The sequence below is a fragment of the Hemicordylus capensis genome, chromosome 10 (genome assembly GCF_027244095.1).
Source record: "Hemicordylus capensis ecotype Gifberg chromosome 10, rHemCap1.1.pri, whole genome shotgun sequence".
Lineage (NCBI taxonomy): Eukaryota > Metazoa > Chordata > Lepidosauria > Squamata > Cordylidae > Hemicordylus > Hemicordylus capensis.
The window spans coordinates 21,905,592-21,977,680 of NC_069666.1; the positions used below are offsets into that span (position 1 = coordinate 21,905,592).

A 72,089-nucleotide genomic window follows, 5' to 3' on the forward strand; every position below is an offset into this window, starting at 1 on the left:
CTCACGGAGGGATGGCCAGCCCAAGATGAAGCTGCTCAAGCCTCGTGGGACAAGAAAAACCAACACGCGTATGGCCTTTTAATTTTGAGTATAAGCGATGATTTATTGATCTATGTGCGGGATACTGATTTAGCCTCAGAAGCGTGGGATAGACTGAAAAAGCAATGTGGCCAAGTCTCTGCAAACGCAGCTCTTCTCCTGTATAAAAGGCTATGTGAAATTAAACTGCAGGAAGGGGGAGACTTTGAAGCCCACATAGCAAATATCTTAGAAATTAACAGGCTTTTGAAGAGTAACCAATGTGAATTGAATGAAATTATTCTAATTGGGGCAATCCTACAATCCCTGCCTAAAAGTTTTGAACCCCTAATTGTCGCTCTTGTACTGTCTCACTGTGAACTGAAGGTTGATTCTGTTGTGTCCAGTCTGAGAAATTTTAATATAAAGTTGCAGCAGGAGAAATTTGAAAGCAATGACACTCTGGCACATTTCAGCAGGCAAAGTAATTCCAGCATTAGGAAGCAAAGTAGCCTCAGTGACTCATCAGCATATAATTCAAATAGCGGGAAACTCAGAGGGCACAGACCTGGTCACCATGGTAATGAAGTAAACACAGGGATGAGTCATGGCGACAAACAAAGAGGGGAGGAGGAGAAGCACGGACAAGGTGGCTTATCTGAAAGGGAGAGAAATGCCAAAAGCTACATTACCTTAAAAGAGCAAACAAAGGGTCACACTTTCATCCTGGACTCAGGTGCATCCCAGAAGATAATCTGTGATTGCAATCTATTTACTGAACTCGATAAAAGCCACAGATCTGTTGTGATCTTAGCAGATTCAAGCAAGCTAAGCGTGGCTGGCAAGCGGACAGCAAAGATACTTTGTGCCTCCGCTCCTGAAGCTTATGAAATTAAGATAAATGATGCACTTTTCATGCCAGAGATGCAAGTCAACTTGATTTCAATTGGGCATGGACTCAAGAAGCAATTTTTGAAAATGAAGCATGCTACATCTCTAAAGGTGATGAGTTAATCATGACTGCCCACATGCAGGATGATGGACTTTTTGAAGTAGACTGTGCTACTGCACAAGCAAACGTGGCAAGTAGTTGCCAACACAAAAATTGTGATTTCTCATGGCACAGAAAATTGGGCCACTGAAGCCTAAACTTTGAAACTGACTCCCAAATGAGGGAACTAACCGAGAAATCAGTGCCAGATTCAGAAGGGGCTGGACAACCAGAACCCAAACTGAGGCACTCACAGAGGCATAACAAAGGGGTTTCACCTAACAGACTCTCACTCATGGCTAAAGGAAGAGAGATGCAAGAATCCACTACATGGCAAGATATAGAAAGGTTGCCAGCTGATGAAGCTGAGAAGTGGAGAAGAGCAGCAATGGAAGAAATTGATTCCTTGCACAAAAATGAGACTTGGAGACTTGGAGACTTGTGGAACTACCCGCTGGAAGAAAGACTGTGGGATGCAAATGGGTCTTCAAAGTCAAGCAGGATGCAGAAGGGGATGTACAGCGCTACAAAGCCAGACTAGTAGCCAAAGGATACTCCCAAATCTATGGTCAGGACTATGATGAGACTTTTGCACCAGTCATGAAACACACATCAATTAGAACATTGCTCAGCGTGGCAGCAGCCAAAGGGATGCAAGTTGAACACTTGGATATAAAGACTGCCTTCCTACATGGGGAAATCGAGGAAGACATCTACATGCAACAACCACCAGGCTTTGAGGAACCTGGAAAGAAAGGGCTAGTGTGCAAACTGCAAAAGAGCATCTATGGCTTAAAGCAGGCAGCCAGAGCATGGAATGAGAAACTGAATCAATTACTACTTAAGGAGGGGTTCACACAAGGTAAAGGTGACCCCTGCCTATATTCTAGACTCAGAGACAATAGGTGGACTTACATTCTGACTTATGTTGATGATTTGATTCTTGCACACGAGGAAAGGCAAGACAGTCATGAAATTGTTCAACATCTGAACAAGGAAATAGAGGTGAAGGAACTCGGAAGCATCTCATATTACCTTGGCATCCAAATAGAAAGAGAAGGGTATGGAACGTTCCTTCTCAACAAAAAAACAGAAGATAAAAGATCTTCTAGAATGCCTGGGACTGACTGATGCCAATGAAGTCAGCACGCCAATGGATGCTGATTTCTGGAAGCAAGATGAGGACAGCCAGCCTCTACCAGCCAACAATCAATACAGAAAGGCAATTGGAAATCTTTTGTACATAGCCACAGTGACAAGGCCAGACATTGCCTCAGCAGTAGGAATCCTGAGCAGAAAAGTGAGTGTGGCAACGAACAAGGACTGGATAGCGTTCAAAAGACTGGGAAGGTACCTGAAAGGCACTGCACATTATGTATTGGAGATTCCAGCAAACAGCAATCCCAAACTCGTGGGATATGTGGATGCAGACTGGGGCGAGGACAGAACAGACCGCAAGTCCACAAGTGGACACCTGTTCCTGTATGGAGGTGGAGCCATAACTTGGTTGATGTCCTACACAGATTCTGTCCCCAGCTTTGGAAGAAAATAGAAGGACAAACCCTCCTCCTCCTCCAGATATTTATATACCGCTCTTCAACCAAAGTCCACAAAGCAGTTTATACAGAAAAATAAATAATACATAAATAAAACGGCTCCCTGTCCCCAACGGGCTCACAATCTAAAAAGAAATCTAAGATAGAAACCAGCAGCAGCCACTGGAGGGATGCTGTGCTGGGGTTGGATAGGGCCAGTTGCTCTCCCCCTGCTAAATATAAAAGAATTTATATTCTCCAGCCCAGCTAGGGCTAGACAGACGAACAAGCTCCTGGTCTCTGACCTTGGTTTATTATAAAATAAAAATAAAAATAAAAATAAAAATAAAAATAAAAATAAAAATAAAATAAAATAAAATAAAATAAAATAAAATAAAATAAAATAAAATAAAATAAAATAAATATAATATAATATAATATAATATAATATAATATAATATAATATAATATAATATAATATAATATAATGCAAGGTCAGAAACCAGGAGCTTGCTCATCTGTCTAGCCCTAACTGGGCTGGAGAATATAAATTCTCTATTCTATTCTATTCTATTCTATTCTATTCTATTCTATTCTATTCTATTCTATTCTATTCTATTCTATCACATCACATCACATCACATCACATCACATCACATCACATCACATCACAGTATGTCTAGCTGGGCTGGGCACAGAGCATCTGTGCACCTCTAGTTCTCCCCCGCCACCACCATTTCCTCTCCCCTGCCCACCGCCCATCGCCATTTTCTTTGCCTGCCCGCTGCTGATGTTTCCTCCCCACCACCTGCCCGCCCGCCACCGCTGTCGTTTTCTCCGCTCACCTGCCCTCCTGCCAGCCAGCTGGCAACCGCCACCATTTTCTCCAAACCCGCAAGCCATTGCTTTCCTTTCCCCCTGCCGGCAGCTTGCTTGTGAACTCTCATGAGGGCTGCCTTGCATGGGATTAGCAATGGGTACGCCTAAGAGAAATTTCTATATACAGTGGTCCCTCGACTTACGAAGTTAATCCGTTCCGAATGCACATTCGTAGGTTGAAAAGTTCGTAAGTCGAAAAGCGGTTTCCCATAGAAACGGATTAATTCGTTCTGGAGCCTAGGAAAAAGACCCAGACACCCAGTTTTATGTGCAAAACTCTTTATCAAGTGCACTTTAAAGGCATGCAAAATGCAAACTCCGCAAACTCTGCAAACTCCTGCGGAGCATTGCTCGCCATGGGGCAACGACCACATTATCAAAATTCGTAAGTCGAGGAAACCGCATCTAAAATTCGTAAGTCGAGGAAACCGCATCTAAAACCGCCAACGGTTTTCCGTTCGGATGTCGAAAAATTCGTAAGTGTGCGGCCACTTTTTCCTTTCGTAAGTCGAAAAATTCGGATGTCGAGTAGTTCGTAAGTCGAGGGACCACTCTCTATATATATACTGTATAGAGAGAGAGAGAGAGAGGGAGAGATATGATATAGATATAGATATAGATATAGATATAGATATAGATATAGATATAGATAGCCCCAAACTCATGTCTCTGGGTGGTTTGCAGTAAAACAAACACAGATTAAAACAAAATAAGAATAAGATGAATATTTATACGACAAATATTCATACCAATTTAATGTTCTTTGACATTTTGTATTTTACATACATCTTTCCCCATTTCCCACCCTCCCTTTTCCCCCACCCACCCAGCCCTGCCCAACCCAAACCCCAAGCCCAGCCTTCCCTCCCCTAGTCAGCCTTTGCACGCTGTGCTGGCTGGATGTTTCCAAAGTGGTTTTCATAGATAATCAATCAATCAATCAATCAACCAAATGACTCCCTGTCCCCAAAGGGCTCACCATCTAAAAAAGAAACAGAAGACAGACACCAGCAACAGCCACTGGAGGGATGCTGTGCTGGGGGTGGATAGGGCCAGGTGCTCTCCCCCGGCTCAATATAAGAGAATCACCACTTTTAAAAGTTGCCTCTTTGCTCTGTTAGCAGGGGTGGGGTAACATTCGGATAATCCAAATTATAAAAACAATGACAGATTCTATCAGTCTAATGAAAAGCCCGGATGAACTAATGCGTCGATCACATGTTCAAATAGCAGGAGTGAGTCCAGCTCCCAAACAAAGGTAAGAGGCTTTTCCTGGCCAAACAGTAATGGAGAGAACAACCCTCTCATGTTTCTCTTTAGACTGTGAACCCCTTTTGGGGATGGGGAACCATCGTTTTTATTTTGTCTGCATAAACTACTTGGAGAACTTCTGTTGAAAAGCAGCATACAAATCTTCATTGCAGTGGTAGTCTGATCAAAAAGAATGGCTCCTGTGTTGCACCTGGAGATGGGGAGGAACAAGGGCTGTGCCCTTGAAGAGAGCCTGTAAACTAGCTGCACTGAAGGCTTAGTGTGCAGCCCAGCACTAGGGGTGCACAAAACCGCCTGGCCCAGTTCGGTTTGAGTTCAAACTGGACCTGAACTGGATTGGGCCAGTTTGGGCCATCAAACTCCCCCTGTTTGGTTCAGTTTGCTGGGAGGGGTTAGGAACATAGGAAACTGCCATATACTGAGTCAGACCTTTGGTCCATCTCACTCAGTATTGTCTTCACAGACTGGCAGCGGCTTCTCCAAGGCTGCAGGCAGGAATCTCTCTCAGCCCTGTCTTGGAGATGCTGCCAGGGAGGGAACTTGGAACCTTCTGCTCTTCCCAGAGTGGCTCAATCCCCTGAGGGGAATATCTTGCAGTGCTCACACATCAAGTCTCCCATTCAGATGCAACCAGGGCAGACCCTGCTTAGCTATGGGGACAAGTCATGCTTGCTACCACAAGACCAGCTCTCCTCTTTAGCAAGCTCCCCCCCTTTTTTTAACTTACCCTGAACCACGTCTGGACTGGTTCAAGCATCAAACTGGGCCAAACTGGTTCGAGGGATATACTTCTAAAGGGTAAAGAATCCCCTTTACAAGTACAGGGGGTGGGGGACTCTTTCAGGGGTAATGGGCGGCTGGGTGGGGGCAGGAGTAAGTAAGTGTAATGATCTGCCTTGGTTGGCTGCCCAGCAGCTGCGAAAACCACTCTTTTCGAAGGGGAAGGGAGAGCCGGCAGACAGGAACAGAGATGGAGAGTCATCACAAATGTTGCCAAAAGTCAACATCGGGAATTCCACAGGATCAGGGGTGAACACAAATCATGGTCTGTCACAACAAACAGGGCCAGAGTTCCAGGTCAAGGTTGCTCATGGCAAGGGCTGGTCACCACAGACGTTATTTCCAGCACAGACCCAGCTTTCAGGCTGCTCGAAATAGGCAGTGTGCTGAGAGCTTCACCCTTCATTGCAGCTGGGTCTTGTCAGGGAGATGCAGCCGGCTCAGAGCTGGAACACCTGTTCCTTCTGGCCAGCCTCTCTGACCTACGGCGTCCCTCCCTCTGAGCCTGTACTCTGGCCAAATGTTGCTGTCAAGGATCTGGGGCAGGCACCTTGACTTCAGTGGCCTCAGAAGCTTCATCAGGAGGAGGGAGGGAAGGAGGCAGAGGGGCCTGCAAGCCTGTCAGCTCTGGCTCTGCTGAGTCGACCAGAGTTCCAGCCTGCTCCCCCTGCTCTGGGTCTTCATCTGAGGAATCCTCCTCCACTGCCCCCATGGGAGTCATCACAGTAAGCTGCTTACCTGCCCAGTGAGGGAGCAGCTGCTGGTGCCAGCACTCACCGCTGAGAGGGCGCGCGGTGGCAAATGGCAGAGCCAGCAGCTGCACTGCCCTGTAAGCAGCTCACTTACTCACTTGCCACCCTTGCCCAGCCCCTTTATTGTGCCAAACCGATTCGCCTCAACCAGGCCCGGTTGGTCGATCACTGTCGATCATGGACCAAACTCCGCTGGTTCGATCCGTGATCGAATCGACAAACCGGCACCAATTCGAGGCAAACCAGTTCGGCATGGACTGTTTGTGCACGCTCCTACAGGGAACTAGCTTATTGTTGTTGTTCTTTGTAAATCACTGTGAGGACTTTTAGTTGAAAAGTGATATAGAAATATTCATAAATATGCTTCATCTCCCTCCCTCCCTCCCTCCCTCCCTCCCATATGTTTGTGGTGCGCACACACACACACACAAGTATGAATCCTTTGCGGTTAAATTGTGATACATACCATAGTAAACAGCTTTGAAGTCAGCTCTTTAAAAAAGTTTTGACTTAGGGCCATGGGAGATGAGTTGGCAGCAGATTGGTGTGTTTAATCCTGGATGTGTCGCCACCATGGAAAGTAACACCACATTAAGTTGCTGCCCATACTACAAAACCTGCTCAATAAAAAGAATGTGGCAAGCTCACAGGAAATATGCAGGTGTAACAGGTGTGGGGGTGGGAGGGAAAGGAGGAAGAAAACCATCTCTGTCCCTGTGCTTTTTCCTGGATCTAGTTTGCATTGTTTTCCTCCTTTTCAGCTAGATCTCAAGATGTTTGGCTACAATCCAGAGAAAGTTTATTCCACTTAATTGATATAATTTGTATTTTATTGTGTTCTCTCTGGATTGCTTAACTGTAGGCATTTAACTTGAGAAAGCACCTTCTGGCTTGTTTCTCATGCTCAATAGCACTTAGCAATAGCACTTACATTTATATACCGCTCTATAGCTGGAAGCTCTCTAAGCGGTTTACAATGATTTAGCATATTGCCCCCCAACATTCTGGGTACTCATTTTATCAACCTCGGAAGGATGGAAGGCTGAGTCAACCTTGAGCCCCTTGGTCAGGATCGATCTTGCAACCTTCTGGTTACAGGGCGGCAGTTTTACCACTGCGCCACCAGGGGCTCATATAGGTAGTTTGTTTTGTGCTAATGAATTTAAAAATGTTTTGTCACTTGATTTGGGGAAAAAAATCATTTGTGGAGAGTTAATGTTGACCTCTCCACCTTGGTTGTAAGTCTGATTTGTCAATAGAGGAGGAATCTAGCTATCAATAAGTCATGAAGATTATATGGAACCTCCATGTTCAGAGGCAGTATAGAATGCCAGTTGCTGGGGAGCTACAGCTGGAGAAGGTCTCATGCTCTTCCGGTAGGCTTCCTGGAGGCATCAGGTTGGCCATTGTGGCAAGCAGAATGCTGATCTAGCCAGACATTTGGATTGGTCCAGGAGGGCTCTTTTTCTTCACTCCCCCCAATTTGAATTGATGCTGCAATAAAAGCTTGCTTCCTCAATCTTTCTTATATTACCTATAGTGCCCACTAGATGGCACTGTGCCATACCTGTACTTATGAAAAACAAAGCATAGCATCATACTTCATCTGATCATTGGTTAGTTTAGCCCAGTATCCTGTCTCTGATAGTACCTGTCAGTGTACATGGAGGAGAGGCAGTATGCCTCTGAAGAACAGATCCTGGGGGCACAGAGTATATGAAAGGGCTCCTGTCCTTAACTCTTGCTCATGTACTTCCTGGGGACATCTAGCTTGTTGCTGCTGGAAACAGAATGCTGGCTTAGACAGATCTTTGATCTGTTACATAAGAGTAACATAGGAAGCTGCCTTCTACTGAGTCAGACCATTGGTCTATCTAACTCAGTATTGTCTTCACAGACTGGCAGCAGCTTCTCCAATGCTTCAGGCAGGAGTCTCTCTCAGCCCGATCTTGGAGAAGCCTGGGAGGGAACTTGGAACCTTCTGCCTTCCCAGAGTGGCTCCATCCCCTGAGGGGAATATCTTACAGTGCTCACACTTCTAGTCTCCTATTCAGATGCAACCAGGGTGGACCCTGCTTAGCTAAGGGGATAAGCCATGCTTGCTACTACAAGATCAGGCAAGAGAGGGTGAGTTCATTTTGCAGAAGTTCATGGTGGTGGTGGTAGTAAAAAAGGTGGTAGGAAAAAAGAAAGATTCAGATCTGACCACTTGTAAAGGCATAGAGATGTGTACAAAACAATTTTTCTTATTCATTTTGAATTTTAATCATATTCAAATCTGGTCCAAAAATTTGATTTGAATTCTATTCAAATTCGAATCGATTCGACCCTGTTTTAAATGGTGCCTAATGGCTCTTGAATTGAATTCGAATCAAATTTCAAAAATTTGATTCAAATTCAAATCAAATTGCCCTTTTAAGGAGTGATTCAATTTGAATTTGAATCACTTGAACCACCCAGATTCAGGTTGAATTGACTCAAATGAATCAATTAGGAATGATTTGCACATCCCTATAAAGAGAGTATCTACTCCCCTTCTCTCTAGATGCAGCCTTGCTTCCTTTCCCAATCTGTTTGATTCTTGGAAGGGAATTATAATGATCAGAAGACTTATAAATCTTGGGCAGTGCTCCCTGAAACAGGGCTCCCCAGATGAGTTGACAAGAATGCCCAAATCCCTAGCCAAAGTCCATTGCAGCTAGGGACTTCGTAGTCAACAATATCTGGGAATCTCTGTTACAGGGAACACTGTTAAAGGCCATTGAGTGGTCTTTTCTGTGCTTTGCGAGTTCTCTCTTGGAGTGTATGTTTGCAGGAACTTTTGGTGTGTTCTGGAAATCAATGCATTCCTGTCTATTTCTCCCAATTTATTGTTCTGATTTGTCCCACACTTTAAAACCCACGAGGTCCAATAAGGGAGCAGGGCTTCAGGACCCAGAGAGCTCCCTGTGAGCTGGTTGCTCTGAGAAACATCAGAGGGGGAATGAGACCTTAAATGCTCCCAGGCCCAGATTGTAGCACAGCAAGGTAAAGCAGCTTCAGGACCCTGGAGAGCTCCCTGTGAGCTGTTTGCTCCAAGAAACATCAGAGGTGGAATGAGACCTTAAAAGCTCCTAGGCTCAAACTACCGTTCTCAGGCTCCATTACCCTTCCTGGATCACAGAGAGATATAAAGGGACAGCCCTCCAGCCTGGAGTCTAGCACTCACCCTCCACTACAACATTTCTCTCTTCACCCTTTGCTGGTGCTGGTGCAGAAGAGGGCAACCAAGATGATCAGGGGCCTAGAGCACCTTTCTTATGAGGCAAGGCTACAACATCTGGGGCTTTTTAGTTTAGAAAAAAGATGACTGCAGGAAGACATGATAGAGATAGATAAAATCATGCATGGTGTGGGGAAAGTGGGTAGAGAGCAATTCTTCTCCCTCCCACATCACACTAGAACCAGGGGTGATCCCATGAAATTGATTGCCGGGAAATCTAGGACCAACAAACGGAAGTACTTTTTCACACAACGCATAATCCACTTGTGGAATTCTCTGCTACAAGATGTGGTGACAGTCAACAACCTGGATGGCTTTAAGAGGGATTTGGATAACTTCATGGAGGAGAGGTTTATCAACAGCTACTAGTTGGAGCGCTACAGGCCACCTCCAGCCTTAAAGGCAGGATGCCTCTGAGTACCAGTTGCAGGGGAGTAACAGCAGGAGGGAGGGCATGCCCTCAACTCCTGCCTGTAGACTTCCAGCAGCATCTGGTGCACCACCATGTGAACCAGGATGCTGGACTAGATGGGCCTTGGGCCTGATCCAGCAGGGCTGTTCTTATGTACAGTCTTGGGGGAGTGTGAAGTACTTGCTGTGGAACTGGCTAGTGTATCTTGGGTTTGGGCTCAGTTTTTCTGTTGTCTAACCACCGCCACCACCTTGTCTGAGCTTGTGCTTCCAGGCTGATGCATCACCTATGCTTAAGGTCACAAGAACAGCCTTGCTGGATCAGGCCTACCCTTTTTCATGAGATTTCCACAGATGCCCCAGGAAGTCATACAACCAGAAGATGAAGGCATGCCCCCTGTCCCACCACTGTTCCTCTCCAACTGGTATTTGGAAGCATCCTGCCTCTGAACATGGAAATAACCTATAACCATCGGAATAGTAGATAAGGGCCAGGTTCACAAAATTATTTGAATCCAGGTTTACTGTGTTACTGACATTAGCATGATTGTATGAACCCATTCCAACGTGAGAACTCCAGATTCATCTTGGGCCATGGCATAAACAACCTTGGTGTGGGTTGGGTTCACACAACCACACTAATGTTGGTAACCCACGTTAAAGCTAGATTCAAATGATTGTGTGAATTAGACCCAGGTTTGTTGCTGACACCAGAGCAAAGTAATGAGTTTCATTGTTTGGGAACCAGAAGCTCTCAGTCCTGCACAGTGATGGATCAGAGTGCTGGAAATGGGGTGCAATTTGTAATATCTATTTATGTATGTTTCTTTGTGTGTGCTTTTAAAAACTAATTAAACTCAGTCTCAGCTGAATTAACATTTAGAAGTTTCCAGCAATCAGTAATTTGCCCATGTACCATGTTCCTTCCACAGCTGCAATTTGGGGTGGCAAATATTCAGAAACAGAGATGCTGTCTTTTTTGTTATGTTTTCAGGATTGTGATTGAGAACAATTGGCATCTAATCATCCTTAATGTATCTCAGACAGCAGATTTGGAAACCTGGATATGATTTTGTCTCTTAACAGCCCCCTCCTCCCTGCTTTTGTGCTATTTCCAGATTAGGTTTCTTCGTACAAAATTCTACATTAGGAAGGAAAGAAAAGAAGTTACTAGCAGGGGAACAAAGGAGACAGGAGACCTCAAAGAACAATACACGAATGCTCACTGAGCTTCAAAACTGCATAAAGAGAACCCCGCCAGATCAGACCAAAGGCATATCTAACCTAGTACCCTGCTTCCCACAGTTATGCCTTTCTTTTAGGGATGTGTGAACCAGTTTGAGGTTGAGCTGGTTTGCCGTTGAACTGGTCCAGCTTGAGGGCTTGATTTTGAGCTGGACCAGGCCTGGTTTGGTTCCTGCCCTTTCTCCGGTGGCGCTGGCCATTTTTTAGACTGCCACACATGCACCATGTCCATTTGCATGGCCTGGGTAATGACCGGCTGAGTGATTCTAAAATAAATTAATAAAATAAATGTTAGAACCTTGAACTGGCTCGAATTCAAGCCAAGCCGGGGTGTTTGTTTGGTGGCACAAAACCCAACATGCCCAGTTCTGTTCGAGTTCAGTTCGAACCGAGCAAACCAAACCGAGCAAACCAGTTTTGTGCACACCCCTATTTCAGTTCTCTCCTTTCCTTTCCCTATAGCCCTCCTTTCCTGTTTTCCCCAGCAACTGGTACCCAGAGGCAGACTGCACTTGAGCATGGAGGTTCCATTATTAGCTACCAAAGTGAAGAGCTGTGCTTGACTTTGGTTCTTGATATCATGGGCATATCTAACCATACATCATGGATGTATCTAATTAGGAACATAGGTCCATGAACAGAGACCATGGGCATACTGTATCCTTTTGTAAGGTGGACTAAAAAGAGCTCTGCTGGACTGGATCCAAGACAAATTTAGTCCAGAGCCATGCTTCCCACAGCTGTGCCTCACCCACTGCTGTCTGACAGACTCAGCAATTGTATTCACTGGTAGACTGCTTCTAAATATGGAGGATCCATTGGCCCATCATATCTAAAAAACATTGAAAGGCCAGTTTGTCTAATAGCCTTTTAATGTGAGATTGTGCCTGTGGCAGATGATGTTACACTGCCTGCACACGGCACAGTATATCAATATAAGCATGCCACTCTTCTCCTCCCCAGCAATGTTTAGATGTCCTTCTGACCCCAGTGGCCCCCATGCCCGATGCCCCCGCCATTCTCCTGCCAAGCTGCAGCCTTCCTGTGCTGCTGAAGCCCCAGCCACAATCAATTCCATGCTTTCAAATATTTATGAAACATTGATGCATTTTTTCTAAGTTTCAAGTTGTAGCATTCATGGAATTCAGTTTTATTAGCTGGAAAGTCAATATTTTTGCTTCACCATCTTCGGTCTACATTCATTCCAAACAAGGCATCAGTAGCAGAAGCAGCGGCTGATGGCTCTTTGACCAGTTCCTGTTTCAGCTGCTTTGGGGAGTTGGCTGCAGAGGAGTGGGAGCAACAGAGGAAAAGATCGGGGGGAGGAAGGAAGAGAGGGAGGGAGAAACAGAGGAAGGGAGGGAAAGAGGGAGGGAGGGAAGGAATGGAAGGAAGGAAGGGGGAATAAAAGAGAGAAAGATCAGAGGGAGGAAGGAAGAGAGGGAGGGAGAAAGAGAGAAAGGGAGGGAGGGGAATAATAGAGCAAAAGATCAGGGGGAGGAAGAGAGGGAGGGAGAAACAGAGGAAGGAAGGGGAGGGGAGGGAAGGGAAGGGGAGGGAGGGAGGGAAGGAATGGAGGGAAGGAAGGGGGGATAAAAGAGAGAAAGATCAGGGGGAGGAAGGAAGAGAGGGAGAGGGAGGGAGAAAGAGAGAAAGGGAGGGAGGGGGAATAATAGAGCAAAAGATCAGGGGGGAGGAAGAGAGGGAGGGAGAAACAGAGGAAGGAAGGGAAGGGGAGGGAAGGGGAGGGAGGGGAATGATAGAGTGAAAGATCAGGGTTGAGGAAGGAAGAGAGGGAGGGAGAAACAGAGGAAGGAAGGGTAGGGAAGGAAAAGGGAGGGAGGGAGAGAGAGAGGGAGGGAGGGAGAGAGAAAGAGAGGAGGGAAGGAATGGAAGGAAGGGGGAATAAAAGAGAGAAAGATTGGGGGAGGAAGGAAGAGAGGGAGAAGGAGAGAGGGAGGGAGAAACAGAAGAAGGAAGAGAAGGGAGGAAGGAAGCAAGGGAGGGAGGGAGAGAGAAAGGAAGGAAGGAAGGAAGGAAGGAAGGAAGGAAGGAAGGAAGGAAGGAAGGAAGGAATAATAGAGTGAAAGATCAGGGTTGAGGAAGGAAGAGAGAGGGAGGGAGAAAGAAAGAGGGAGGGAGGGAGGGAGGGAGGGAGAAAGAGGAAGGAAGGAAGGGAGAACAATAGAGTGAAAGATCAGGGGGAAGAAGGGAGAAGGAGAGAGGGAGGGAGAAAGAGAGGAGGGGAGGGCGGGAGATAGGGAGTGAGTGAGTGGGAATAATAGAGCAAAAGATCAGGGTTGAGGAAGGCAGGGAGAGGGAGGGAGAGAGAAAGAAAGAGAGGAAGGAAGGAGGAAAGAAGGGAGTGGGAACAATAGAGTGAAAGATCGGGGGAGGGAAGGAGGAAGAGAGAAAGAGGAAGTAAGTAAGTGGGAATAATAGAGCAAAAGATCAGGGGAGGAAGGAAGAGAGGGAGAGGGAGACAGAAAGAGGGAGGAAAGGAAGGAAAGTGGAGGGGAGGGGAAGAGAAGGGGAGGGGAGAGGAGTTACGCAGGCTGTCAGGAAGGGAGTGGAATAATAGAGTGAAAGTTCAGGGTTGAGGAAGGAAGAGAGGGGGAGGGAGGGAGGGAGGAAGAGAGGAAAGAAGGAAGGAGTGAATGGGAATAACAGATTGAAAAATAAGGGGGAAGAGAGGAAGAGAAAGAGAAAGGGAGGGAATTAGAGAAAAAGAGAGAGAGGGAGGGAGGGAGGGAAAAAGAAAGAGAAAGGACAGAGGGAAAAGAAAGAAGGAAAGGAAGGAAGAAAGGAAGGGGGGAGGGATGGAGGCAGGAGGGAGAGAGAAAGAAAGAGAGAAAGTATCAGAAGAAACAGAGGAGGAGCTAGTCTGGCAGACAGCCAGAAACCATATGGCAAAGGTGGGCCTTGTTTGCCTTTGAAACCATCTGGACTGGGGTTGTGAAAATATGGGCATTGCTGCTTGATGGGAGACATGAGAAGAGAGCAAAAAAAAATAATGAATGGCTCTGTTCATGTTTCTCATGAACAATGCTGGGAACCTAGGAAGCTGCCTTCTAACAAGTCAGACCCTTGGTCTAGCTAGCTCGGTATTGTCTACGCTGACTGGCAGCAGCTCTCCGAGGTTGCAGGCTGGAGTCTCTCTCATTACCTGGAGATGCTGCCCGGAACTTCTGCATACAAGGAGATGCTCTACCACTGAGCTATGGTCCCACATAGCAACACCAGCTGAATTAATAACCTAAGCATAGAAGAGAAGGAAGACAGAACAGAGGTTTTCTGACTGTGAACAGACAATTTTTTATCTGGAGCAAGGGCAAAAAAACTCCTTCAAACTGGTGTTAGCCCTTATCTAGCCACTTGGTAAGTGTTGAAACCCAACAGAAGATGGAGGGTTCCAGCCATGGATTCAGTCCCATGGGGGTGTGTGAAAACTGCATCACGTTTGTGCTACTGGGTGCAGAAATTAGCTTCCTGAGAAGCTCAGGTACCTTTTTTTTAAAAAAAAGAGGAAGTTGCTAGTCCTTATGGTTCTGATGATATACTTGAGAGTGTGTGGGTGGGTGATATCTGGAGAAATCTCAGCAACAGTGGAGCTGCCGGAGAAGATTTGCAGGGGTGAAGGGGTTTGGCTATCTCTTTCCCTTCTTGTGGCTTCAAGAGGAACAAAGCATAACCATGCACACACATTTGCGCAATATTGTTCTTCTTTTCACTCATCCACCTGCAGCTGCAACACACCTGGCTCGGGCTGGAAATATCTGGCCTCTTAATGGAAGGGAAGCATCAGCTTTGGTAGAACTTGAGGTGGTCTCAGAGCTTCTCAGTCTGTTGATTAGTCTATTGCTTCAGGGGTTCCCAGTCATGACTAACTAGCCTGAATCTTGCCCACTGAATCTGACCATTAGTTCATCTAGCCTGCTATTGTTTCCTCTGACTGGCAGAAGCTCTTGGGCAAAGAAGGAGAAGGAGGAGGAGGAGGAGGAGGAGAAGGAGCAGAAGGAGAAGGAGGAGGAGGAGGAGAAAGAGGAGGAGGAGAAGGAGGAGGCAGCAGCTCTGGACACCTGGCTGCTCCCTCTAAAATCCTTTTAGCTGAAAAGGATGGAAGTTGAACCGGAAGCTTCTGTGTGCAAAACAGGTGTTTTCTGGCACAGAAGTGGCCGAGAGCCATTTGGTTGGGGCATTATATTAATGTAACAAACAAACCAACCCAATATGGGAGTCGTAGCCAATCTTGGCTTCCTGGAGTATTACTGAAAACAGACATTTGCCATGTGCCTGTTTCCAGGTGTCCAGGTGCAACTGAGGTGCACTTCTTCAAAATGCAATCCGCAAAGCAGCTCTGAACTCCCTTCTTTTGTGCCTAGAAATGTCACTGGCTTTTGCCGGAGGCACAATTGGAGGCAAATGTGGAGGTTCTCAAGCAAAACATCCGAGGCTTATTTTAAGGAAAGCGAGGAGAGTTTTGAGAAGGCTAGTGAAATCCTGCCATAATAAGGAAGTCAGAATGGGGATTTCCAGAGGATTCAGGCCAATTTTGAGCCTCGCTGCGGAAACCGCTTTGTGAATATGGATCTCCACTGTGCTTCTGTGAGGTCATTCATATGACTGGCCGGGCAGTGTGGGGCGGCAGGCAGGCGGGGACACCTGTTAGGCTCACCTTCCCCCCACCAGATGACCAGGTTCTTCTGTGCCCGAAACGTTGAGCTCTGGAGGCTGGGACAATAAATCCCAGCCTCCTGAGTTCCCACAACACATGGTGTGACATACTCAATGCATTGGGGGCATGCTAGGTCGGCACCCATTTCTGTGTCCACTGGGGCTAAACACAGCCCCAGTGAACACATAAGCCGTTAGTTCAGATTGAAGGAGTACTCACTGCTTTAACTTCGGCTGACAGCAGGGTCTGAAAGTGGGGCTAGGCCCCCGGGATCGAGCCTAACCCACAGGCTTTTAACATGCAGCCTAACCCTGGCTGGGTATCCCTAACCAAGGTTAGGCTGCACGTGAGAACAGCCTCTGAGACTATTCACACAATCGGGGAACCACCGGGCTTGGGTGCGAGCCCAGTGGTTCTTCAGCGGGTAATCCGCTAAACCTGCCCAAAAAACTACTCCACAAACCCAGTTTTTTGAAGCATGTGTTGCCACTGTGTGGCTCTGCGGTGTGGCAACTCATGAGTAGACCCCTGACTGGGGGGCTTAAAAGCTCAGGGGTCTCTCCAGCATGCCCTGAGCACTCACGCAGGGCATGCTGGAGTTTCCAGGGGCCGCATGGCCCCCAATCATCCCAGTCCCTGCTGGCTCTGTAACAGAGCCGGCAGTTGTGTGAGCAGCCACTTCGGCCACCTGGAGCAGACTGCCTGCTCGTATGCGGGGGGAGCAGGCTAAGCCCGCTCTCCCTGCTAACCCTCCCCAGGTGGCTCCCACTGATTGTGGGAACCGCCTCTGTGTGTCAAACCGGGAAAATACCTGAAGGACTTCCAATTCCCATGGAGGCAAAGACTGATTATATTGACTCCGTTTCCTCCTCAACACCAATGCTTATGATCACGCACACAAAAATTAAGGGGTCTCCAGCGGCTCTGCTTTTACTAGCAAAATATAAACAAAAATTAGAAAAAGGGGAAAGGAATCCCAGTTCTAAAGTGGGTGATGACAGAAAGGGGTGATATCTACCTGTCTTGCATCTTTGCCTTGAGTTGGAACCAAGAGCTTGGAGATCAGCAGTTGAGGAAGACTCCAAGCCCCGAGATTTGTGGCTTGCAAGGAACTGAGGGTCCCCAAATGAGAACTACAACAAATATTTATATACCACTTTTCAACAAAAGTTTCCAAAGTGGTATACGGGGGGGGGGGAGAGAGAGAGAGAGAGAGAGAGAGGAATAAACAAACAAGCCTCCCTGTCCCCAAAGGTCTCACAATCTAAAAAGAAACATAAGATAGACATAAGATAGACACCAGCAACAGCCACTGGAGGGATGCTGTGCTAGGGATGGATAGGGCCACCTGCTCTCCCTCTGAGAAATAGAGAACCACCACTTTAAAAAGGTGCCTCTTTGCCCAGTTAGCAGGGGCAGTGATTTCAGCTCAGAGATTCTCAGGCTTGGGAATCTCTAGGACTCATCCACACAATGAGGTCATTCACACAATCAAAAACCTACCCCAGTTTTCCTCCTTTATTGATTCCACACAATCACTTCTATCCAGGTTTTCTTCTTACCTTGCTTCCACACAACTGAAAATTGGGAGCACACACAGCTCCCAAACCTGGGTAGAACACAGTTTTTGATTGTGTGAATGACCTCTATGATTCATCCATGCTATCTGCTGGTCAAGGTGACAAGAAGGGAGTCGAGGTGATAAGAATTGAGGCAGTCTCAATCTCTGGGAACAGGGGTTTGGAGGTCAATCTATAGGGATGTTAGCCAAATTGGCAAGGCTAACCAAGAACATGAACGTTGAATGACTAGTAGTAAACAAAAGTACTAGTTTCAGGAGAGGTTTTGTACCTGAAAGACTGAGCATTGTTGACAGAAGGGTTGAGCACCTTCTACCTCCTGATCTGGGTATCTATGAAGTCCTGCAACGAAGCTTGCTGTATACAGATAGCTTAGCTCACCTAAAATTAAAGATGACGATGGGCACAAGGGTGTTACCCACTAAGGATAATTTTGTGAGCCCAACCCATTCAAGTGTTTCACCCTGTTGAAGGACCTGGCTGCACAACCTCCCTCCAGCTGTTGTTGTATTACAACTCCCATCATCCCTGACTATTGACCACCATGGATGGGGATGATGGATGTTGTAGTCCCACAAGAGCTGAAGGGCTGAGGTTGTGCAGCCCTGGTCTGTGGGAATGCTATCTTCATTTGCTCTGCTATGGCCTGCTCCTACACTGATTTGAAATCTGAGGGGATGCTCTTTCTTTCGGTTGAAGATATACTGTCTTTGCTGGAGAAACTACTGCCTGGTGAAAACTACTCTTTTTCTGGGGATGATGGGAGTTGTAGTTCAACAGCAGCTGGAGGGCAAACTTTGCCCACCCCTGGTCTGCATTCACTGGAAGCAGTTCTCAAAGGTTACAGGTAGGAGTCTCTCTCAGCCCTACCTGGAGATGTTGCCAAGGACTGAATCTGGGACCTTCTGCATGCAAGCATGCAGATGTTCTATTGATTTATGGCCCCATCCCCTAAGGGGAATATGTTACAATGTTCACATGTAGTCACCCATCCAAATGCAAACCAAAGTGCAAAGCTTAGCAAAGGGGGAAATTCATGCTCACTAACCCAAGACCAGAGGTTGTTTTCACAGCCACAGATTCCTGGGTAGATGGAAGTTAAGCAGGAATCTGTGGTCATCTGGGACACCAGGAGTCTTCCCTACTCAGCAGCTCAAATCCTGGGTAGCCCAGTTCTGCTACCCATGTCAAAAGTGAGGTAGGACAAAAAGAGAGCTGTCCTACCTTTTCCTTTTGGTCCTCTGTGCTGCTGGCATGGCTTTTACGGTTTCCAGGGAGCTGTCAGGCAGGTGGAGCATAGAGTCCTCTGGCTTGCAGGGCCAGGCAGAGCGGAGCTTCTGCAGTCCTGAGGGCTGCTTCTCTGCTGCCCCCACAATGCATTGTGGGATATATTGAGGCCCCAGCTCCCAATCTCAGCAATGGAGAATGCCGGTGTGACATTCATGTGAGTGCATAAGCTGCAAAGCCCAAAGTAGGAGCAGGCCATCTGGGAGGCACATGTTAGGAGTGTGCTTCCCCTCCAAGCCGCCCCCCTATGGTTGTGAGAATGACCCCAGCTCTCCTCCCCTGGGAACAGGTGGTCTGAAAGCAGGCTGCTGAATGAGCAGACCTTTAAGGCAGAGATCCATTCATGTCCAGCAGGGCTGTCTTGGGATGCTGCAAAAGGAGAAAGCTCTTGCGAAACTGGAAGGGGAGGAGGGAGAGGGAAACTCTTAGATGGCTCCAGCTTCAAAGGGCTGGTTGTTCAGATCCGCTTCTCTGTACTCAAGGGCTTCAATGACTCACCTGAACGGTGCTCTTTTCGCACCCTACAGAGCAGAAACAAGCTCTCCTTTTGGAAGAAAGGTGGCAAAGGGAAGCGTTTGAGCAGAAAGAACAGGGAGACTTCTGTTGTCACATTGAGGCAGGTGTCCGGGTTACAGCAGGACATGATGGTCGGACAGCAAGGGAGTCACTAACTCCTAAGGGAAAGGTCACGGAGGCACTTGGAGCAGAAGATGTAAGTGTCTAATCAACACCCAAACAGACAAGGACCACATTCTTGCTTCCAGTTGTTATTTTTCTTGAGGGATGTTTCTGAAATTTAATGCTCCTCAACGGAATGATCTCTGGGTTTGAAACTTGGCTATAAGTTAACCAAGTGGCTATCTTGGTTAAGCCGAAACCTTGGTTCACTTTCATGAAGGCTGTGCCAAATATTCATGTGTGAATCTGAACCATTCACCTTTGTTCATCTTGTTTGTATTCTGTTCACAGCTGTCTGTTCCTCCAACCTGCTGCTTGGGGTACATATTCCTTCTTTCTTTCTAATTATGTGACACCAGCTTACCAGAATGATACAGTCAGCATAGTAACACTGTGATGCCACCCAGCCAGATTTGGCTAAAGAATGACACAATGAGGCAGTTCTCACGATTAGTGGAAAGTGGGCTAAGGGAGCTTAGCCCACTTTCCATGGACCATGGGAACCACTGCTGGCAGGAGAGCCTGGTTTCCCCAAAGTGAGTAACCTGGTTAAATACCCCTCCCCTTAGCCCAGGTTAGCGAAGCGAGTGCTCCGCTAACCCAGGTTTTCCAATTGTGTATTGCCATGGTGTGGTTCTGCTCCGTGGCAACACACAAGGAGACCCCCATCGGGAGGCTGCAAGCAGCTTCCCAGGCTTGGGGGTCTCTCCAGCATGTCCCCCGTGCCTGCTTGGGGCATCCTGGAACTTCCTGGGGCCGCACGGCCCCGATCCTTGCAGTCCCCAACGGCTCCGTGATGGAGCTGGCAGTAGTGTGGGTGGCCGATCCAGCCACCCAGGGCTGCAGCCTTGATTGTCTGTGGGGTCTCCCCACAAACCCTCTTACGGTGGGTCTCACCGATTGTGAGACTCGCCTCTATGAATTCAATTCAGAGAGAGGGCAGAAAGCACTGGGCTTCAGGGAAGGAAAAACATGGACGCCATGCTGTGAGCATGTCACCAAAAGGTGTGCTTTTTACATGGCATGATAATGCCATAAGCCAGGGGTCCCCAACTTGTGATTCTCTAGACATTGCTGAACTACAAATCCCATCATTCCCAGCTACATTTTATTGTATACAATTCCACTGTGTGAAACAGGATGCTAGACCTGATAGGCCTTGGGCCTGATCCAGCAGGGCTGTTCTTACGTACACAGATTCCGAACCCCTGCCATAAGCAATGCCACCTTTCCAGCTTGGCCTTAGTGATGGTCAACATTCCTTTCAGAGAGCCAGCGTGGCATAGTGGTTAGCCTAACCTGCCTCACAGGGTTGTTGTAAGGATAAACATAACCATGTACACTGCTCTGGGCTCTTTAGAGGAACAGCAGGATATAAGTGTAACTATATAACCAAATAAATTTGTGGGAGGAATACATTCAGGAAGTGCTGTGCAGATAAAGTTCATAATCCTGAGTCCTGCCCTGGATCTTTGAATCAGTAGTACATCTGTTCCAGCTCCTATGTATGTATATTGGTAGGTAAGTATGTAAAATATTTATATCCCACCCCTTTAGGGCAATGATGATCAGGGTGGCTCTTAACACCCTCCTCCTAGCCATTTCTTTCCTTGGGAAGATAATTGGGACTCCCTTCTCCCATCCCTCTTCATGCCAGGCAAAGGGGAAAGACAGAAAACCCTATTTTGTCTCCTATCTCCTCCAGGCTGGGGGTTTAGCAGCTGCAAAGTGCAATGTTCAATTATCCCAGATCTTAGTATGTGTAACAGCCCTTATCATTGATCTCAGAAACGTCTATCCTCTCTTAAATCCTGCCAATATTTTCTATGTGTTTCTCTCTCTCATGGCATTGAATTTCATCGCCTGATCCTAGGCTGCATACCAATATAGCTCCCCCACCCCCTGCAAACCGCCGCCCCCTCTGAATGTGCTGGTCATTAATTTCATGGCTAGTTTATTTATAGAGCACAATGTTGCTTTTCTGTCTTTCTGTAGATAAGCATGTAGCAGAAATTCCGCGGAGGAAGAGGGAGAGACCTGAATGCAAAACAATAGAATGGCAAGAGAAGGTGGGCAAAGGACTGTGGGAGGTCATCCACACAATCAAACACTGAGGCTCTTCTCACGATTAGTCCCTGCACACGAGGAGCAGTCTGCTCTGGGCGGCCGCAGTGGCCACCCACATGCGCTAGCACACAGGGCGTGCTGGAGAGACCCCCGAGCCGGGAGGCTGCTTTTCAGCCTCCCGGCCAGGGGTCTACTCATGTGGCATGGAGCTGTGGCATGGAGCCATGCCTTGGCAACTCATGATCGGGAAGCCCAGGTTAGCGGAGCATTCACTCTGCTTACCCGGTCTTAGGGGAGGGCTACTTAAGCCGGTCACCTGCTTAAGAACCACCGGGCTCACAGCCTGGCCCGGTGGTTCTCACGATGGGATGAAATCGGGCTAGCAGAGGCTAGTCTGATTTCGTCCCATCGTGTGAATAGCCTCACTGTATTCTACCTGGGTTTGGGAGTTTTGTGTGCTCCCAATTTTTGGTTGTGTGGAAACAAGGTAGGAGGAAAAACTGGGTAGCTTTTCCTTCTTCCAAAAACAGAATCAAGGGTGTTCTGCTGAGAGTCCGGCTTGCTCCCAGATGAGGCGCCCCAGCCTCTGGATATCCCACAATGCACCATGCTCTGAGTGCCGTACATTGAGGGATACCCCCATGAATCAGGCGCTCTAGGGGCCCAATTCTGTGCATGCTCAGGCTGTAAGCAGCCCGAACACACAGAGGACCCCGGTGTTGGGTTAAGGGTGCACCTGTGTCCTTAACTCCTGCTAAAAGCCAGGGTAAAAAGTAGGGTTAGGCAGGTGGGCAGTGCCAGGCACTGCACATGAGTAGCCTAACTCAGGCTGGGCTGCCCTAGCCTGGATTAGGCTGCTTGTAAGAACAGCCTTACATAGGAACATAGGAAGCTGCCATATACCAATGGAATCAGACCATTGGTCTATCTAGCTCAGCATTGTCTACACAAACTGGCAGTGGCTTCTCCAAGGGTGCAGACAAGAATCTCCCTCATCCCTATCTTGGAGATGCCAGGGAAGGAATTGGAATCTAGATGCTCTTCCCAGGGCGGCTCCATCCCCTGAGGGGAATCTCTTCCAGTGCTCACACACCAAGTCTCCCATTCATATGCAACCAGGGCAGACCCTACTTAGCTAAAGGGACAAGTCATGCTTCCTTCCACAAGACCAGCTCTCCTCTCCTAGCCTTAGTAGGTGTAGAATAAAACTTTAAAATCCTTATGAATAAAATACTTACATATGCTGTAACCTTACAAGTGATGTCTGTTGGTCATGTACTGCCTTTTGCCTTCACTCCATTAGACCAGTCTTTACCCAGAAGAGTGAAGATATAAGCCTCTGTCAGAAAACACATCTGTAACCATTAACCGGGGCAAATGCCTAACTAAGGGCTCAGGGGTAAAAACACTGAGTCCCCAGCCAGAACCAATTGGGGTAATGTTAGCCCCTGGGAATTGTAGTCCTCCTATGCCAGGGATGTCTAATACAGGGATTCTCAACGTTGGGTCCCCAGATGTTATTGGACCCATAATCCCTAGCCCCAGTGACCTTTATTGGGGATTATGGGAGCCGAAGTCCAATAACTTCTGGGGACCCAACATTGAGAATCCCTGTGCTAGAGATCCCTGGCATAGATGATTCTCAGCCCCTCACCAAACTACAGTTCCCATGGTTCTTTGGAGAAAGTCAGGACAATTTAGACTGCGATGTAGAAATGCACTAGGTACCTCTATTTGGGTCTGCAGCAAAGGTGGATGGAAATATTTTATTAAAGGCTCTCTCTCTCTCTCATTTGAAATTTAATAAGATCACAGAAGATCACCCGCTATACATCCCCCAGGCTCAATGGATGGTTATATCAGAGCAATCTAATTGGTACAATATGCCACTTTACGCAAACTAGATTATGAAAATTAGCTATGCTAATTCAACCTGGTTATGCTCAGACTTCAAGTCTGCTTCTCATACAAGGCAACAAGCAAAAGGGAAATGGACACTCTTATTTCATTCTCTCCTCCAATTTTTATTCTTTAAAAAAATAAGTTAGAAGGATATGGAGGGAACAATTAAAGACTCACACCCAATATTAGTTAAGAGCAGAAGACAATAATGTACCGTGCCAATGCACCCACCCCCTGCTTTCTTAAAGCTTTATTGGAAAGGGTAAACCCATTCATGCATTGATTCTTGAACTTAGATGACCATTAGTAAGTAAATGTTAATCAGAGAAAGCCAAGTGATGTTATTCTTCTGTGATATCCCTGATTAGGGCTCTGAAATCCTGGCAGTCTGCACTCCTGATGGGGTGTATCATAAAGAGTCCAGGTGCGGCTCGTGAACGCACCTCCGGGGGGTGGGGGGGCTTCTTTAACTGTAAACGGAGCCGGTGCTCCATGCCGCCCAGCAGCCCCCATGGCGGGGAATCGCCTCCACCACTGACCTGGCTTCCACGGAGGTGAGCCCCCGCCAGCAGCCAGGTGAGTGGAGGAGGTGATTCCCTGCCATGAGGGCTGCTGGGAGGCATGGAACACCGGCTCCGTTTACAGTCAAAGAAGCCGCCTGCTGCCCCCCCCGGAGGTGAGTTCACGAGCCGCCCCTGTAAGAGTCTGTAGCAGAGTGACAAGTTAGTTAGCTTGATGAGGCAGTCAGCAGCACCAGGTGGGACCCTATTGGTCGCTTGTAGGGGTGTGCAATTCGGATTTTCGGGTGATTCGGCTCGGACCCTCAGAAGTTTTTTCTGAGGTGTGAATTCTCATTCTATCATAGCAAATGAGATTTTTTTCAATTAAACAACTCTCATGACCCCACTTTCACTTTTTCACACTTTCCTTTACTATGAATAATATGAGGAAGTAATCAATTTAGCACACTTCACCTTATGAAGACAAACCTCATACAAATAAATTCACCATAATTCCCACCTCTGCCCAATCACTCTTAAATTGGGAATGGGTGGTAGCCTCCAGCCATCAGGCACTATCTACCAGCCCACCCCACTCCTTTGGGGCAGATCCACTTTCTGCCCCCAATCTGCCCCAAAGACACCCAAACTTCAAAAATTCTCAAAAAATCAGCCCTCTGCCCAATCCCCCTGAAATTGGTGTGGTAGCCTCCACCCATTAGGCACTACCACTCCACCCCACTATTTTGGGGCAGATCCACTTTCTGCCCCCAAACTGCCCCAAAGTCACCAAAACTTCAAAAATTCTCAAAAAATCAGCCCTTTGTCCAAACCCCCTGAAATTGGGGTGGTAGCCTGCACCCATTAGGCACTACCACCCCACCCCACTATTCTGCCCCAGATCCCACTTTCTGCCCCAATATGCCCCAATCTGCCCCAAAGACATGAAATTTTCAGAAATTTACCAAAAATCAGCCCTTTGCCCAATCCCCCTGAAATTGGGGTGGTAGCCTGCACCCATTAGGCACTACCACCCCACCCCACTCCTTTTGCCCAAATCCCATGCTATGCCCCCAAACTGCCCCAAAGTCACTAAAACTTTAAAAAATCGCCAAAAATCAACCATGAACCGAATCACCCGAATTTTTTGTGCCTGAAATTTGGGTGATTCGGCTCGTGCCCGAAAAAATTCGGGGGACATCGGGGGTGATTCGGTTCAGCCCCGAATCACCCGAAATTGTTCATTTTGGGCACAGATCGTTCTGTGCCCGAAATTTTTTGCACATCCCTAGTCGCTTGTGCCACCTGACTCCAATAAGCAAGTAGCTGCAATCCTACCTAGTTGCCCTCTGCGATGGTGGTGCTGTGGTGCAGGAATGAGCAGAACAATAGCACTTTTCTCCAGCTAACCGCTACAGTAATGTAGATCGTAAGGCACATGGATTCCAGACAGTCTCCATTTCTGGGTTTTAGACCAGGAACATTAGCATTTCATCAACGCTGATGGACTTACAGTCACATACTCAGATTGTATGTGCACTGAACATAATATAACCCACCCATTTGGGCATGGGATGGAGGGTTGGAAAACTCCTACCTCAGTAGCAGCACATGACCAGAACCTCTGATTGGGTCAGCCAACCTAGGAAAAAAGCAATTAAGTGTCTTAATGAGTGCTAGGAAACAAATAAGTAAATAACAGCATCTGTTCTTGAAATCGGGAACTGCAAGCATGGAAAGTCTTCCAAAGGCTTAGCAGGCTTTCCTAGCATGGTTTGCGCTGCCAGCAGACTGCAAAGCTTCATGACGTCAGCAGGTGCCCTCTGGTTGTCCACAAAGGAGCCGCAGGCAGACCCACCCCTGCTGAAAATGCTGCCGTTTCAAGACCATAGAGTGTGCTTTGCAGAGTGGCATGTCCATGGACAGCAGCCCCTGTAGCCAGAGCTCTCTATCATTTCTGTTGGAGGTAGGGCCTGCTGGGTCTGGTGGCTGTATAGAAGAGATGAGTGAGTTCACATGCCTAGAGAATCAAGATAGGAGATATCTCCTCTCCTACCTTGGTTAAAAGCAGAGTAGGAAAGCTAGGTTATCCTGCTTTGAGCAACTTGAGCTGGAGGGATTTTTGTGAGTTCATATGATCATGAAAACAAGGGTGGCCTCCCTCCTACCCTGATTCTGATGATTGTGTGAACCAGGCCAATATGTGAACAGGGCTAATGTCTGATCAAAGAACCAACAAGGTGCTAACCACAATTAAATGAAACAAGGGGGCTATTCCCACGATTGGGGAAAATCGGGCTAGGAAAGCCTAGCCCAATTTTCCCTGATTGTGGGAACCAACAGGCTCAGCTGCAAGCCCGGTGGTTCCTAGGCAGGTAGCCCGCCTAAGTGCCCCTGCCCTTAGCTCAGGTTTGCAGAGCGAGCGCTCCACAAACCTGGGCTCCCTGATCATGAGTAGCCGCGGCACAGCAACTCATGAGTAGACCCCCGACCGGGAGGGGAAAAGCCACCTCCTGGCTCCAGGGGTCTCCCCAGTATGCCCTGCACGCTCACACAGGGCATACTGGGGCTTGCGGGGGCCACGCGGCCCCCGAGCTCCCCAGCCCCCGCCTTGGAGCCGGCAATTGTGCGGGCGGCCGATCAGGCTGCCCAGGGCTCCCTTCCCGCTCACTGCAACAAACCAGGTCTCACGGATCATGAGACCCGGTCCAAGGTATAATTAGGAGGAGACATTCTGAATGTCAAATACACATAACACAGATGATTCATTAGCTTCATTCTTGTGCAAAGGATATAAGGAACCACCAGACAGTGCTCTTGTTACAATCACCCCTTTTCCAAGTCACTGAGATGTTATTAAGGACAAACTACATGTTACACTGGAGATCCATGACTGGGCCGTCCAACGTGTTGCTTTAATGTTAACCATGCAGGCCAGGGAGCTCAAGTTGGATCAGAGCAGCAGCACTGAACAGGTATTAAACTCTTCTCCTGATCTAAATAACCCCCTCCATAAGAGGGATCTGCCTCAGTGGGGAACAACATCAACTACAATAACAACACACACACACACAGTCCCACCCCCAGTGGACAAATAGCAATTTCAAGGGACATCTGAGCCAAAAAAATCATACAGGATGGAAGGATCAAACACTGAGGCTCTACACACGAGAGAGCCTCATGGGGTTGTGTGTGGGGAGTGGGCTTAGCCCGCTCTCCCCACGCACAAGCAGTCGCTCATTGCTGGGTGGCCGGATGAGCGGCTGCTTTGGTCGGGTGCTCCTGTGCCCGGCCACGGCTCCCTCAGGAGCTCTGGGGAGCGGGGCAAGGGGAGCACCACCATTCATCCTGGGTATGATGAATCCACCATCCACCCCTGGAGGCCCAGGACGGCTCGACACGAGTGTGCGGTGCCTTCCTGGGGTCCCGCCTCCCCTCTTCCCCCCACCCCAAGTGTGTCAGCCACGGCTGACATACAATCAAGCAAACAAGGTTAACAAAGCACTCGCTCCATAACCTTGTTTAAAGGAAGGGGTTTTTAGGTGGACTAGCCACCGTGGAACCACTGGGCTTGCCTGCTAGCCTGGTGGTCCTCACGATGGGGAAAAAGTCGGCTGGGCTCCCTTAGCTTGGTTTCCACTCCCATCGTGAGAATAGCCCCATCATCTTCCTTTCATCCAGTCTCTCCCCTGCATTGAATATAATAATCCACCCATTTGGGTGTGGGATGGAGGGTTGGAAAGCTCCAACCTCAGCAGCAGCAGCAGCACATGACCAGTGACATGATTCTGTGACTCTTTTTTCCAAAAGTGAAAATAAACCGATCAGAAAATCCTTGCAGGGATCTCCCCCATAAGGTCCCAAGATGAATCTTAGCCGGAATGAGGGGCAACCATGACAAGAACACCCTCTAGTGGCACCCTATATCCTACACAAAGGGAAGCAGGTAAATTCAAAGTGATGTTGGGTGTGCAGTCCTGAGAAATCTCTTTCCTTTGCTGAGGGCAAACAGGGAGGCTGTAATTAGAAACCCAGAGGGGAGGGAGGCGTAAACTCCTTAGCAATTAAAAAGCAATTAATGTTTTGCACGGCTAACTTTGCAGGGCTGTTTTCTGTTGCTGGTCACATCCGTGGCCCCTCGGCACCTACCGCAGGCACTCTGTTCCTTTTCTTTATCTCCGGCTTCTCGCTTTTACAGAAGCTGTCTGCAAAAGTTACAGTCGGAGCTTGAGATTAGGTTGCAGCCAAGATAGGCTTTACTGGGGGAGATTAGTCCATATGCTATGATGCCTTCACCTTTGAGAAGGCGGGGGGGGGGGGAATCACCCAGTTGCAGCTGAAAGGAAGCCCTTGATTTCCTGTGGCAGTTGCGTAGGAAGAAGGAAAACTTCTCCCCTCTCTTGGGGATGCCCTGGTACAGCCATGACTTCTTATGAAATACTATAGATTCAGGGGTGACTCTAAACCTCTGTGCACTGAGGCAGGATACCAGCTACTAGGATGCCAGCTGGTCTTGTGGTAGCAAACATGAATTGCTCCCTTTGCTAAGCAGGGTCCACCCTGGTTTGCATTTGGAGACGATGAGCCGGGTCTCACGATCAGTGAGACCCGGTTTGGGGCGGTGAGCAGGGAGGGAGCCCTGGGCAGCCAGATTGGACGCCCACACGATTGCCGGCTCCGAGAAGGAGCTGGCGGGGGCTGGGGGGATCAGGGGCCGATTGTCCCCCGCAAGCTGCAGCATGCCCTGCACGAGTGCACAGGGCATGCTGGCAAGACCCCCAGAGCCGGGAGGCAGCTTTTCGCCCCCCCCGGGAGCCTCCTCCTGAGTAGCTGTGGCGTGGAGCAGTGCCGCAGCTGCTCACAATCTGATAGCCTGGGTTTGCTGAGTCCTAGCTCCGCAAACCCGGGGCTAAGGGGCGGGCTACTTGAGCAGGTTAGCCGCTCAAGAACCACTGGGCTCGCAGCTGAGCCTGGTGGTTCTCACGATTGAAGAAAATCGGGCTAGCAGAGGCTAGCCCGATTTTCTTCAATCGTGTGAATAGTCTCGATATGTGTCAGTGCTGTAAGATATTCCCCTTAGGGGATGGGGGCATAGCTCAGTGGAAGGGCATGCTTGCAGGCAGAAGGTTCCCTCCCTGGCAGCATCTCCAGATAGGGCTGAGAGAGACTCCTGCCATCAACCTTGGAGAAGCCGCTGCCAGTCTGGGTAGTCAATACTGAACTAGATGGACCAATGGTCTGACCCGGTATAAGGTAGCTTCCTTTGTTCTGGTGTTCCACCCTCCTGCTCCCATTTCCTGATTTTAAACAAGGGCAGGAGGGCGTCATGCTGTCTCACTGCCACCGCAATAATCTGCCACCTGAGCTGACCATCTCACCTCACCTCATGGAAGGTCCACAGGTTAGACCAAGCTCTGGGTCAAGATCCAGAGTGCATTTTGGTGCATTTGGTCAAACTTGGGCTCAAGGAAACAAACTCAAATTACACTTCATGTTGAATCAGAAAGAAAGGTGACAGCAAGACCCCTCCATCACATCAGTTGGGACCAATGGCCATTTGACTTCTCTCCTCCCTGATCTGCTGCCCTCAGTGACCATTCCACTGGCCATTATGCCAAAGGCCATTACATCAGGATTGGCACCTGCATCTTATCATTTCCCTCTTCCCGCCCTCCACTCTTTCCCTTTTCTGTCATTTCTATAAGGTTGTAAACCATGATTTTAAATTGTAAGCTGCCTTGTGGATAGGGCAGAAGGAAGTATACAGGTTTTGAAAATAAAATAAAATAAAATGCAACACAACAAAGGCTAGTTCACAAGTGCATTTTAATCACTTGGTGCTTGTAACATCAGCTGATGACCTGCATGTGTGAATCCCATTCCCCCCTCTTTCCTTGTCCGGGGAGTAGATGGCTGTCATGCAGAAGAAGAAACAGATATGTTTTGGGTTGCTCCTGAGGGCAGGAATAAAACCAATGCCAAGGAAGCAAAGTCAGGGTAGACATTAGGAATCATTTCCTAATGGTAAGGGCTGTTGGACAGTGGAACAGTTTGCCCCATGAAATGGTGGGCTCTCCTTCTTTAGGGTTTCTCAACCAGAGGCTAGATGTCTATTTGTCTGTGATGCTGTAGCAGATTCTTGCACTGAGCAAGGGTTGTACTAGAAGACCTCTAAGGTCCCTTCCAACTTTAAAATTATATAATTCTAGGAATAGCTGGTATCCCACAAAGTCACAATCTGGTGACTTACAATCTGGATGGGCTCTTCTTTTCATAGGCAAATCTTGGCTCAGCTCCCTTTTATCTCATAACTGAGCTAGGCAGCCTCTGGGTTGCTTCAGATCAAGTTCTTAAACATTGCTGAGAAAGCCTTCTTCTCTTTGAGCTGGGTGATCCATGAGATCCCAATCCATGAGACCCAGTTTAGTTAGCTGAGCGGGGAGAGCGGGCTAAGCCCACTCTCCCCACTCATGATTGTGATGGAGCCCTGGGTGGCCGGATCAGCCACCCACATGATTGCTGGCTCCATGACACAGCCGGCAGGGGCTGGGGAGCTTGGGAGCCATGCGGCCCCCAGAAGCCCTGCGAGCACGCAGGGCATACTGGGGAGACCCCCAGAGCTGGGAGGTGGCTTTTCGCCTCCCCTCTGGGGGTCTACTTGCGAGTAGCCACGGCATGGAGCCATGCCATGGCTACTCACGATTGGAAAGCCTGGGTTTGCGGAGCACTCGCTCCGCAAACCTGGGCTAAGAGGAGGGGTACTTGAGTGGGTTACCTGCTCGAGAACCACCGGGCTCTCAGCCGAGACCGGTGGTTTTCCTGATCATGAGAATAGCCCCTTTGTGTCAAAGCGGGATGTGTGAACTGATTCAAATATGAATCGATTCAGCTCGAATGTGGCCAAATTGAATGATTTGAATTCAAATCAAATTACCCCCCAAAAGTATAATTCAGTTCAAATTCAAATTGAATCAGCCAAATTTGGATTTGAATTTATTTGAATCAATTCAACAACAATTTAGAGATATTTTGGCACCTACTAAAAATCATTAAGTTGCCTGATTGGTCGAAAAAGGTGCCAAAATAGGTTGAATTGAATCAAATTCAAATTGCATTGATTCAAATTTGAATTGAATTGGCCTGTTTCGGTCCAACTCAATTCAAATTTAAATTGAATCAGCCTGTTTCTATTCAAATCTATTCTGAAAATATGATTCATGCACATCCCTACGGACAAGGAGGGACCTTCTCCCACCAAAGATTGCCTTAATACTCAGAGCCCAGCTAGATAGTTGTGCACTTTCTGCACCTAGATTTTTAAAATGCACATGGGTGTGAAGGAACTTGCTAAATGTTGAAATTAAAAAAACAAAAAACCACACTAGTATCTGGGTAGTTTGGGGGGCAGAACCTAGAATGGGACTAAGGCGTTAGCCCTGTGTGGCCGTTTGGCTGACCTCAGGAATGGAGGCAAGCATTTTGGCTGGATCTAGCAGGCAGGTTTGGGGGGCAAATTTCAGTGGATATCAATGGGGCTGGAATTCAGCAATATTTGGCTGCTCTGGAGGTTCTGGAGATGGGGCTAGCTCAAAATCTCTCTGTGTGGCTAAATGTGCAGCTTTAAATAAATACCATAATGGAAGCAAAACTTTCATTTTCCAGTTCTTCAGCAACTAACCCCAAAGCAAAGATGTCCAACCCAAACAAAACAAAATGAAAATGAAACAAAAACATAATGAAAATGAAAATGAAAGAAAAGCAAAACAAGACATCATAAACAAACAAAAACTGAGTCCAGACTTAATTTTTTTGTTGTTCAAATGGCAACCCTGCATGTGAGCTGAGGTACATATAATCCTTGCTGGGAAAAGTGGAACCTTTGAAAGTGGTGATTTTCATATTTAGCAAGGGGAAACCAACTGGCCCTCTCCAGCCCCAACACAATGGGGCTATTCCCACGATCAGCCAAAATCAGGCTAGGGGAGCCTAGCCCAATTTTGGCTGATCGTGTGAGCCACTAGGCTTGCAGGTGAGCTCGGTGGCTCCCAGGCAGTTAACCTGCCTAAATATCCCTCCCCTAAAACCGGGTTTGCTGAGCGAGTGCTCTGCAAACCCATTTTTTAAAAAATCATGAGTAGCCGTGGCTACTCACGAGAAGACGCCCAGAGGGGAGGTGAAAAGCCACCTCCCGGCTCCAGGGGTCTTGCCAGCATGCCCTGCTTGGCTTCCGGGTGCCAATTGACCCCCGCTCCCCCAGCCCCCACTGGCTCCATCACAGAGCCGACAATCGCGTGGGCGGCCAATCCGGCCGCCCAGGGCTTCCGCCCAGATTGTCTGCAGGGAGAGCGGGCATATTCCGCTTTCCCCACAAAACCGGCAAAAGCGGGTCTCACTGATCATGAGACCCACCTCAGTGTCTTTTCTGTGGCTGTTGCTGGTACCATATTTACCTGAATAGAAGGCGACACTGAATTTGAGACAACCCCTTTAAACAGTAGAGGTGAATTACAGGTTATACTTGCATTTACTGAAAGGGAGAGGACTCTCAATTTAAGACAATCTCCTGCTTTCTAATATAAAAAAACATGGGGGGAAACCTGTCCTTGGATTCAGGTAAATACAGTACCTACTTTGTGTTTATTTTTAGATGGTGATCCCTTTTGGGACATGGAACCCATCTCTCTCTCCTTTTTCTATGTAAACCCCTTTGAGACCTTCTTTGTTGAGAAGCAGTATATACATATTTGTAGTAGTGCAGCCTGAGCCACCTAATGGCACAGCAGGGAAATGACTTGGATAGCAAGCCAGAGGTTGCCGGTTCGAATCCCCGCTGGTATGTTTCCCAGACTACAAGAAACACCTGTATCGGGCAGCAGCGATATAGGAAGATGCTGAAAGGCATCATCTCATACTGTGCAGGAGGAGGCAATGGTAAACCCCTCCTGTATTCTACCAAAGAAAACCACAGGACTCTCTGGTTGCCAGGAGTCAACACCGACTCGACGGCACACTTTACCTTAGCAGTGCAGCTTATGAGGGATTCCCTCTCAGTTTGTGAGGTTTCTGTTTACTCACCAGCATCCTCCATGTTTTCCTTCCACTGTTTGCCATTGAGCATCTCCTGTGTCCTTTCTCTGAGCAAAGTTTAAGGCCCCCTCTCACCTGGCATTTTGCAGGTAGACAAAAACCTGAATACAATAAATATGTAAATAAATGTGCCTCGTGTCAGTTCTGAATTGTGACAAGAATATTTATTGTCATTTTTTCTTGGCAAAATACCCTCAAGTAGGAGACCAGTCCTTTCCAAATTGCTGCTTCTGTGTCTTTTGCCAAGAAAAGCAGTAATTTAAGTGTGTACATGCTGTCCATATCTAACAGAGAGTGCTTTCCAGACTCTTGCTTCTAAATAGAGACAGATTTTTTGCCAGGTAAATAACAGTCAAGGTATATAAGAACAATGTTCCTATATGCTCCACCAGAAAATGATGTTTGGAAGCTTGTTTTCAATGTCAGTCAGGTATGGATCTGAAGGTGAAGGAGGCACCATGACTAGACCCTAATATAGATCTAGGTATGAATAAGGATGAGGTAGACATGGTGGAACTGTGGAACCTGAGCAATCCCACAATCCAGTCCAGGGAGGACACTCTGGAGAGGGGAATGGTGCATTTTCAGGTTCAATCCCAAATGAAAAGCTTGCCCACTCAAGCAGTCAACCGGAACCCCTGCCAAGGCCATTTCTACCCAACGCCCCAAAGGCTGCAATCATTCATCCCCACTCTCCAGTGAGCATGGCATCAGGTGCAAACATGGGGTCTTTAAGGAGGTACTCCTGGGAAAGTGGGTCTTAGCTGGGTCTTCAGGATCTGGTCCGCCTCTTATTATAGTTGGAGCAACATGTTAAGCCTTGGAGCTGTCCAAGGACCTGTAGCCTTTGCCCAACCTGACCTGCTCTGTGACTAGCTTGTCAATTTCATACAAGTGGTTCTAAGAGCCTTTTCTAGCCCTGTAGGTCCCAGTTCATAATTAATTAATTGATTGTTTGATTAATTGATTGATTAATTAATATACTGCCTGACTACAATGGCTCTAGGTGGTTCACAAAAGGAAACACAACAAGAACAAAATAAAACAAGCTGTTAAAACCATTTAAAGCATTCAAAGATTACTAAAAGCCTGGCTGAAAAAAATATGTCTTAAGGGGTCTTTTAAAGGCAGGTAAAGATGTCTACAAACTACAAATATCTATAGGGAGCACATTCCACAGCCCAGAAGTTACTACAGAGAAGGCCCGTTCCCGAATCACCACCAGATGAGCTGGCAGCATACGGACTTCTCTCGATGATCTTAATGTGTGGTGGGGATCATGCAGAAGGAACTTTCCCAGGTAACACAGTTCTAAGCCTTTTAGGGCTTTAAAGGTGATTACCAGCACTTTCTATTTCATCTGGAACCCTATTGGTAACCAATGCAATTGTTTCCACACAGGCATAACATGTTCTCTCCAAAAAGCCTGAGACTTAGTCTAAACTGCTGCATTTTGGACCATCTGAAGCTTCCAAACTACATACAAAGGCAGCCCCATATAGAGCACATTTCAGTAGTCAAGCCTAGAGTTTACCAGAGAGTGCACCACAGTTCTGAGATCACTATATTCAAGGAACGGATGCAGATACCATATCAACTGAAGTTGATAGAAGGTGCTCCTGGCCATAGCCAGGATGATTTGCTTTAACAAAACACATCACATTCACTCATGCAATATATCTCAAAAGGGTTTGAGCACCTTAGCCAAGTCAAGAGCCACAGGGCTATCTATGGCCCCTCACTGGTCTTCTTGACAGGGTCTCCTATTCCTTAGTTAAATACTATATGGTGAAAGACAAGCAAACACATCTTTGATATATTTGTCGCAACCCTTCTGTGTCCTTCTTGGAGCAAAAAAGCAACTGGGATTTTCTATCTGCCTAAACTTGCAAAGAGGCTGCTGAGCAGTAAATGGCCAGAGGCATACACCCTTGCAACCCCAGGAAGACATATATGGGGCCTCACCTGGTATCTCAAGTGGAGGCTATGGCCAAGAGGACTTTCCATCAACTTTGGCTGATTCGACAGCTGCGTCCATTCCTTGAAGAGAACAACCTCAAAACAGTGGTGCATCAGCTGGTAACCTCCAGGCTTGACTATTGCAATGTGCTCTACATGGGGCTGCCTTTGTACATAGTTTGGAAACTTCAGTTAGTTCAAAATGTGGCAGCCAGACTGGTAACCTGGAGAGTAACCTGGAGAGGCCATATTATGCCTGTCTTAAAACAGTTGTACTGGCTACCGATATGTTTCTGGGCAAAATACAAAGTGCTGGTTAATACTTTTAAAGCCCTGAATGGCTTGGGTACAGGCTACCTTAGAGAGGGCCTTCTTTTGTATGATCTCCATCACTTGTTGTGGTCATCTGGAGAGGTCCATCTTCAGTTACCACCACTACATCTGGTGGCCACTCGGAATGAGGCCTTCTCTGTAGCTTTGGAATGCACTCCCAGGAGATATCCACAGTTTGGGCTTGCTGTTGGCCTTTAAGAGAGCCTTAAAGTCTTAATTGTCTGGCCTGGCTTTCCAAGGTTTTTACATTGTTCTGGGGTATTTTAATTTGTTTTATTGGATCTGAATTGTTTTAAAATTGTTTTAATATGGTTTTAAGCAGTGTGTTTTAGAAGGTGTTAGTTTTATGTCTTTTTAAATTTGTTATGCACTGCCCAAAGCCTTTGGATGGGGTGATCTATAAATGCGATAGATAGATAGATTGATAGATAGATAGATTGATAGATAGATAGACGAAGAGGTGATAGGTGACTCCTGGGAGAAGTGACTCCTAGGAGAGAGGCATAGCCAATGCACTAGACTGGTAAAGGGTAGAGTGGTCACATGCTATGAGATCATGTCGGTCTGGTGCACAGCAGGTCTGGGGAAATGGGGATGAGGACAGTACATCCAGATGCTTTCCTTCCCCAAAAAACACAGTTTTCTTGCTCAAAAAGTGTCTCCCCTCCACAAAAATTTAGTGTTGCTCCTCTAGCTTGCCTACTGTCTGCACCGTGAGAGAAGAGATGCACCCCAGGTATGCATTCTACCTACCTCTCGTATGAGGCTGCTACACAGAGTCAGACTCTTGGTCCATCTAGTCCAATTACGGCTGCTGTGACTGGCAGCAGTTCTCCATGGCATCAGGCAGGACACTTGCCCACCATTGCTAACTTACTTTTTAAAGACTTGTGCTTTGGGCAGTATATAAATATGTTAAGGAAGGGAGGGAGGAAGCCACCTAATGGCACAGCAGGGAAATGACTTGACTAGCAAGCCAGAGGTTTCCGGTTCAAATCCCCGCTGGTATGCTTCCCAGACTATGGGAAACATCTATATCAGGCAGCAGCAATATAGGAAGATGCTGAAAGGCATCATCTCATACTGCACGGGAGATGGCAATGGTAAATACTCCTGTATTCTACCAAAGACAACCACAGGGCTCTGTGGTTGCCAGAGTTGACACCGACTTGATGGCACACTTTACCTAAGTAAGTAAGAGAAATGCTGGTGAGTGAATGCACACTCACAATGGATGCTACAATTATTTGAGGATGGACATCCATGTATGAACCAGCTGCAGATAATTCTGATGTGCAGGTGTGCCTTTTTCTCTTTGCCTTCCCATTCTCCACAAACACCTCACTTTGCCTTGCCCCCTCCCTCGCCTCTTGTTTTTGTTAAGTGCTTCTGGAGTATTCCAGTGCTAACTGGAAGCTTTGACTTGAATGCCTGCAATTTCCAGGGCTGTAATCTCTATGTTTCACCTGCTTTGAGCTTCCCCTTGTCAAAGCTGCCTTGGCAAGATATGATGGGCCTGTAATTCAAAGGAAGGAACTTTATAAGGACACACAAAACCCAGTGGATGCTCAGACTCAGGATACATGTCATATGTAGGGCCCTAGCAGGGAAGCAAGATGATAGGATGCTCCTCCATACTGAAAATTCCCTGCATGTTAAAAAAAACCCAACCTAGCTTGTCAAGAGAAAGGTTCAAGCCCAGTCAGCTAGATTTCTACGTGCAGGGATTTTAATTTTTTTATTTTCGTATGCAGGAGTATTCAGCTAGCTCAGGGGTAGCTGATAGTGGTTCAGGTAGTGGTTCTCTAGCTGTTGTTGAGCTACAATTCCCATCATTCCCAGCCACAATAAATTGTGGTTGGGATGATGGGAATTGTAGTTCACTGAGCTAGATGATCCTTAACCTGCACTCTGACATGGTATGCTCCAAACACATTTTTACCATCTCAGCGATTGCTTTATTTTGTTCTTATTTATTGCAAGATAACTTTCCCCTGCTTTTCTATTCAGAGAAACAGCCAAAGCCTCTCACGAGATCCAAAATATGCATACCTCAACTAATACAATAAATAAGAACAAAACAAATGAAACCGCAGAAGGACTACAAAGCAGTTCACATGATTGTCATTAGGGTAGGTGCAAATTCTGGAGCTGAATGCACTACCGATTTTCAGTTGTGTGTTAGATGACAATGTAGGAGGTGGGGAGCCTGATCTCTGTCAAGTCCCAGCAGGGTAGGAGGAGTATGCCCTACCCAGATTCCGTTCGTGGCTACTGAATGAAGTAGGAGGGAAAACATTGCTACCCAGCTGGGGATTGATAGATGAGGAATTTTCCCACCACCAACCTTGTTTTTATCTAAATCATGATGGAAAATCAGAAGCTCACCAAGCTCCAGAATTGAGTAGGAGGCTTCTCTAATGATGAATGTGTGAACTGCCCTGAGATCCATAAGACTAACAGAAGATAGGCAATAACCCTCAACCCCCAAAACTCAATCCCAGCAGAAGAAGAGTTCACATTAGGGATGTGCAAATCCATTTGAATTTGAATAGATTCAACTCAAATCTGGGTGATTTGAGTGATTCAAATTCGAATTGCATGTTCAAAATTCAATTCCAATTTAATTTGAGAGCCATTTGGTACCTTTAAAAAACCATTCAGGTGCCCTGATTAGTTAAAAAAGGTGTCAAAATGGGGTCGAATCAATTTAAATTCAATTTGAATTTGAACTGAATTTTCCTCCAGACCAGATTTGAATTTGATTAGAATTCAAAATGAATTTTTGGAATTCAATTCAAATTTGAAACAAATTGGAAAATTCATTTCGTGTACATCTCTAGTTCACATCCTTTCAGATGAGCTTTCCAGGGGAGGGAGTTGCACACCTTGGGTGCCATATCTGAGAAGACCCCCTCCCTCATTTTTGAGGTCAGTCGGGCACTCAGAGAGGGACCTTTCCCAGACCTATCTGGGGATGCCAGGGATCAAACCTGGGAACTTCTGCGTGCAAAGCAGACACTCTGCCACTGAACTACCAACCCATCCTATTGATCAGCTGCATGTTGGTTAGCTGCAATATGAATGCTTCTAGAGGTTTTATCCCTGGTTCTGAGCAGCAATGTCCGTGGGGCTTCTCTACTGTCCTCTAAGTGGCAAGTATAAAGTTTAGATCAACCCGCTCCCTTCTCTCTGCTGCGAATATGCTTCCTCTAGCACTGGATGCATTCTTCTGCGGGGGCAGAACCACAATTGGGCAAACGGGTTCAAAGAATCCGAGCCGCCCGGCTCCTGAGTACCACCTGGCTCACCCCTGACCCCTCCCTCAAGCTCCCTCCAGCCTGGCCCCATTCCTTCGTTGTCGGCTGGGTTTCTCTTCATTCTCTCCCTTGCCCAGGGCCAGCTGGGAAAGGAACTCAGGAGGGCCATGTGGGCCTTTCAAGGTGATGACCATGCCCCCTGCATACGATGCCACATGCGGGGGGCATGGCCAGCACCCGGAAGGGTCCTTGAGGCCCTCCTGAGTTCATTTCCCAGTCAACGTTGAAGTGGATTGGGTATTAATTCTTCATTCTCTCCCTCGCTCTGAGGGGTCAATGGGGAGAGGGTAAGCACGAACCCCCTCTTTCTAAGCAATGCCCCTCTTGGTCTGTATCCACTAGCCTTGTTCTGGGGAGAGAGTCTAGGAGACCAGTTCTGCATGGTATCTTCCCTCAGCGAGAAGTCACACTGAGCTTAACTCTCCCTGACAATGCCAGCGATAAACACATAGACAGTGATTGTCACTTCTAGCAGGGAGGTCATGGTATTGTCTCGCTCTGCAATTGAGGTCGCTGCCCGGAATGAATTTCCTACTCCCCATTAAAATGAGAACCAAACCGTGGTGCAAAGTTCAGGGTGAGCCGGAATAGGGCTTGTGAAGGAATGGCCCCTTCTCACTTTGTTTTATGGTTTGCAATTGGTTTTGTACTTGCCTGGTTGTGTGTCCACTCCAAGCTCAGTAAGGGTTAAGAATGTTGCTACTTCTGACAAGCAGCTCTGAGGTGAAAGTTGTCAGCTGCAGAGTTTTGGGGGAAAGTTGTAAACTGTTACTATTGGTTGTCTCCAGGCAGTGAAAGAAGGTTCTAGCTGCCTGAGGTAACAAACGCTCTCATTGGCCAAGATATCCCTTTAGAACTCAATAAAAAGGAGACAGCATTCCAGTCCAGTCCAGTCAGGTCCAGGGGGAGGGGGGATGAGAACTGAGCCGAGCCGAGTTGAGCTGAGTGCTGCTGAGTGTTGTGTGAGCCAGAAGGCTAAAACACTAGCAGTATAGCTAAGCAGGGTCTGCCCTGGCTGCATATGAATGGGGACTAGAAGTGTGAGCATTGTAAGATATTCCCCTCAGGGGATGGAGCCGCTCTGGGAAGAGCAGAAGGTTCCAAGTTCCCTCCCTGGCAGCATCTCCAAGATAGGGCTGAGAGAGATTCCTGCCTGCAACCTTGCAGAACCCGCTGCCAGTCTGTGTAGACAATAATGAGCTGGATGGACCAAGGGTCTGACTCAGTATATGGCAGCTTCTTATGTTCCTTTGATGGGAAGATAGCTGATGGTATGTGTTTGTTTTCTTTTTGGTCACTCTCTTCCTCCTTCAACCTCTTTTTTAAAAATAGGAATAATGGTGACCTTGCTACAATGGGTGAATGGGATAATGACTGCAAAGAACGGAAGCATTCAAGAACTGAGACTTGATAATATTTTAAAAGCTAGAAGAAACTATCCAGTTCAAATTTGGGGATACTGGAGGCTTAGGGGGATAAAGCCATTTTAGCAGATTTAGATGTCATTCATATGACCAAATGGGGAAGGGGAGCTTTGGGGAAGGCAGTAGCCTACCTGCCTCCCACCACATGATCTGAGCCCAAACAAGTCTCTGCCACCCATGCATCCAGATGAGCAGTGTGGTGGTGAGCAGCAAGGTGAATGGGAGGTGATGGAAGGAAGCTGGGTTGCCAGATAGTTCACAATGCACTGTGCAAGCAACACAGTGCATTGGGAAATCTGTCTGCTGCTGGGCCACTCCTACCTCAGCCTCTATGGTAAATATGGCTGCCAGCAGCCCGAGAGCAGCTGATGGCATTCCGTGCACCCACACAACCAAGTGGTGATGTAGGAGGTGTGTGCTCATCCTCCTACTGCACTTTTAGCCCAGGTTCCGAAGCACGGCTACCTATGGAAGGAGCAGCAGCAAGATCAGGAATGCTCCTCCCACTGCACATGCCCAGCCCTATGTGAGGTAGCCCTGTCCTACTCAGTAGGGCTGGTAGTGTAAATAACCTTATAGGCTGTATTCACATGTAATGCAGAACTGCCGTTCTGCACCCCCTGCTCTCCTGCCCTCATTTGGACATAGTGCAGAGGTCCTCTCTGCAGTCAGTGAGACTGCAGAGAGGCAGGGGAGCTGTCTGTGCAGGCTTCCTTCTTGCCTGAAGGACAGCGCACACAACCAATCAGGGAGGGAGAGAGGGAGGAGTTTGCTCCCTGCTTCCTCCAGTGCTTCATTTGGACAGAAAGGAGGCTTTCTGGACCCTCAGTTTGGAGCAGTGAAACTCATTACAAATCAAGGGTTCAAATTTGAGACTCCTCAGTGCAAAATTGGGTCACACTCTGGATGGGGCTGGAGTTGAATGCATTCAGACAGAACAGTAAGGAAACCGCAGGTCCCTGCAACTCTGGTTCCTCATTATGTGTGAATGCAACCATGGTTTCTTGTTATACATATTGGATACAATTCAGTCAAAGTGAGGCATTTCTAAGACCCTTCATTTACTTACTGAGAATCACAAAATTTTAGAGTTGTAGGACCTTGGAGGACTTCAACCCCCAGATCAGTGGAGGGAGCTGCCACAGCAGCCTCTGTTTGAAAACCTCCAGAGCCCACCACTGTATGAGGCAGACAGTTCCACTGTTGAATACCTCTTACAGTTAAGAAATTCTTCCTTATATGTAGCCTGAATCTGCTTCCTTGTGATTTCAGCTAAATCTAAAACTCTACTTTATTGCACTAGGTTCTTGCTGAAACTGTAATTTTTTAAAAAAAAATTGTGCATGAGGAAAGAAACTCTGAATAGACTAGGGGAGATGAATCCAGGTAGAGTGAACTTAATCCTTCACATGGTTGAACATCTGTCGCTTGTGGAAGTCATCAGGACTTATGAGGTCACTTAACATATTTCAGGCCCTGTCTGTCACATTCATTCTGGAATCACTGCTCGTCAACCCTGACTGCTCCTTCTGTAACTTCTATATTCTATTATTACCACCGTATTCCTTCTCTCTGTAGTCCAGAGTTGTAGATGTTACTGCCTGTGTTGAGCTGGTATTAACAGCAAAATTCAAACAGGGATCAAAAACTAATACTTACCAATCAAAATGTATAGTGTCATGTACAAGCTTTCAAGTTACACAGGACTCTTCCTCAGGCTGAATATTAAATAAAAGAAAATGTTAGAAAGGGAATAAAAGTTGGTTCTGGCAGAGAGCATAATGTTTCATAAATCATAAAATAAATAGGTCCCTGTTCCCAAGGAACTTACAAATGTCTGTGGTTTGTGCAAAGGACCTCAGTTTCCCAGCATGCTGGGAGAAAGAAGCAATGGAAATAAAAAGCCTCAGCATATATCCAGATTTGTCTCTAGTTCTTATTGGAATTCATAAGTCCCCTGTAAAGCAGAGTACAAAGAAATAGACACATGTGGTAGCCCTTAAATTAGCAAAGCTGCAAGTTAAATTTAGGTTTCGCAGATGGGTGCAGAATCAAGAGAAGCCAAATTGGGTAGTCATCTTGTGGTTGTCACATTGAACGTTGTCCCCCTGTCTTAGTCAAAGTGCTTATTTAACCAAATTTTAAACTTAGTCATAGTCCTTATTTAATTAAATTCTCCCCTCTCCAATATAGCTACATCCAAATGGTTAGTAACAGAAAATGAAATGTCTCCACAATATGCCTGTGTAAGGTGCTGGGGTTCTTGAACTCCAGTGCCTTATTCTCTGCACCACTGAGATCACGCCCAGGGAGAGCCTGAACTTTGTTTCTCCACAGCGCCCCCCCATGACAGTGGCAGGAGAGGGAACTGCTGCCACTCAGCCTAAGAAGTGTCAGATAGTCCAGGGATTAAATAGCATCCCTGCTAGCCCTATATAAGTGCTCTCCTGGGCTACTCCGCAGTCTGAGCTTCTTGTCTATATGGAGAACAGAATTGCCTGACCCGTTACCTGACCACCAACCTGTCTTAGTTGACATTATCTGATCCTTGGACTTTGATCCCTGATTGCCTATGTTGGAACCTGACTGACCTTCAACCATGACATATTCCTCTGGTCCCTTGGAAGGTTGTTCTTAGGTTCTGGAACATGATCACCAGCTTGTTTTGACTGTGCCCTTCACCTTGGCCTGTTTTGATCTTGCTGGTCTCCTCAGGCCCTGGTGGCCCTGAAAGCCTGTTTCCCCCAGTAATGTGTTTGCAGACATTTCCTGGATGAAATAGCTGAACGACATAAGTAACCAACAGCTGCATTCATGGGATGCCGCAACATTTCAGAGAATGAATTGAGGCAGGTGAGAAGAGAAGAAATGGAAGGAGAAATTCTTCAGATGACGTGAAATGTAGAACATCCACAGTCTAAGAGTATCTGGCAAGGACTGAATTCCCAGAGAGGAGAAGAATTAGAAGCCTGCAAAATCAGGAGGTTATAGCAGGACTTTTAAACCCTTTTTATTGCGAGTATCACTTTAGCAAGTCCCACTGTCTCTAGGGAAGCTGGCTGTGTGCAGGAGTAAGCCACCCATTCCATAGATCTTCCTCCAGTGAAGAACAGGCTTCTCGAGTTGCTGCTGCCTCCTAGATTCTGTGCACTCTTTGTCCCTCCTATGCCTTTTGAGACTGGTGGGGTCTAGGCTGCTGCACCTTAATGGCAGCACATTGGCACCCCAGGCATCTTTGCAGTGGCTGCATTCACATGTCATGTGGAACTGCGGCTCCAATTTTTAAAGAGGGGGCCACTTTGGCAAAAAAACACCCAATGTGAGAGCCCTTTCCCACTGCACTGACCTCCATGCAGTGCTGTGTTTTCCCCAGCACTGAGGGCCCTTTAAGAGAAATGGAACCCTGTCAAGCACCAGCACCCGCGTAATCTTAGAAGGTGTGCACAGAAGCACTGGGAAGTGTAGTCCTTCCCAGCATTTTCTCCAGGAAAGACTACACTTCCCAGAGCTCTGTGAGCACTTTCCAAGATGTCACTGGGGCTCAACAGGGCCCCGTCTCCTATAAAGTAGCCCACCAGCCACCGGGCAAAGTGCTGCACAAGGATGGATACTCTGCACGGTGCCAGGGGAGCTGTGTGGAATATTCGGCTTAAGCTTTGCACAGGCCCAGTAAACAATTATTTTTTATTTTTATTTAACAGATTTCAATACTGCCCAAAACTCACGTCAAGGAGCTGCACTTAGGGTCAGTGAGAGCTGCCACTGGCTCCCAACAGAGGTGTGCAAGAAACTGGTTTTGCTGGTTCAGTTCAAATCTAGACCGGATTCTAACCAACCCGGTTCATGTGCGGAGGCCCGAAGTGGGCTGCTGCTGGCTCGGGCTGTCCTTCAGGAGGTTGGTGCGGGGCTCGGAGGAGCCACCCTTGCTGCCCTCACAGCGGCCTATGTCTCTGCTGCCTCCATCACCTCCAGTGCCTCTGCAGCAGTCTCTGCAGCAGCCTCCACTAAACTACAGTGTACCCTTTCTTTCGCCCCTCCGGCCTTTAGAATAGGGAATGCCCCCTTTACTTGTCAAGGAGAATCCTCACCAGATTCCCTTTTGCAAGTATATCCCCGAACCGTCCCACAAACTGGTTCATAGAATCGGGGCCAGTCTGATTCGAACTTGGACTGACACCCGTCTTTTGGGGCCTGGTCTGGTTCAAACTTGGACTGCTCGGACCAGGCTTGGTTCGATTCGAACTACAGTTTGAATCGAGCTGGCTTGCACGTTCTTAGCTCTCGAGTCTTGCAGTGACAAACATTGTACTGTGCATTTCATAAGTGGGGGAATCACCAGCGTCTCCAGTACCCAGAATAGCTACTCCATGGCATCACAGGACATGGAAATGTTAATTCCTCTTTTGGTTACTTGTTCTACATCTTGCACCAAGATGGCTTCCTGAAGGGTGTTTTGAGAGTGTTTTGCCAAGAGTGTTTTGAAAGAATAACATTTCTGGTAACTCACATCCAGTCTGAATTCCTAAAACAAGAGACAGGAAATGTTTGTTTAAAATTCCCATACAGCCTTAATGTCCAGTCACGCCAGTTGGAGAGCAATGTTTTTGCAGAGTTCCTCAGCAACGCAACAAATATTTGCTTCCACTCGGGCTGTTCAAACTCCTCTTAGGACACTCATCTTGGTTTTTTTCATATGAAGAAATAAATGTTCCAGTTGCTTAAAAAAAAAATTCTTTTCTTTGTGAATAAGAACAATATAAAAATAATTTCCATATGAATCACTGATCCTCAAAAAGGGTAAGTGTTCTCCCTAAATTGGTCTTTATTATAAGGGTTTGCAAAGGATATTATTTATGGGTTAAAAACTGAAGCTGTGCTTGGACCCCAGTAAAGAACAGAGAGTCTAAACCTCATTGCCATGGGTTACATTCCATTTCCCTGTGAGTCACTGATGGGAACTGAAATTGGGAAACGGCTGCTGTTACATAACCTCCAACAGTTTACAGGGGGGCGGAAATAGGTCTATATGTGCTGCATGCATATTCTTATGCACGTCAAGGATCACTTTGGAAACCCCATCCATTCCATTAGTATACACCAGTGAAGGCCCTTCATTGATTGAATGTATGTTATATTCATTTGCCCTGAAATAGTCTGTCTTGCATGCATTTAGAAGCAGGGGCGTAGCAAGGTTGGAGTGGGCCAGGGGACGAGATTTTAAAATAGGCCCCTCAATGTCTTTCTCTCCTTCACTTTCTACTAGGTGCAGAACAGATCTCAGTACACGGGGGGCCACTGGGACAAAGAAAAAAGTGGCCCCTCCGCCCCACTTTTAATTTTAATTTTAATTGTTTTAAATCTCCCCCCACCCCCAGGCCCCCACCTCACTTCTTCTCTTCTTCAGCTGCTTATTAATCAACACTGAAACTAATTATTAATGACTAAGGGCCAAGTTGTTGCCCTGATTTCCAGGGTTTTTATCTGTTTGATAGGTTTCATTATGTTTTAATAGTTTGATTTTAATTGTCAGCTTGGTTTAATTGTTTTTATCGGGCTGTAAAAAAATGAGCCCTGAGCCAATTTGGAAGGGCCGATTTTATTAGATACATATCGAATAAATAAATAAAATAAATAAATAAAACACCATAAATATGCACCATAAATATGGAAGGGGAAAGAAGTGTATTTTACAATTCTACTCTATTTTATTACAAAGTCTAATAAAAACAAGGCAATATTTCATCAAACGGTTACTGAAAGTGATAATACTTCAGTATTCAAATTAGTATGGTGGAAATAGTATCATCACACTGCCGCCTAGAACAAAAATCATACTGCGCACAGATGGGGGAAAAAAATAGAGAGAATGCTGATCTGGCCTCAGCTCTGCATCCAGAAAATGTGTGTGATGGGGGGGGGGGCTATCTTGCAAGGCTCTTTGTGCTGTTTTATGAGCATACTGAGATCCCGCTCATCACCCAAGAAGCATTATCAGCCTGCTTCACAAATGCAGTCAACACATAATGACCAGAACATCAAGTGACCATGTGCATCACGGTGAGTGGGCCATTGCACAGAACTGCATACAAGACTATATACACAGTGGGCTCTCCTTGGGCAATCAGGAGACCTGAAAAGGCAGCATTCTGGATCATGCGGAGAGAGCCCAATGCATACAGTAGACACATGAGGACTCTTTAGAGACACTTAAATGCATGTGATCCAATTCCTCTCACTGGATTGTCCAGCCCCCAAGGGCAAAGAAGCGGACTATCATTAATTTATACAACACTTATACAACACTTACAGACCTCCTTTTAAAACAATAAAGCAGGGACACTGTACTCAGGCACACAGTGTCCCGAGAGCACACCTTGGGGATTAGTCCCCATGCTGACGCACGCAGAAGCACCACCTGCTTGCTGTCTATGCTCCCAGCATTTGTCTGAAGACAAACCATGGACAAATATTTCCAACGGTCTAGCAAGGCTGGGTTGGGCCACATTTATGCAGATGGGGAACTAAGTTTGGCAGATTGGTGGCTTGCCCTCAGTGAATGGTAGTTGAGCACATACATTTCCCAAGCCCGAGTCCAACTCTCTCTAGACATTAGTGAGCTTAAACAGCACTTAGAAGGATGGGAAAGTGTCTGCTAAATTATTTATTTATTTATTCGATTTCTATACTGCCCTTCCAAAGATGGCTCAGGGAGGTTTACACAGAGAAATAATAAATAAATAAGATGGCTCCCTGTCCCCAAAGGGCTCACAATCTAAAAAGAAACTTATGATAGATACCAGCGACAAGTCCCTGGAGGTCCTGTGCTGGGGGTAGATAGGGCCAGTTAATCTCCCCCTGCTAAATAAAGAGAATCACCACGTTAAAAGGTGCCTCTTTGCCAAGTTAGCAAGGGTGAGAGGTGCATACCCTTCTGATGGCACAGGCAATGAGAAGGGTATGCACAGTCACACACACACACACACACACACACACACACACACACACACACGCTGTGCCTCCCAACTTCCTGCATCTATATTTGGAAAGGTTTTGCTGGGTAATGGCATTTATTTATTACATTTCTACACTTCTGTGGATAGTTAATGAGAGCAAGGTTAATGGAGAGCGCATAAGTGGTACCAGCCTCTGCCACCATTTCCTGGAGCCATGCAAAGGGACTGCTTCTCACGGGGGGTGGGGGCGGGCGGGCAGAGATGCTGGCTATATAGGACATCTGGGAGATAAATCTGGTTGCACATTTATTCATAAACTGGCGTTACCTACCACTGACTACAGTTAATATGTCTATCAATGCAACCATTTTAGAACTGTGATTCATAACACTTCAGATGCATCACAAAGAAATAATCTATCTGAAAGAGGTCTTGTGGAAATTGAGAAAACAGAGTTAGGGCTACAGTACCACACTCTCTTGTCCCAGTGGTGCTCTCTGCTGCGAGATCTGCTGCCTACAATCCCAACTGCAGCTCTGTCCGATGGTGGCTTTTGATCCTGTGATGGCTACACTGCCGCCCTCCCCCTCTGCCATCCACCTCCACCAGCAGATACGGAATTCTCATGAGAGGGGACGTTGGACTCTCCCGCGAGATTTCGGATGAAGTTTGCGGCCAGAGCTCGAGAGGAAGAGGAGACCCAGCTGAGGGTATGGAGGGTGGAGGAGAGGGGAGAAAGAGGTGGCGGCAGCTGGCGGCAAACAGGTGGGGACGGGGGCACAACAGGCTGCGGCACCCTGGGACATGTGTGTGTGACTGGCCTCTGGGGGGCCCTTTGAGGCAGCGGGCCAGGAGACAACTGTCTCCCCTTGCCTAATGGACGGTACGCCCCTGTTTAGAAGCCAAGACAAGAAGGTGATTGTTCTTTGGGTTAAATATATACAACAGAAGCATAATTGTCCTTCCATCTGTTATTGGCAGTTCAAAACATGCCTCAGCAGCCAAAGTGTATGAAACCATAGAATCGTGGCACTTTAGAGTTGGAAGGGACATTGGGGTTTTTCTAATGCAGCTCCCTGCTCTGTGCACAGATGCCTTAACACGCACGTGCACAAAAGTTGAGTTGCATCTATTTCCTACTCAGAGATTTAACTTCTGCAAACCATGCAGAGCTGAACCCTGGAAAATGATCACTGTAACAATTGACACTAATGAAAGTTTAAACAGGCATTCCAAAAGGCAAAATCAGGGAAACAATATGCACAGTAATTTTTTAAGAGAGAGGCACAAGGAAATAGTGAGTGTCCCTGGTAAGGAGGGACAGCTGGAGCATATGTCATTAAAGCAAAGCTTACTGGGCAATCTAGAATCTGGAAGCAAAGCTTACTGAACAATCCTGTTATACTCTACATAACATAAGAACATAAGAACAGCCCTGCTGGATCAGGCCAAAGGAGGCCCATCCAGTCCAGCATCCTGTTTCACACAGTGGCCCACCAGATGCCGCTGGAAGCCTACAGGCAGGAGTTGAGGGCATGCCCTCCCTCCTGCTGTTACTCTCCTGCAAATGCTATTCAGAGGCATCCTGCCTTGAGGCTGGAGGTGGCCTATAGCCCTCCAACTAGTAGCCGATGATAGACCATGAAGTTCTCCAAACCCCTCTTCAAGCCATCCAGGTTGTTGACTGTCACCACATCTTGTAGCAGAGAATTCCACAAGTTTATTATGCGTTGTGTGAAAAAGTACTTCTGTTAGTTGGTCCTAAATTTCCTGGCCATCAATTTCATGGGATGACCCCCTGGTTCTAGTGTTATGTGAGAGGGAGAAGAATTTCTCTCTATCCACTTTCTCCACACCATCCATGATTTTATAGACCTCTATTATGTCTCAACACAGTTGTCTTGTTTCTAAAAGGATCTCTTTTCTCTAAGGGATCTCATGGTGGAGCTGATACCTATTATGACCCCCACTCCTAATAGCGAATTGATTCTGAGGAGCCAAGAGCAGAGGTAGACCTGGTCTGAATCCCAAACCCAGGTCAGACCTTGAAAGAGCTGGATCCCCAGGAATGGCACCCCCAAAGCCTGAGCCCCCTGAATGTCCAGCCTCTCCCACATCTTTGCACTCCCCAGTTTCTGTATGTCAGGGTTGATAAAATAGACTAGGCAGAATCTGGGATTGCCAGACTCCAGGCCAGAAGGATGCTCCTTAAAGCTTCCACTCTCTGGGTGGAGAGGTGCTTTCCCAGAGGGGAAATCTGAGTTAAGAGGTACTTAGAGGCTCCATCTGCATCTGACTGGTGTTGGAGCAATGTATCCCTTGATGCTATCCATGGTTCTGCAACCTGCCATTTCACCTTGCTGGCCTTTGTGGAATAGGACAGGATATGCCCTGGTCTGTTGAGCTGTTTCAGTGTCATAGGCAGGCAGAATACTTCCTGGCTACCAGTGGCTGACCTGCATTCTACTCAGAACCTAGAGGTTGAGGCAGGCTGAAGAACCTAGGCAAGGAGGTTAGAAGTAGGATAGGGTTAGGAACATAGGAGCCAGGAGGCTAAGGAAGCAGCAGAACCTGGAGACTAAGTTGTTATAAAACAATATTAAAACAAATCGCCTTCCTCCTGGCGGGGGTCTTCTTGTGTGTTGCCACAGCTTGGAGCTGTGCAGCAGCAATACACGATCAAATAGTCAGGTTGTTTATTATTATTATTATTATTATTATTATTATTATTATTATTATTAAGATTTTTACATCGCCTTTCCAAACATGGCTCAGGGTGCTCACTCCGCTAAGCTCGTCTAAGGGGAGGGTTACCTAAGTGGCTTACCTGCTTTGAGGAAACCAGGCTCACCTGCGAGCCCGGTGGTTCTCACGCTTGCCCCAAAGCGGGCTAGGCTCCCTTAGCCTGCTTTTGGCCAATCGTGAGAATCTCCTCAGAATATTTAATTGTCCTCCTTGGAGGTGGTTGTAGTTATTATAGAATAGTTGCAACTCAAACACATTAAGCAATATTTATTTTTTGGATAGGTGGTTATGGTAAAGGGGTGGAAGTTAAGCAGGACCAATATCAATATATGGGCACTGGGGTGGTCCATGTAATCGTTTCCCCTCAGAGCAGACCAGCAAGGAGGCAAACACGGGATTCCTAAACCCCTGCTTGCTAATGGTGGTGGGTCATTCACATGGAATTATCAGAATGTAAGTATGTAATTTAACCCTCACCTGTCAATTTCCCCACAAACTGTCTTTTTCTCCCCTAATATGAGAGGAAAATTCAACTGGGATGAAAACCATTTCAGGGAAGCTTTTCCAGGGGAGAACTGGCAGGAGAGGAAAGATAACTTCATAGCCCCTCCCTGAATGGTGCTTCCTCATTCCTCTCCTCTCAGTTTTTGACCTCAGATCTTTGGCTGTCATCCAGATTAAATTACTTCTGAGTAGCCCTGTTGACATTTAGTAATCCTTTAGAACTGAGCAATTATATCGAGCGATTTGAGTGCCAGCCAATTTTTTAAAAAAATCTCCTACTCAGAGTCTTTTCTCGTTAGTTTCCTCCTCAGATTTCTGAGGAGGGGGAAAATAAAAACCACCCTTGAATGTATCCAGGAGTGGGCAAAATATACAGAGTTAGATATAAGTTATCTGAGGCTCTATTTCAAAATATTTACAGGCACTGTGCATTTTTGAAGTTGAGATTATATGTTATGTGTAGCTTGTCAGGTGTTGTTCCTGGTTGGTTCTGCATCCCTGACATCTTCTGGTACCTGTGAAATTAAATTGCAGCTGAAGGGGGTACTGCTAAGTGTGCACTACCCCTCTTCCAGATTCCAACACCCAGTTCAGAAATAACACAAAACCATGGGTCCGATGGATGTAAGCCTGGCACCACAGAAATGGAGTTTACAGTGGTGAGACTCCACTCTGACCGAAAGTTCAGAGTGGAGTTTGGCATGGGAAACCACTGGTCACTTTCCTCCACAAACTCCGTTTGCCTGAATTTGGACATTTGGGTTGGGAAACCAGAGGTGAAGAGACCTCCAGTTTCCTATTATGTCTGAACTGGGCCTAAGTGGTTTGAAGTCCAGGGCTGTTCCAACAGTTTCCTTGGATGTGAGAGCACTAGCAACATATGGTATCTTTGTAGTAATTCCAGAGGGGTATCTGTGCCGGTCAGAACCCCACTTCTCACAGGCAGCACTAAGTTCTTAGACACACCCACACAGCCAAAACTCCTCCACTCTTTGACTCTGGAATGGGCACCAATAATTCACTGTTATTATATTCACTTGCTGCTAAACTCATGTTTCCCCTGTTCCTGTCCCATTTTATGTCTCTAGCTGACTGTGGAATTTTCCTGTTGTACAGACGGACTAGCATAAATATTCCTCCCCCACCAAAGAATTTTTGCTTTTATTAGTAGAAATAGAACAGGTTACATCTCTGAGATCAACATAGTCATACATGAATAAGAGCAATGACTTATCCACAGCTAAGAAAAAAAGAAAACGCAGTAATAATATTTAAGTATACTTAAATGAGTACAGATAATCTGTAAGAAAAAGAGAGTAGATCTAAAAACTAAATCTAATCATCCGAGGAAAAAAAAATCTAAACCTCTCACAGAACACTCCCCCTAGACTTAATCAAATGATTCAGAACGAGGTTAATCAATGGAGAAGAAAATGAAAATGAAAAAAAACACTAGTTCTTCCATAACAGAAGAAGTGTATGTATTGTAAACACAAAACCACATATCCACCCATGTTCTATAATCAAAATTCCCATCTCGTCCCATACAGGTCCACAAAGCGCCATAATAAAGTAAATGACAGAAATCAGTTAAACCTAGCATAAATATTCCATGCAGTGGAGTGGACAATGATACAATAATTAATGTGGCTGATGACTGAAATAAAAAGAATATGAAAATACGTCAAGGGGAAGCTATGGTGCTGGTGCTGGCAACTTGAATGCTGGGGAGGAGGAAAGAAGCTGAATGTGGGGTATATTTTTTAGAAATGTGCATGAAATGAATTTTTCAATTTGTTTTGAATTCAAATCAAATTCCAAAAATTCACTTTGAATTCTAATCAAATTTGAATCTGGTCCAAAAATTTGAATTGAATTTGAATTGAATTGGAATCGATTCAACCTTGTTTTTGCATCTTCTAAAACCAATCAGGGCCCTGAATGGTTTAAAAAATGTTCCAGATGGCTCTCGAGTTGAATTCAAATCAAATTTCAAAAATTCAATTCAAATCAAATTACCCTTTAAAGGGGTGATTCAAATCACTCGAATCACCCAGATTCAAATTCGAATTGATTTGCACATCCCAAATATATTTATTTCTTTAATCCAGATAAAATTGTGTCATCTGTTCTTTTCCCCTCACACGCAAGGGAAACACACACACACACAGACTTTTAAATATAATGCTAATTTGTATTATACCATGGTGAGGTTATGCATCTATGTGAACGAAGGCTATGCTTTTGCTTGAGAAGCTGAGGTCAGCCTAGCCATTTTTCGTTCCACATTTGCTCCCTGTAACTGTGTGCCTGATACAACACGGAAACCACATGTTAACAGACCTTTTCTTGTGTGCTCCTTTTCAGTTCACAATCTTGGAGCATTGCTGTGGCAGCTGCATCAACAGCTTGTGCAGAAATGCAAGAGTTGGAAAATATCAGATACATTTATATCTGTCTATTATTAGAGATAATCAAATGAAAACCAGGAAGTGGAATTGGCATCACATGACCAGCCAGCTGTCCACAGTCCCCAAGTGAGAATTACTTGGAACATCAGGGTTCTTCAGATCCTTAACCAGACAATCCAGGCTCTGAGAAGAGGATTGTCAGAGGGCCTATAGAGAATATTTCAATGTTTGGAAATCAGACCTCGCATTTAACACTCTAGCTATTCTTAATTGTGGCTATTTTTATTTATTTATTTATTTATTTATTTATTTATTTATTTATTTATTTATTTATTTGTCAGATTTGTCCATCACCACAAACTTTCATCTCTGGGTGGTTAACAACAACATAAAACAAGTTGAAACATACACAAACATTTTAAAACAATTTAGGCAATCTGAAAATTAAAAACAGATGAAAACTTTAAAATTTAAACAGCTGAAAAAGCTTGGCTGTAGAGGTGGTTTTTCAAGTGTTTTAAAAAAATTTTCAGATATTACTTGCAAAAGGGGAAAGATTATTTGACATATGTTTTCAAGCCTACTTGAATTTCTGAAGAATGAAGAGTCACACAGTTTAAAAGAGCAACATGCATTCCTGTCCTCAGAAGGACAGGAGAGCTGGTCTTGTGGTAGAAACCATGACTTGTCCCCTTAGCTTAGCAGGGTCCACCCTGGTTGCATATGAGTGGGAGACTCGATGTGTGAGCACCGTAAGATATCACCAGATGGAACCGCTCTGGGAAGAGCAGAAGGTTCCAAGCTCCCTCCCTGGCAGCATCTCCACGATAGGGCTGAAAGGGACTCCTGCCTGCAACCTTGGAGAAGCCATTGCCAGTCTGTGTAGACAATACTGAGCTAGATTGGTCTGACTCAGTATATGGCAGCTTCCTATGTTCCTACATTCCTAAGGGTTCAGGTTTTCTTGGGGTCTGGGTTCTCTTCTTTAATCTAAAGCATTCCCATAGCAAGTTGCAAATCTATATATTTAATTCTCTTAAACATACCTGTCTCTAATCCCATGCATGGCTGCTCTCGCGAGAGTTCATGAGCAACTGCCAGATAGGATAGCGATGGGGACCGGGGGGGGGGGGGATAGCGATGGTGGCTGGTGGCTGGAGGAGGTGGCAGCCGGCGGGAGCAGGAGGCGGTGACGGGCTGGCCCAGCTGCCGAGATGAAGAGGAGGAAGAGATGGCAGCGGGCCGGCCCGGCCAGTGTGAGCAGGAGGCGATGGTGGGCCCGCCTGGCCACCGGGAGGAGATGGCTGCTGCCGGGAGTTGGTGGGCGGGAGGAGGTGGCAGGCTGGTTGTTTATTATTTTTATTTATTTATTTATTTATTTACACAGTCAGACAGGTGTTATTGACTGGTTTGTTTTATCCAGACATCCAGTCCTTCCCAAGGACCTGGGATGCCAGAATTTTATTGTCAATTGTTATAGATATCATCGCAGAATATAGGCTGTTCCCAGTAAAGCTGCTTTTTGTAATTGGCTGATGGTGATTTCTGTGGCCCCTATAGTGTTGAGGTGCTCTTTGAGGTCTTTGGGAACTGCACCCAGGGCGCCAATTACCACTGGGATTATTTTGGTCTTTTTCTGCCACAGCCTTTCATTTTCAGTTTGTAGATCTTTGTATTTTGTGATTTTTTCTATTTCTTTTTCTTCTATTCTGCTATCCCCTGGTATTGCTATGTCGATTATTTTGACTTGTTTTTCTTTCTTCTCGACTACAGTTATATCTGGTGTATTGTGTGGCAGATGTTTGTCTGTTTGTAATTGGAAGTCCCATAATATTTTTGCATCTTCATTTTCTACCACTTTTTCAATTTTATGGTCCCACCAATTTTTGGCTACAGGTAGCTTGTAATTTTTGCCAAAAAAAAATTTTCTTGATTTTTTCCAGTGTATCATCCCTGCTACCTTGTCATGCTTTTGTTTGTAGTCAGTCTGTGCGATCTTTTTACAACTGCTGATTAAGTGGTCCACGGTTTCATCTGCTTCTTTACAAAGGCGGCACTTGCTGTTTGTTGTTGACTTTTCTACTTTTGCTCTTATTGCATTTGTTCTTAGTGCCTGTTCTTGTGCAGCCAGTATTAAACCCTCTGTTTCTTTCTTCAAGTTGCCATTCTTAAGCCATTGCCAGGTCTTGGTGATGTCTGATTTCCCACTTATATTGTTCAAATATTGGCCATGCAGTGGCTTATTTTTCCATTTTTCTGCTCGGTTCTTGACTTGTTCTTTCTTGTAGGCCTGCTTTCTTTCATTGGTGTTGAACAGTTTCTCGTTATTGACCATTTGAAGTGCATCTTCTTCACTGTCCTTGATATATTTTCCAAGGCTTCTTTTCTCCTCCTCTGCTGTTTGATGGACTTGCAGCATTCCTCTTCCACCTGAGCTGCGAGGGAGGTATAGCCTAGCGACATCACTGCGGGGGTGCAGAGCATGATTGATGGTCATGATTTTCCTGGTCTTACGATCCAGCGTCTCTAGCTCTGCCTGGGTCCAGTCTATGATTCCTTCATTGTATCTGATAACAGGTATAGCCCAGGTGTTTATGGCTTGTATGGTGTTCCCACCATTGAGTTTGGACTTGAGGATTTTTCTAACTCTCCTGATGTATTCACTTCCAATTTTTCTTTTAACTTCAGTGTGTGCGATGTTATCAGCCTGGAGAATGCCCAAGTATTTGTAAGGTTCTTTCTCTTCCAGGTTCTTGATGTTGCTTCCATTGGACAGTTCTATTCCTTCTGTTTTTGTTATTTTTCCTCTGTTCATTATTAATGCACCACACTTGTCTAGTCCGAACTCCATTGCTATATAATTACTGAATATATGGACAGTATTTAGCAGTGATTTGATTTCTGACTGAGACCTTCCATCATCATCATCATCATCATCATCATCATCAATAATTTGATTTCTATACTGCCCTTCCAGAAATGGCTCAGGGTGGTTTATACAGAGAAATAATACATCAATCCTATGGATCCCTGTCCCCAAAGGGCTCACAATCTAAAAAGAAACACAAGATAGACACTGCAACAGTCACTAGAGGTACTGTGCTGTGGGTGGATAGGGCCAGTTAAGAGAAAAATATGTCCCCAGAGCATAGTCATTTCTTTGCTGGTAACAAGACTGTTCTCACATGCATCCTAATCCAGACTAACTTTGGGGAAATCTTGGTTCCAATTCTGGTTGAAGTTAGTCACTTTTACATCCCCTTAATTTCAATGGAAAGGCTTTAAGTGCTTTACTATATTTACCTGAATCCAAGAGAAGTTTTTTTTCCTAGTTCTTTGCTGTTAGAAATTGAGGGCAGGGGTCATCTTAAATCCAGAGTCCTCTTCCTTATGGTTAAATACAGGTATAACCTGTATTTAACCTCCATTTTTAAGGGGGGTCATCTTAAAATCAGTCCCCTTCTATGTGGGTAAATATGGTACTTGGCCTGTCCACAGGATGGATCTCTGACTTAGTACTGACAAGTGGCTGGAAGTTCCCATTGCAAGGGACAATTGTTCACCCCATGCCTGTATTCACACACACAACATTTTGCACATCAGCATGAGAGTATTATTTTTAAAACGGCACCATTTCCAATATATTATTCATCCAGCAAAATAACATCTGAATAAAATAAAGTGTTTTGCTTCTCCACCTGATTTTTAATATACTCTCCTCACTGCCTCTCGTCTTCCCGCACCTTCCACGTCCTCTTGCCGAGACTCCAGGGAATGTTAGGTATGAAATTATTTTGTAAAATCCAATAAAATTTTTAATCAGGTCAACATCATTACCAGCAAGGAAAGTGATGGATCTTCCGTTATGCAGAAAAATGTAAAAGAGGCAAGTAACAAAAACATCCCTCCAGGTACACACTCTGGAGTGTGGCAAAATGCAGACATTGCCATGAATAGATGACAATCTAGCACACCTTGGGGCAAACAAAACAAGATATTGGGGGGGGGGAGATGAGATGTGCAGCACCTGTGAGGATCAATCCCCTTTCAAAACCAACCCTTGCAAACTTTTAAAGTGGTGTGGTGGGGAGGGGAGAAGGGAAGTGTAATGACCTTTTTTGCACTCAATCAATGTGAAGCCCTAGCTCTTTTGGTTTGCAACTCCCCACAGTTTGTGTTTAGCAAACAGTTGCAATCAAAACCTTGGATGCCCTGCAGAGCAGAGAGGCACACCAGGCGTGCCTGTCTTCTAGGGAATTCTAATTCAAGTGGAGGAGGAATCCGTCTGCCTGTTGGAACTTGGAGACTCAACGTGCTATCTTCTAGGCCTCTGCACCACCAGAAATATCAGATCAATGCAAATCCGATCAATGTCAATCCGATAATGATATGCAAAAAATTAAAATTAAATTAAATTAAATTAAATTTTTTTAAAAGGGTGGGGAAGCTGGTAAGGCCTCCCTGACTCTGTTGGTATAGAGTCCCCTGCTAACTGAGCAAAGAGGCACCTCTTAAAAGTGGCGATTCTCTTTATTTAGCAAGGAGAGAGCAACTGGCCCTATCCATCCCCAGCACAACATCCCTCCGGTGGATGTTGCTGGTGTCTATCTTCTGTTTCTTTTTTAGATTGTAAGCCCTTTGGGGACAGGGAGCCATTTTGTTTATGCATTGATATCTCTGTAAACTGCTTTCGGAACTTTTGTTGAAAAGTGGTATCAGGGTCGTAGCAAGGTTGGAGTGGGCCCAGAGACAAGATTTTAAAATGTGCCCCCCCCGAAGCGCAGCTCATGAAGTAAAGAAATCTTAAATGAGGTACACACACACACACACACACACACACACTTTACTATGCTTTTTGTTACCACTATTCAGCCTCATTTAAGATTTCTTTACTTCATGAGCTGTACACACACACACCCCTATGTGTACACACACACACACACACACACACACACACACACACACACACCCTGTGTGCCACAATAGAACATCATCCTAAATTATTTTTTTAAAGGTTTGGTAAATTGTGGATGATGCAAGTCATTTAATGGTACTAGAGAAAGACCTGCTGTTCTGGTAGCTCCAGGTCTTAACACTCACATCAATTTCGGAGGATTAATACAACTGAAGGAAGCCTGGGCAGGTGCGCGGCTGGGGGAGCCAGTCATGTGACTTGCTTCTGGGGGGTCCCCCAAGGCAGTGGGCCCCCAGACAACTGTCTCCCCGTGCCCTATTATAGTTACGCCCCTGAGTGGTATGTAAATATTTAACATATTCGTATTCGTATCGGTATTGAGTGGGCAATGACCCCATATTTTACCCATGATTCTTATCAGAAGCTGACTTGGAGAGAAAGTCTCTCCAAGCTGGCACTGAAGTCCTGGATTTAAAGGACTGCACCCCCCAAATTGGGGGGTGGGCCCCCAAGGAGACACCCAAGAAGCACCCACTGGGCCAGTGGGCACTTCCTGGGGGTTACTGCCACCCCACCCCCATTTTTGGGTGAGGTGATGAAAAACCAGCCTGGATCCATCTTGGAAAGAAAGCATCTCAAAGCTGTGTTGCTGCTTTTGTTCCAATATTACTACCAGAAGAAGAAGAACTTCCAATAGGACAGCAAGGATTTTAGTAGGAATTCTGACTAGCGGGGCTCCCTGCTATCATATCGGAAATAATGCTCGATGGGTGCATAATGATCTGCTATTCTTATCGGACTGATATGATTACACAGCCCTGCTATCTTCCTTGACTCCTGGAGGAAGCCACAAAGATCTAGTAATTCAGGCAAATTTTTGGTTTGATGTATGGTGTTGTAATTTCTCTTTCCCCCACCCCTTTTCAGACACAGGTCTGATTTTGATTTTTTAAACGCTGGTCTGTCTTTGGTGTGTCTAATCCCCAAGCTCCGCATGGCCTAACTGCCCAAGGCATGCTGTTGGACAGGGGGCAGCTCTGGGGCTAGCCATTCTACCCCACACAGGATGTCCAATGCAAGAGGTTTGGCAGCCTTCTCCCCTTCTCTCTTCATGCTTTTTGCAAACTTTGAAAGAAGTGTGAGAAGAGATGCTCCTTGAAATACTCGGAAAGGTCAGATCTCCCAAACAACTGCTCTGATGGCCGTGCTAGGTAGCATCCTTTCTCTCTGCTGGTGCCTCCAAAATCTGCTGCCCGAGGTGGCCACCTTACCTTGCCTCATGAAAGGACCACTCCTATGACCCCCTTTGAAACCTGTAGCCAGCTCTGGTTAAAATAAGGCCCTCCCTTTCGCACCCCCTGAGCACATGGAAAGATGGTTCAATGATGGTTCAATGATGGGAGACGATGGGAGTCCACAACTATCTAGTCTGGTCTCCACATGTTCAGAGCATGCATATTTTAAGCATGGATTGTGTGGGGAAAGCAAAATCTTTACACGTGTGCCAAGAAGGCTTTGTGAATCTTTAAAGAAAAAGAAAAAAAGAGAGAGAGAGGCAGATACCCACTGGAGCAAGACACTACAGCCAAGGAAAGTTTGACTTCTTTACCACCAGGGGTGGGTGGGTGGGTAGGAAGCCCCTGGAGCAGCATGGCTGTAGCTGTGTTCTCTGGATCTGCATACTTTAATAAAACTTGGGAAGATTTCATTCATGTGCTGACATTTACTAAAATGGCTCCTGTGAGCTCCTTATATCTCTTCACTTCCAGATTAATTATGAACTTCTAACTCTGCCAAGAGGAGGGTGGGGAAGGGAGGGAGAAGGGTGGGGGGAACTGGTCAAGAAGACTAAATCTATCTCCCAGATGTTGAATCCGTGCCAGAATCCAGAGGCAGAGCTACACCAAAAGCCATCTGGGGGAGGTGAAAACATCTTGCAGTGCCAGCACCCGAGAAAGTAATGAATCTTCAGCCTCAAGGAGTTCATGAACCCCCGTAGGGATGGAGCAGCCAAGTGCCTGGACTAACGTATTGCAGTCAAAGAGGTCGGCCACTTAACTAATGATTTGTCCAGCGTCCTTGCACTGATATGTGGCTGTTTTCTGGAGAGGGTGAGCAGGGGAACTCAAGGGGGCTGTCACACCTGTGGAAAGAAGAAGTTGAGGGGGCCAATATTATTGCTATTATAAATCAGGCCTAGCTGGCTTGGGACCTACCAAACAAGCTCACACACACACCCCTACCCTGCTAGCGATATATTGTAGGCTGCTAGGCATTTGACAACCTAACTGTTTCTCCAAGCAGGCTGAAACCTTCAAAGGAGCAGGATGGTTTATCAGCTCCTTGGCAAGCCAGATTCATGGAGGGTAGGTCTACTAGGGGATATGAAACATGAAGTCTACAAGGAAGCTCCAGCTTCAGAGTCAGGATGCCACTGATGGTGTGGTGGTAGTCCCAAGATGAGTGGTGGGGGTGGGCACTGCTGCTGGTGTCACTGCGCATGTGTGTCACCTCAACACTACACCGCACCAGCCACTCCCTTTCCACCTGCATCAGCACGCCGATGCAGGGGACATTAGGAACCCATGAACATAGGAAGCTGCCTTCTACCAAGTCAGACCATTGGTCCGATTTATTGACTGATTGGTTGATGGATCGTTCAAATTTTATTTATTATTCAAATTTTGTTAAAATTCAGCTTTTAACAAAAGTTAAAACACAATGAAATTCCGTGACATTTAAGACCTTAAAATCAATGAAACGTTAAAACCACAAAACACCATGAAACAATTAAAAAGAAACAGAAGCCAGAAAGCTGAGACACCTGGCAGCCTGTAGGAGATAAAAGCCTGAGTAAATAAAAAGGTCTTCTTTCACTGAGAGAGCTTTCCAGAATCTGGGGTCAACAACAGAGAAGGCCCTGTCCTGTGTGCATGACAATCTAGCCCCTCCCAACATCAGCACATGGAGCAAAGGCTCCTCGACAATCTTAGTGGGCAGGCAGAAACCCTTGGAAGTAGGTGGTCCTTCAGGTACCAGCTAGCTAGTATCATCTACCCAGACTGGCAGTGGCTTCTCCAAGGTTGCAGGCAGGAGTCTCTCTTTGTTCTATCTTGGAGATGCTGCCATGGAGGGAACTAGGAACTTTCTGCTAGGGATGTACATGAACCTATTCAGAGGCAGTTTGGGGGGTTCAAAGGTGTGTAGGGGGGGACAACTTTAAAGGCCAGGGAGGGTGCACTTACCCGCCATGGTGTTTCCCCTGCTGGTACTCACTTAAAAACTGATCCGGCAGGGTTGCAGCATACCTCCCTGCTGCCTGTCCGCTCCTCGGACCGGAAGTGACCAGATGTAACTGTGCGCATGCACATGTTGGGCGTGCATAAGTGCACATTGGGCATATGCACTGACTGATGTGCACACACTGATGGGTTACTTCCAGTCCCTTCCTGTTCGAGGAGCGGGTGGGGCAGCATGGCAGCGAGCCGGTGGGGAAAATACAGGTGGGGGGGCCAAGGGCACCCTGTCCCACCCTTAAAGTTGTCCCCCCGCCTTTGAGCCGGCCCCCGCCAGTTCTGTGCACATCCCTACCTTCTGCATGCAACTTGAATTTGAGCTGAGCTGGGCCCCTTGTTCTGGCTGCCAAAACTGATCTTGCCTAGTTCCGTTCAAGCCCAGTTCAGACTCGAATCGAACCAGGTAACCTGGTCTTGTGCACGTACCTACTGCTCACAGATCAAAATATCGGATTTTAATCTGATTCAAGGTATTATTGTATTGTTTCTCTAACACAAATGGCAGCCTTGATCAAATCAGGCCAATGCATCGTCTGACTGAATCCAGCGATTATACTATAAAAGAGGTACCGGGAATGCTTTTGTATTAAGTGAAGAGATCGCAGTCTGTAGAATAAGTAATACCTAAATACTGCTCTTTAATGGGCACTTTAATGGACAATGAAGGTTGAGGGCTACTCAACTACAGAATTGGCCTTGTGCTGCTACTATTTGCACTTGAAAAATCAAGCAGATAGGCTTCAGTCATATGACATGCACGTCAACTGGCTTGGCCCTTAGTTAGAGGTACATTCAGAACATCAATAAATATTACTTGTTATTATCTGTTGTTTTTTTGGAGAAAGCTTTGAAGTCAATATTATAGTACAATGCAGGTGCCAGGTTCATGGGGGCCCTTAGCCAAATGCCTTTGTGTACCACCTTAGTGGTCGGGGGGCAGTCACACCAGCAGCTGCCATCTTTTTAACCCACAATGCAATGCTTCCCTCTCCACCATTGTGTCACTGAATGGAACGGTTGGACAGAAGCATTGCATTAACACCTGCTGAAGGGTCTTCCAGACCAGGGTTTCTCAGCATGTGGGTACCCAGATGTTACGGGACTTCGGCTCCCATAATCCCCGACTCCAGTGGCCTTTGGTTGGGAATTATGGGAGTTGAAGTCCAATTATATCTGGGGACCCACACATGAGAATCCCTGTTCCAAACCACCTCTTCTAAGACAAGTTTCCACAAGGGTTTGGGGAAGGCTGATTTTGGCAGTAGCAATAGCTGTGTGGAATATTTCTTGACTGCACACGTCCCATCTTTTTTTTTTTAACCAGGGCCTTGGAAGTTGGTCATGGGCCCTTCTGATGACCCTGGATCCTCAGTCAGTGCCCACAGTGACTAACTCATAATGTCAACCCTCTTATACCATATAGAGCAGGGTTTCTGAACCTTGGGCCCCCAGATGTTTTTGGATTACAACTCCCATCATCCTCGGACTTGTCTGGGGATGATGGGGGTTGTAGTCCAACCACATCTGGGGGCCCAAGGTTAAGAAACCCTGATATAGAGTGTATTTTATACAACCAACACAACAAATACAACCAATATCTATATACCACTTTTCAACGAAAGTTCCCAAAGCCGTTTACATTGATATAAATACATAAATAAAATTGCTCCTTGTCCCCAAAGGGCTCACAATCTAAAAAGAAGCTTAAGATAGACCCGAGCAATAGTCACTGGAGGTACTGTTCTGGGGATGGACAGGGCCAGTTGCTTCCCCCTGCTAAATAAAGAGAATCACCACGTTAAAAGGGTGCCTCTTTGCTCAATTAGCAGTGGAACTCCGTTAGCAGGGGATAGCATATTAGTTAATTAATATCTACATTAGGTGCTGTGCTCTATTTATGGAATGTGACGGCGTCTGGTTATGAATAGTATGCATGACTCAGTCAGTCTATGTATGTACTACCATTTAATCCTGTTTGATGCTTTGACTCACACAGTTTTTGTTAATGGTGTCAAAATGTGGTCCAACACAACAGTGTCATGGATGCTTGTAAACAAGATCGTAGGGGTTGCCAAAGCCTATTGATTTGGATTGCACTATGGGCAAATTAATCTAGCAGATCAAAAAAGAAGGAAAGCATGCCAAGAAGTAGCAACTAAATCAGTGTTCTTCATTGGAAGGCCTGGGGGCCAGTAGCAGGTGGATTCCAGAAACCTTAAGTGTGGTTCCCTAACTAATTGTTTATTGGGTCTGTGTGAAGCTTCAGCCAAAGTGGAATACTCTGCACAGTCCCCCTGGCACCATGAGGAGATGACCTTTCCCATTGCGCAGTGCTGAGCTTTGCCCCTTTAAGGGAAACGGAACCCTCTTGGGCCCCTGCTCCCCCTGGGAAGGTGTGCACAGAGTGCTGGGAAGTGTAGCCCTTCATAGGAACATAGGAACATAGCAAGCTGCCATATACTCAGTCAGACCCTTGGTCCATCTAGCTCAGTATTGTCTATACCAGGGATTCTCAACATTGGGTCCCCAGATATTACTGGACTTCAACTCCCATAATCCCTAGCCCAGTGGCCTTTGGTTGGAGATTATGGGAGCTGATGTCCAATAACATCTGGGGACCCAACGTTGAGAATCCCTGGTCTACACAGACTGGCAGCAGCTTCTCCAAGGTTGCAGGCAGGAATCTCTCAGCCCAGTCTGGAGATGCTTCCAGCAGGGGCGTAACTACAATTAGGCAGGGGGAGGCCATTGTCTTGGGGGCCCCCACCTTGGAGGGCCCCTCAGAGGCTCTCCCCCACCCAATCTTCCTTTTGAAGTCATTAAAAAAATTCTCCTCCTTGTTCTGGCGCTATTTCCTTGTTGTTTGTCTCCGCGAGTCCACCCTTGGAGGGGCCCCTCAGAGGCTCTCCCCAAGGTGTTATCTATACCTTGCAACTAGTTGGGATAATTAGCAGAGACATCGGGCTAGAGGAAGGAGAGGTAAGTGGTGACGGGGGGGCCATTTAAGAATCTTGTCTCAGGGCCCACTCCAACCTAGTTACGCCCCTGGCTTCCAGGGAGGGAACTTGGGACCTTCTGATCTTCCCAGAGTGGCTCCATCCCCTAAGGGGAATCTCTTAACAGTGCTCTTCAGCTCTCTTCCCAGTGCTTTCCTCCTAAGGGAGGGCTCCGTTCCTCTTAAAAGGCCCTTCCAGCACTGAGAAAAGTGCACTACTGTGTTGATGTTTTATTTTTTGTTTTGGTCAAAGTGGCCCCCACTCAGGGGTGGAACCACCATTGAGCGGATGGGTTTAAGGAACCCAGCCATGAGCCATGGAAGGGCCATGCAAGCCCTCTGGAGTTCATTCCCAGCCAGCGTTTCCTGGCTAGGTGCATTTATTTCCCTTTTTCTCCCTCCAGCAAGGGAGAGCAAGGGAAATAAATACATTTGCTGGCTGGGAATGCATGCTAAAGGACACATACGGGCCCTCTGGTGGGCCACATCTATATGCACATGATGTCATGCACAAGGGGTGTCACTGGTGCATGGAATGCACGGGGCACACGCACATCAGGGCCACCCAGGACAGGGCAGGACCCATGCCTCTGTTCCCTGGCTCGGCCACTGCCCCCACTTGAAAAATAGTGAAGATCACTGAGTTAAGGGAGAAAGGGGGTCCCAAGCACCATCGAAACAAAGGTAATGTTCAGTGCGGTGAGTGTTTTTCAGAAATCCTTTTTGTTGATTTCGCCTTTGATATTGCCTTTGAACTGAATAGTGGCTGATGTTTCCATCACTGTGTCACTGGACTAAATTACTCCTGAGTAGTTCTATTGAAATTAAGTAGTCCTTTACAATAACTTCTGAGTGGTTCTATTCCGTCTGGATGCCAGCCAATGAAATTAGAGAATGCTTGGCAGAGACCTGGCGTCTATAGGCAGATTTTGCCTCTCTGGTTTGGGACCAATATCTCATCAGCTTTCGAAAATGCACCTTGAACCTTTCATTGGGTTTTGCCTATTATGACAAATAAAACCATCCGCTACATCAGGCCTGACATTATTTTGAAGGAGGAATAAAAGTGATCCATGTAATAAAAACAGATATTGTTGTCTCACTCAAGCAAAACATAAAGAAGGCACCAGATAAAATGAAAGCGAAACTATCAAATCATGTCAATAGGGATGAAAAAAGCTTTTGAAATAAATACTTGAAATAATGCCAATTGCTCTTTTGGCTGCAGTCATTATTGCTGAATGGAACTTGAAAGGGTTTGGAGTCTGCAGTACATTCTCCAAATGCACCATCTAATGTAGTGTCCTTTGGGAGTAGATCAAAAGGAGGTTCACTGGAGTTTATGGACTGAGTTTCCTGTTCCATGACAAGGATTTCATCCTGGGCCTGAAGGTTGAGAACAAGTAAAAAATAAAATATATTTCTTATATTCTGAATTCATGTACCTTTTGATTTGTGGGGCCGAATAGCTGATACTCTATCTACAATTACAAGTAGGGATGTGCATGAAATCTGAGTAGTGAATCGCAGCACATCCCCCTCACCTTTGAGGTCCACACCTGCTCCTCTGCTGCTCACCTCCACAGGAACTACAGCGGTGCTCCCCCCCAGCTATCATCACATGTCGGTGGGGTGTCTCCCAGATGCCCTCATGTGATGCTGGCACATACATGGCCTCCACACATGTGCGGTGGTCATTCATGTGGTCAGAGTGGGTGGAGGCCAGAACCGAGCTGCTATTGAGCCAGCAACTTGGTAAAGGAGAAGGAAGTGTACTTGTTGGGGCCACACCAGGGAGGGCAAGCAGCAGCAGTTGCCCTGGCTAGGTAAGCAGCTTTTTACTTCTTTCATTGCCCCCTCCCAGCAGCCCCTTACCGTGCCGAATTGGTTCACCCGAACCGGGCCTGATTCAGTTTGATCATGGACCAAATTGACCTTGGTTCAGTCCATGATCGATCCCTGAACTGGACCCAGTTCAAGGAGAACCAGTTCCATACAAACCATTCGTGGACACCCATACACACTTCAGGTCAATTGCACCCACGGTTTGGCATTATGTTCGAAGGTGGCCAATGTGAAACATCCATACTGTCCATATGCATGCTCATATGTGTGTGCGTTTGGGCAGTGGTGGTGGAAATGGTAATTCCATATTTTTTTAAAAAATTCAGAAGATCCTGGCTGTCAGGACTCACCGTCACTCAAGGTTCTTCTGGGTCCTGCGGTGTCCCGGCTGGGGCATGCATGACCACTATGAATATTTATATATACGATTACTACAAATGTTTATATACCATTTTCCAGCAAAAATTCCCCAAAGTGGTTTACACAGAGAAATAAGAATAAACAAACAAGGATGGCTCCCTGTCCCCAAAGGGCTCACAAACTAAAACCATGAGAGTGTGCTTCTCATGCTGCAGTGCTTGAGTGCCCCACACCACTCTTCGGAAGCAAGAGTTGGTTGACATCATCTGTCGCCCTGGGACCGATTCAGGAGGCCGCTTTGGGAGGGTAGGAGACCAGACCGGGTAAACCAGAGCACATCTCTCTGTGCTCCCTGGAGGAGTGTCCACACCCGAGTTGTGTTGGGCCCACCTCCTGAAGGGATTGCCAGGAGCATGATGCCCAGTATGGAGGAGAACTGTCCAGTGATGAGGGGCCAGCACCAGAGGAAGGCATACCTCCTAGGAGCTACCTAATGACCCCTTAACAGCATGGAACATTTATGGCTTTTGCTGGGCTGTGGACTTAAGGTGACACAACCTCCCCACCCAATCATTATCACCGATGCCATATCTCTTGGGTACCACCAAGGGGCAGTAGGGAGGAGAGTGAACCAACCACCAGTCATCACACTGGCTCCCAGGCACAGGCCTTTCTACCAACCTCTTAACTGAACTAGCCACGTGGATGTTTTGTGCAGGAACACATATGGGTAAAGGCCTGAGTTGCATTGTTCTTCCTTCTCAGAAATGAGGCAAGATCACACAATTCACTTCTCTTTATGTAAGGGTATCTGTGTGGACACCACAATGGATTAGGAGAGTCTGCCCACCCACTCTTCCATCCTGAAGCCGGGATGTTCAGCCTGAGCAAGCACCTGGAGTGGCCCATGGTGGCAAGGTAGATCAGTGTTTGGGTTTTATAGAGAAGGAACTGAAGGATAGAGATGGTGATGTAGTCAAGTGAATGTAGTCAATAATAGGAACATAGGAACGTAGGAAACTGCCATATACTCCCACATACATATATGCCATTGGTCTATCTAGCTCAGTATTGTCTACCCAGACTGGCAGCGGCTTCTCCAAGGTTGCAGGCAGGAATTTCGCTCAGTCCTACCTTGGAGATGTCAGGAAGGGAACTTGGAACCTAGATGCTCTTCCCAGAGCGGCTCCATCCCCTAAGGGGAATCTCTTCCAGTGCTCACACTTCTAGTCTCCCATTCAAATGCAACCAGGGTGGACCCTGCTTAGCTAAAGGGACAAGTCATGCTTGCTACCTCAAGATCAGCTCTTCTCTCCTTAGACCAGCTCTCCTCTCTCCAATGCTACAGCAGGGCTGGCACTTCTATCTAGGCCTCTCCGAACCTTCAGCATTCAGCAGTACAGGTGCAATGCTGGTGGTGGCATGTGTCTAGATACTTGGGTGGGCTGCTCCTGCCACTCACCTGCTGTAGTGGCCACCCACTGCTGCACAGCCCTCCACTCACTCCGTTGCCAGTCCACCTCCCAATATACCAATGTGACACAGGATAATTACAGCAACCCCCCAACACCTATTATCACTGGAATGGGCACTGGAGCACTGACATTTTTATACCGCGTCATGGAGGTATAATGGGAGGCAAAATGGCTGCTGTGATAAGCAGGGGTGAAGGTGCTGAGAAAGCCAATGGTGATTGGACAGGGGGCTGCTGTGGGGGTCAGCAGTGGGTGAGCACAGTGGCTCCCTCCCCTTTTTGCAGAGCACATGGTTGCTCAGTTAAGGATCCAGCCCAGAAGTAAGGTCATCTGAGGAGGTCCGTCTCCAGTTACCACTGGTACATCTGATGGTGACTCCGAGGCGGGCCTTCTCTGTAGCCGCTCCTGGGCTGTGGAATGCGCTCCCTGCAGAAATCTGTAATTTGGACTCTTTATTGACCTTCAGGAGAGCCCTTAAGACTTACTTGTTTGGTCTGGCCTTCCAGGGTTTTTAAATTGTTGTAAGTGGTTTTCAATGTACTGAGTTTTTAAAGGTTCTTTAATTGTTTTTTTAACTGATGTTTTAATGATATTTTAAAGTTTTTGTTTTTATTGTTGACTGATTCTGTTTTTGTTTTGTTTGTAAACCGCTCTGAGCCAAATTAGGAAGGGCGGTATAAAAATTCAATAAGTAATAAATAATAATATTAATAAATTTGGTATGCTGAGCCATAGTAGTCACCATCCAGTACTTGGTATTCCCAGGTGGTCTCCCTTCCAAGTACTAACCAGGCCCAACCCTGCTTAGCTTCTGAGATCAGATGAGATTGGGCGTATTCAGGGTGGCCCATGGATGCCATACCTGTTCTTTCATGGTGCCCACCGCCAAAAACTCCAAATAGCAGCTCTTTCTGGAAACATTTGCATCCTTTTAATCATGGAGATGCTGAATAATGCTCAGATGATGGAGAGGATTTCCACTGTAATTAATAGAGAGGGAGGGCTGTGACCTTGTATTGGAGATCATGGTCTTTGAGATCATTAAATTACAGATAATTGAGCCTGGACAAGGCCTCAATGGCAGAGGTCCTTGCCCTCTTCATGGAAAGCGGAACAGAGGCACTTTGCCCAAAGAGGATCTGGGGCCAGGAATCATCCAGTAGTGACAGAACCAGCCAGGAACAGTACCAATGCTGCTGGCTCCCACGATGAAGGCAGATATATGTCAGAGTAGGATTCGAAAGAGAGCCTAGGGCAAAAGCAAGCATTTCAAGAAGAAACAATCGTGTTTCACAGCAGGCGGGAATCTACAGAAACACCTCCCATTGATAGCCAACTCTTGATTCTTTCCTCTGCCAAACGGCCCTGCAGCGCCAAGTGAGAAATTTCGATTAATTACAAAGGGACTGTTCTGAGCATGGTTCCCTTGGGTGTCCTTCCATCCAGGTGCCTCCCATGGAGCCTGCTGTGAGCATATTAGCAGCTGCCGTGGCACGGGCCCCGTGTTCACAAATGGAGGAAGCACAGCCAGCAAATCTGGGGCCTTGATCTGCTGGGCAACGTGCAGAGCCCACAAATTTGGTGTGCTTGGGCAGTAATAAAGATGGAATCCAGAGCACAGCAAGGAAGCTCCCTGCTCGTCATGTAAAGCTTCACAAGGGAGCAATTTTATACGGAAGAGCAGCTCAGAGAATATAGGAAACCATCTTACACCAAATGCAACTTAGCAATCTACTACAAAGCCAGAGGGGGCGCTATAGTTTCCTCTGTATTGCTTGGGCTGGCTAGGAGTTTCTATTTTCCTTCCTGTACTTGTTTGTTCCTGTTGCGTTGTGTATGAGTCAGCAAGTTCAGTACTGATCTCTTAGTGCCTTTGTCTTACAAGTAAAGTTATCTTAAAATTCTTCCACTGGTGATTGCCAGTGCGGTGTAATGGTTAGAGTGTTGGACTAGGACCAGGGAGACCAGAGTTCAAATCCCCATTCAGCCATGGAACTCACTGGGTTACTCTGGGCCAGACACGCATCTCTCAGACAAACCTAGGACAAACAAAACCATTTCCACCACTCTGGGTGCCTTGGAGGAAGAAAGGGATATAAATGTAAATACATACATACATACAATACATACATACATATTGCACAGTTGGACCACTGGTCTTTCTAGCACAGCTGAATCTGCACCAGAGTTTCCAACTAGTGGTCCTTCAGATGTTGCTGAAATACACCTCCCATCACTCCCAGCCACAATATATTCTCGCTGGGGGATTATGGGAGGTCTGGAGAACCACAGGTCGGGAACCCCTGATCTACACTGACTGGCAGTGGTTCGCCAAGGTTATGGGCAAAAGTCTCTCCTGGCTTTACCTGGAGATGCCAGGGAGTGTGAATCTGAGACCTTCTGCATGCAAGTAGTTGCTCTTCCATTGAGCAATGGCCACATCCTCTAAGGGCAGTGGTTCCCAAACTGGGAGCCTCCTGATGTTGCTAAACTACAACTCCCATCAGCCCCAACCACAGTTTATTGTGGCTGGGGATGATGGGAGCTGTACTTCAGCAACATCTGGAAGCCCCCAGGTTGGGAACCACTGCTCTAAGGGGGATATATTGCAGTATTCACGTGTAGTCACCCATCTAAATGCAAACTAAGGTGGGGCCTGCTTAGCAAAGAAGAAACAATTCATGCTTGCTACTACAAAACAGCTGTCCTGCTAGAGACAATTGAAGAGGAAAGCTGCTCTTGAAGTAAGGAGCATGAATTTGAGCCCCTTTGCTAAGGGGCTGTAATTCAATGGTAGAGAATCTGTTTTGCATGCAGAAGGTCCCAGGTTCACTCATGGAAGCATCTCCAGGTAGGGCTGGGAAAGATTCCTGCCAGAAACCTTGGAGAGCTGCTGCCAGTTGGTGTAGACCAGGGATTCTCAACATTGGGTCTCCAGATGTTATTGGATTTCAACTCCCATAATTCCCCAACCAAAGACCACACGGGCTGGGGATTATGGGAGTTGAAGTCCAATAACATCTCTGAAGTCCAATACCAACATTCAAGTCCAATGCTGAGAATCCTTGGTGTAGACAATACTGAGCTAGATGGACCAATGACCTGACTCAGTGGAAGACAGCTTCCTATGTTTCTAAAATTGGGTGGGGGGGACCAGACCTATACGCAGCTCAGATACAAAGTATGGGTCTAGATGTTACCAGGAAATTATAGACAATGTTGGCTCGATGGAGAAGTATCTATTATATTAATTCTCCTGAGTGTGCCTTGGAATGTGTGTCCCAGAGCCCAGCTGATTGGCTGGGCGGCGGATGCACCTGATTGGCTGAGGCGCACCCAGGAGGATTGGTTCCTGTGGTGGCGGCCCGGCCGTGGAGGTAAGGCCCAGGAGGGGGGAAAGAAAGGGAAGGGCAGAAGTGGCAGTGGGGATAAGAGGTGGCTGGGCCCAGAAGCAGAGACTGGGGCAGAATTGGGGGGAGAGGTAACTGCCAGCCCCAAAGAGCCCACAGATGCTCTGTGCGGGGTCGGCTAGTTACTTTCAATTTCTCAGGGATGGCTTACTCTATGGTGAGGCAAAACAGCTCACTTTGCAAAATAGCAGATGCCACTCATCTAATACAGAAGGACCTTGGTATGCCAAACGCTAAGGCCGGGCGGCAAAGATGGATTGATTATTCTGTAAATCAAATCCTTGGTACCGTTGGAAAATAAACCCCCAGGCATGGGGAGGAGGGTGTCCAAGTGCTTTATTGTACCACTCAGCCCACAAGATTGATTTACCTTCTATTTCCCTAACGATGTGTCGGCTGCTCCTCCTCCTCTGGGAGTCCCCTGATCTTGCGAAACAGATGTAATAAAGGGACTGAACCAAAGATGTAGACATAAAGGAGCCCTGGAGGACCGGGTTTGGGTAGGGCCAGATTCTCCATGAGGTCCTAAATAATGAGACATTATAAATTACCGCAATGCAGAATACACCCAGGAAATCACCGGTTGAGCTTTTTTCCTCCAAGAATACAGCGTTTGTTACAAGTGTCCACAAGATGGGTGCCCCATGCAGAACAGGTTGATGACTTCTCCCGCATGTTGGATAGGGATCTTCTGAAAATTTCTTCATCCAAATTTCTCTCCTGATTTAGGGATTTCAAGGTTTCATTGTCTTCCTTCCATAGTGGAACTGCTGCCTTGCAGAAGCCTCTCTGTGTTTTTTAAATTTCCAAATTATGTACAGAGTGCTGTGCAGACACAATTTAACATATTTCTCAATGCCTTCTTTCCACCCACCTAACATTACTGATGTGCACATATGCATGGATTAAAAGAACTGCAAACAAAAAACTCAAAACTAATCTGGATGTAATCATGCATCCTTTCTGAGTTCTAATTAGGAGGATGAAGCAAGAATCTACGTTTACCCTGATTAGGGCCTAGGATGCTCTAGGAAGTGGTGGGGCGTCTCTAAAACCTCTCATTTGCATCCTGACTGTTGCTGGTGTAACATCTCTTTCTCCCCAGCTCTTGTGAGAACAAACTGGGCGGGGGGGGGAGAACGAAATGGGGCTGAAGCAGGGGGGAGGCTGGAAGAACCAGGGGCATAGATGCTCTGCGCCAGGTCAGCTAGTTACAATATAAA

The 72,089-nt window shown here is 46.6% G+C and overlaps 1 long non-coding RNA gene and 1 pseudogene across 4 annotated transcripts; both read right to left on the bottom strand.

Moving 5' to 3' along the window:
- Window positions 1-10,378: 10,378 nt before the first annotated feature.
- LOC128334694 (uncharacterized) lies at window positions 10,379-33,025 on the bottom strand. Of its 4 annotated transcripts, none has more exons than XR_008311361.1 (7): window positions 32,910-33,025; window positions 25,173-25,476; window positions 22,671-22,741; window positions 17,672-17,781; window positions 16,839-16,953; window positions 16,632-16,753; window positions 10,379-11,411 (listed from the first exon to the last, which is right to left on the bottom strand). It is a non-coding gene; the product is annotated as an uncharacterized LOC128334694 (long non-coding RNA). The 4 variants fall into 4 exon arrangements; XR_008311363.1 differs by having other exon boundaries at window positions 16,839-16,976; XR_008311362.1 differs by having other exon boundaries at window positions 22,671-22,771.
- A 35,171-nt stretch (window positions 33,026-68,196) lies between these two features.
- LOC128335234 (uncharacterized) lies at window positions 68,197-68,313 on the bottom strand (annotated as a pseudogene).
- Window positions 68,314-72,089: the final 3,776 nt, after the last annotated feature.